The 72,089-nt window shown below is 40.7% G+C and overlaps 2 protein-coding genes, 1 long non-coding RNA gene and 1 pseudogene across 3 annotated transcripts; 1 reads left to right on the forward strand and 3 right to left on the reverse strand.

Annotated features, from left to right (window-relative positions):
* Window positions 1-898: 898 nt before the first annotated feature.
* LOC120555538 lies at window positions 899-56,292 on the forward strand (annotated as a pseudogene).
* On the reverse strand, window positions 9,458-19,362 carry LOC120555536 (low choriolytic enzyme-like). Its single transcript, XM_039794283.1, has 9 exons — window positions 19,294-19,362; window positions 18,579-18,594; window positions 18,415-18,480; window positions 17,970-18,122; window positions 14,331-14,451; window positions 14,073-14,251; window positions 12,448-12,529; window positions 9,829-9,953; window positions 9,458-9,513 (listed from the first exon to the last, which is right to left on the reverse strand). The coding sequence occupies exons 1-9, from the start codon at window positions 19,354-19,356 to the stop codon at window positions 9,458-9,460; spliced, it is 861 nt and encodes a 286-aa protein (XP_039650217.1). The 5' UTR covers window positions 19,357-19,362.
* On the reverse strand, window positions 35,720-36,904 carry LOC120555540. Its single transcript, XR_005638729.1, has 3 exons — window positions 36,724-36,904; window positions 36,309-36,591; window positions 35,720-36,193 (listed from the first exon to the last, which is right to left on the reverse strand). It is a non-coding gene; the product is annotated as an uncharacterized LOC120555540 (long non-coding RNA).
* Window positions 56,293-60,005: 3,713 nt separating the features above from the next.
* Window positions 60,006-67,476, reverse strand: LOC120555535 (high choriolytic enzyme 1-like). Its single transcript, XM_039794282.1, has 10 exons — window positions 67,386-67,476; window positions 67,008-67,023; window positions 66,844-66,909; window positions 66,398-66,550; window positions 64,365-64,485; window positions 64,113-64,291; window positions 62,958-63,039; window positions 61,934-62,058; window positions 61,555-61,618; window positions 60,006-60,243 (listed from the first exon to the last, which is right to left on the reverse strand). Exons 1-9 carry the CDS (start codon window positions 67,446-67,448, stop codon window positions 61,563-61,565), a joined length of 861 nt encoding a protein of 286 aa, XP_039650216.1. The 5' UTR covers window positions 67,449-67,476; the 3' UTR covers window positions 60,006-60,243; window positions 61,555-61,562.
* Between the last annotated feature and the right edge of the window lie 4,613 nt (window positions 67,477-72,089).

Consider the following 72,089-nt stretch of genomic DNA (forward strand, 5'->3'; position numbering starts at 1 on the left):
AATACAGACACATTTTTACACCGTTTAGCTGTCAGCATTTTAACTGGTTTACTCCAGCTGCTAGCTAACCGTAGGCTAACGTTACCTGCTGTCGAGTTTAGTGTTAACTAGCGTCCCGTGCGGCGATGTTTCAGTTCCCTCTAACGTCCGTTTTCGGAGCATCAGAGAGAAGCACAGGCATTTAAGTGGCACCTATATAAGGCACCGAAATTCGCGTTGCTATTCGGTCCAGTAGATAACGGTCATTAAGGCACCGGTGCCGTATTAACCGTCTGTACAGGTGCGATGGATCATGTACAAACCAATAGGGTGTCGGAATGGTATATGTTTATACTTCTCATCCAACCAAAATCAAATTCACTCTCTCCAGATGGCGCGATTTATCTGGATAGGTTTTGTGTTTTTTTTTTTTTAACGATGATAAGTCGAAATGAAAACAAGCCAAACTGAAATAGGAGTAACGAGGCTATTTTTTAAATGTAAGGAGTAGAAAGTACAGATAATTGCGTGAAAATGTAAGGAGTAGAAGTAAAAAGTCTGCTGTAAAATAATTACTCCAGTAAAGTATATATACCCAACATTTCTACTTAAGTAAGGTAACGGTATGATTCTCGCTTAGGGTGAGAGAGGTCCCGGGTTCAAATCCTGGACGAGCCCCAAGTGTTTGTACTTCGTTACTTAACACCTCTGCTCAGTACCCAGATAATCCATATTTGGGCTCAGTAACGCAGTTGAACGTGTATGAAAACCTGGAGTGAAACCTCAGCTGCACAAGTCCACACAGAGGATCCAAGATGAGTTCAAATATCTGCAGCAGAATGCAGTGGAGAAGTCTGCACTTTGTTTCAGTGTGTGAACCCACATCTGAGTGGAAGCTGTGTCTGTGTCCTGCAGGTCTGCTAGGATGGCTCGCATGTCTGTTTTCAGATTCTCAGCTCTGGCTCTGCTGCTGCTGTCTGCCTGCTGTTGGCCCGACAATGAGGTAGGAGCATCACAGGGCCCATCATGTCACAGTGTAAATGTTAAACATGTTGCAACTGCATGATTTAAATCATTCAGATGGACTGAATTATTAACTTGGACTGTCAGTAACAACAGTATTTACAGTACACAGTATTTGGTTATTTGGCTTAAAAATGGTTCTTCTGTTGACTTTTAGCTGTCAATTCAAGTCATTTCTTTTCATCTTTTTTTAACATGTTTGTTTTTTTCCCCCTCTAACCCCACGCTGAACCTGCAGGCAGGTATGTAATCTCTTCTTATGATCAGCCCTATTGTGCTGTGACTGCTGTATTTTTACACAAAGTGAAATGGTGTTGTCGTTAATGTGCAGAGGATGACTCAGCGGAGCTTTCTGTCTCTGAACTTCTGGAGAGAGCCAACAGTAATCTGAGTGAGTGTGAGCTGCTGCAGCCATGATATTTCCTTGTTCTATCAGCAGCAGTTCAACATGTTTCTGAGTGTGTGTGTGATGTGTTTCAGTCCGTTCTGACAATGATCCCATCCTGACTGGAGGAGACATCGCCATCGGCAGCGAGGATGAGAGAAACGCCAACCCCTGCACCAGCCAAGGCTGCAATTGGTTAAAAAACGCTGACGGGAAGGTCTACGTTCCTTATTACATCGCCAACCACTACTGTAAGTGTCACACACATGTCACACATATGCTCTGGCCATATACAGCAGGCTTCCTCATTTAATGCAGCCTGTTGTAGCAGCAACTTTGAAAAAAGGTTTGAGAGTGAGAACAAACTGTTCATATACCAGAATCAAACAGACAGCGGCCTGTTTGCTGCTCACTGTTAAAGTAAAGTCATTCATGGCAGCAGGCAGGTTCCCTGGAGTCATCAATCCATCAACATTTATTTATATAGCCCTTTACAGCAACCAGCAGGAATCAGAAAAGGTTACCTAAAAGCAGGAGGAAGAAAGGAAAATGTCACAGCGCTACTATGTATTAAAAGCCATTCTAAATAAATATGTTTTCAGGTTAGGTTTAAAAAGAGCTAGGTCTGTAATAGTGCAAATGTCAAGAGGTAACCTGTTCCAAAGTCTCGGGGCAGATCAGCCCACAGCAGGGCCGGACTGGCCATCTGGCATACCGGGCATTTTCCCAGTGGGCCGACGCACTTTTGGGCCGAATCGGTAATTTTTTATTTTGTGGCCGGGCCGGCCCATAAAGAATTCACAGTGGCCCATTGGTTAATTTTCTTTATTGGCACTGGCCTGACCCAATCAAATCCAGGAAACCCCTGCAAATTTACGAATCCCACTATGGCCACGCCTCCCGGCCCTGACACACAAGCTGTAATAGTTATGCTGGAAGTTAGCATTGGTTAAAATGGACAAACGACCACTAAAGTGCAAGGGAGGTGCAGAGAAATTACAGGAGAAAAAGATTAAGAATCTACAGGCGGATTCCTCAAAAATTTCGGACATGTTTGGGGCTGTAGTAGCTGCTTCAACATCAGCATTACCTGAAGCCGAGGAGGAAGAGGTGGCTGGCTATACAGAGAAGCAGAAACGGCTTAATGACAGGGACGAAGCCGTGAGGAGGAGGCGAGTGACCATGACAGGGCCATGGGAGCGAGTGAGGAAAAGATGGAAGTAGCGAGTAGATGAAAATGTGGTAAGGAGTAGGCAAATTAACAGGGACTCTCAGGAAGGGAGGGAGGCTGTGTGTGTGTGTGTGTGTGTGTGTGTGTGCGCGCGCGTGTGTGCGTGTGTCACGTCATAACGACAACAAGCAGTTCAATGTTCAATTTATTTATAATGCACATATTAATACAACAGAAGTTGACCACAGTGCTGTACAAGAGATAAAATAACACAATCATCAAGACATTTAAATTCTGGACCTTGCCACTACTAAACACTATTAAAATCCTATCACATCATTAACACAGCACTCATAAATGATCAAAAGCCAGAGTGAAAAAGTAAGCTTTCAAATGTCGTTTAAACTCTATAAGAGAGGAACATTCCCTGATATAATGAGGGAAACTATTCCACAGCCTGGGAACAACGGCCGCAAAAGAGCCGTTGCAGTTTGTCTGTAACATTAAAGTTAGTGGCTGTCAGGTAACCTATCTGTTTAAGCTTACATTGAAAATGCTAGCGGTTAGCCTGTTGGGTAGCTGAAAAGTCTGTGTGATCTATAAAATCTGTGTTGATACAAGCATCAGTGTTCCTTGAATGGCTTAATTAGCTTCTCTTGTATTGGTGCTCTTTTCCAGGGCATATACTACTCTCAGCTTTATTGTAGCTTTTGGGAAGGGTTATGGTTATGGTTATTGTATTTAGAAGACACTTTTGTCCAAAGCGACAAAATATGAATCTTACAATAGTTAAAATTAAATTTAAAGTTGCTAAGCCAATATTAAGCAAAATAGTAATAATAACAATAATGGCAATACAATATCAAACATCAATAATAAAAAAATATAAAAATACCATAAATATACAAATCATAACTCTAAGAATGAATTAATGATTTAAGTGTAAGATCAACAGATAAATCTTGACACCCCTGTTGAAGGATCCAAAACTATCACATGAACGCTGAACACTAGGCAACTCATATCATAGAATGCACGCATATTTTAAGAGGACTGTCTGCAGGGAATGTGTCTGACCAATCACTGTGGGTGTGGGCCGCCTGGGCCAAAAATGCCAGGGCCGATTTTTTGTCCCAGTCCAGCCCTGGCCCACTGTTTATACCTTGACCGTGGGACTTCTAAAATGAGGTGCTTCGATGACCGCAAGGACCTGTTGTGATCGCCAAGGGTTAAAATCTTGGCCAAATACACAGCGGCCAGGCCATTGATAGCCTTAAAAAAAAATTGATTGATTCTAAAATGCACAGGGAGCTAATGGAGAGTGTAAAGAAAGGTCCAAACTGAGGACAAACAACACACACTCATGCACACTGACATAACACACACCAATAAAGAGGAGAGAAAACAACAAAAACACAAAACAAAAAAAGGGGGGGTGGTGGGCAGGAGCTCAATTCTCCAAATAAAGGGTTCCACATCTCTCGAAAAGTTGAGATAGAGCCTTTCAAAGAAGATCTAAGCTTCTCCAGCTTCAAATTGTCGAGCACTTCCTTAATCCAACGGTCATGTATGGGGGGGCGGGAAAGCTTCCAGTTGAGCAGGATCAGTCTCCGAGCTAACAGAGACGCAAATGCCAGGGCCCGTCTCAGCGCAACAGGGAGGTCAGCGTCATGGGAAATGCCAAAAATGACTGTTAACAGGTTAGGGGGGATAATGTGCCCATATGCTCTGCCTGTAGTATCAAAAATGCTCAACTTGCCCTGGCATTTCCACCCACCAGCAGCCCACCGGTTAGGGGTGGGGGGTGGGGGGGTCGCAGATAGAATTTTTGATGCACGGAAAGAACACGCACTTTTGATAGCCCCAGCGATGGTGAAGGTAAACTCCCATGCTATAAACAACTGCACCAAAACATAGACTTATAAAAAAAAAAGAATAAATCATCAGAGCCAGCCGCTCCATAATAATATAATATTCTGAAGTAGTACTTACTGTACTATACTCCCTCCTGCAGCATTGGTCTCCATCTCTGTTGCTTCTGGTAATCCACATTCAGACCCACAGCACGCTTGTTGTTCTGTGTTGGTTAGTTCCATAGATTCGTTATCCATGTCTATCTCTTCATCCTCCTCTTGCTCGTTTTGTTCTTCCTCATATTCCTCACTGCCCTGTCTCTCTCCCTGGTGTGCTGGCTCAGATATAGCGCTAACATGCTAGCTGTATTAGCGCTAATGCTAGCTGAATTTGAGTTTAAAAACAAATCAGTCAGTTTGCAGCATTTTTCAACGTCAGCCAACAGTGGGTTGCAGGGTTGCAAGGGTTTGCAGAGTTATCAAAAAAAGCAAAGGGTGGCTACTTTGAGGAATCTAAAATATAAGACATGTTTTCAGTTATTTCACACTTTTTTTGTACATAATTCCATATGTGTTCATTCATAGTTTTGATGCCTTCAGTGAGAATCTACAATGTAAATAGTCATGAAAATAAAAAGGAAACTCATTGAATGAGAAGGTGTGTCCAAACTTTTGGCCTGTACTGTATATATATATATATATATATATATATATATATAGCTTCATCACCTTCTGCAGCAAAAAGTCGTACAGTGACATCAGGAACGTGTACAGACATTTTAGGTGACAGACTGAAGTAAAAATCATAATCGTTAACACTAAACTAAAAATCTGCTATTCTGTTCATTGTACATGAAATCAGCACTGTACCGATAAAAAAACTTTTTCTCGAGGAAGAAAAAAAAACAAACAGATGCAGCCTTGAGAGATGTAGAAAAAACACAAGCTGAGCACTTAAAAAAAAGTGATATTGGTTGTCAGTCAAGCATGCAGCTACAACACAGTCCGTATCAGTCCAAATCAGATGTGAGGTTGTCAAACTGTCATTATGTCTCTAAAGAACCGTTTTGAGCATTCTTCATCAGGCCCTGTAGTAACATGAGCTGTGTAATGCAAGTTGTCAGGTTTCATGCAGTCAGAGGCAGGGCTGATTACAGACGCCGCCTCACTGAGGTCATTTTAGCCACACTGTAATTAACAAATGTGGTTATGTCAGATGCATCATTACGAGAAATTCTCAATCCATCAGGTGTTGAGGTTAAACCAATGTTAGAAATGCACATTAAATCACTACTAAGAAAAATAAGTGGACATAAATCAGACACCAAAATAAAGTTTCCCATGTACATGAGAAAGGAACAGAGAATTGTTCTTTTACTGTTTGACCTGTAGCCCCAATTGACCAAATAGAATGACCACTGAGCTTCAGTGTCAAATCTTTAGCTCTAATAATCATGTTATGTGAGTGGAACCCCTTTAACTTTACACTCAGTAGTAGGCATTTTCTTGTAGGTTTCAGAAGATAACATACTATAATGGTTTAACTGATTAGATTCTTTTTCAGAACTTTCTAACCTATCAACTGTCCCTAATAGCAAAAACAAAAACAGTGTATCAGTGCAAAGCATTTCTTCATTGCATGAAGCGAGTGTGTGTGTGTGTGTGTGTGTGTGTGTGTGTGTGTGGTAGCAATACCTTCCTCATCAGCTTTTGGACTCAGTCAAACAGAGGGACAAGTGTTGTTCTCTGTCTGAGTTTTTTTTTTGCTTTTTCTTCGGGCAGTTAACTTCGGGCTCATCATTTTGTCTCTCTGGCTCCCCCACGTCCTTCGTGGGAGCGGCCTTTTTCAGGTCTGCGCTCCATATGTTGCCCACCAGCCTGTTGTAACATGCAGACAAACGCTTCAAACATAATCCATATGTTAAAACATTCTTTGTTTTTCCCCAGTTGTTTTAAATCTTCTATCTTAATTTTGTCTTTTTATATTAGTTTTTCCTCTTGTTCTTCTAAGTCCCATTTCAACATTCTCAATTTGCCCGAACTAAAAGGAAACCCCAAATTTTTCGACCAATACGGCAGACACTCTAGATATTCTGAACCATATTTCTTTACCATCTCATCTACCACGGCCCCCGTAGGAATGTGTGATTGGGATCAGCTCGATCCGTTGCCCATGTTATTGGGAGAAGTACTTCTTTATCTTACGAGTATCCGTCGCTACAAGGCCAGGTTCCATCTTATTTCGGGGAAACCCACGCACAAAAACATAACCGTTTCAGGAAATTTACTTCAAAATCTAATTAGATTTACTTCGAAATCAAAAATCACACCCGTGTGGAGAGCTCTCTGGTGTAGAATTACTGCTAGAATGATCACAATATGTAATTACCCAAACTTATATACAAAAAACAAAACAAAATGGTTTTTATATACAAAAACCCCAAAATGGTTATTAATCTATTTTCCAATGTCAGTATTTGTTTCTGGAATTTACAACAGCCTAATTCAAATCACTGTTAAATTCAATTAGTTTGATCTTACCCTGCTGCTTGAAATTGCTTCTGTCTTAAAGATCAGTGTGGAGTCAGTAGAGCCCTCTGTGGTTTCTGATCCTCTCTCTCTGAATGCTTTTTGGGTGAGGTAGAAGCGAAGATCGTTTGACCTCGGATCGCGAATCCTCGGATCGCGAATCCTCAGTCACCCACGGAGTTGCTCTTATCTGACTCTCGCACATGATTCCCGCTTCTAACACCAGGTTTGTAGTGGAAGTTTCCTTTGCAGGAGGAGTAAAGTTTTGAAAGTTTAGTAAGTGAAACAAATAAGACAGTTGAAACTAGTTAGGTTTTTGTATTTTATTAAATATATATTTGCAAATATAGGAAGAAAATAACACGCACTTGGCTATATTATGACGCAACAATTCTTACAGGCAATCTGATACACATGAAGACAATCGAAAAACACAAGAGACATCTCGTAGCCATCTCGCCTCCTCCTCCCTGTACGACTTTTAGCCCCCTCCAGTTACATCTCAACTGGCATGGGAAAAACTGAATAGGCAGAGAAAGATAGTTTACTGTGGCCTTGTACCTTTATCGGTTAAAACAAAACAGTGTTCACATTATGTTCCAGACTTTGTGAATCAGATTTCTACATGTGGAAATGAGATAAACTCCCTTTCAGTATTGTAAGAAAATCAAAGTAGAAATAAGTTTTCAAAAATATAAGGAATTATGCTTAAATGTAATATTTTTGCCATTACAGTGACACGACAAAAGCATTTCGTTTTTACATGAGAAGAGCTAACTTTAGCTAACACATGTATTAAAAAATAGACATTTGAATAGTAATTTCAACATTTGAATATTTACTTTTTTTTACTATTCGAATTATATTTGATTTTCGGGATACATTCCAACAGCCCTGGTTGTTAACATATTCACATGTATGTGTCTGAACCATATGTGACTGATAAGCCTGTGAGTTTAGCTGATTCTTGGGCTTTCTCAGTACCCAGATAATCCATACTTGGCTCAGTGACACAGCTGAACATGTATAAAAACCTGGAGTGAAACCTCAGCTGCACAAATCCACACAGCAGATCCAAGGTGAGTTCAAATGTCTGCAGCAGAATGCAGTGGAGAAGTGTGCACTTTTGTTTCACTGTATCTTTCCTCTGAGTGGAAGCTGTAGCTGAAATTTCTTGTTGGAATTTCTTGTTCTGTATTTGTGTAAGTATTATGTGAATAATGAAAAAATACTTGTTAGCTGTTATGGTGTGTGCTGGTACACTTCTAGCTTCTCAGGTCACAATAAAACAAACAGACACAGGCTGAGGTTATGATGTGAATAAGCATGGATTATTTATTAGTAAATAATCAAGCTCACAAGCAGTTATTTGTGTAAGTGTAAATGTGTGATGATATCAGTGGACACCTCATTTCTCATTAGGACAGCATGCAAGCTAATTTGATCAAATTCTGAATAAAAGCACATTCGTTAAGCACAAGATGCATTTCTGGTGTTGCTTGTACAAGGTTGCATCAGTTTGCCTCATTTGATCTGGATTTCCTGTTGGAAAAAAAGGGAATTTGTTCAAAAATATTGAATGAATATGAGTGTGTGTTTGTGTGTACATGTGCACGCACACAAACACACCAACAAACACACTATTGGGCATGCACATACCATAAAAACTGAATTCTGTCTTGATGGTCTTGTGGTTAAGATGACCATCTTAAGCCCTTTTCTTTTTTCTTTTCTTTTCCTACAATTGATTTTAGTAATTTCTATACCTTCCACAACAGGGTTTTGCGAACAAACTCTTACTTATAAATATACACTGTATATCATTGGTTAATGTCTGGTAGTCTCGCATTGCTAGACCTATCTCCAAAGCACTGCAAAGTAAGGTCTGGCCCCCCTCCTAAATTCCTGGATAGGAGAAAAAGACACTGGGTTGTTTCTTTAAACCAATCAACATCGTCTTGTGCGCAGCTAAGCTCCGGTTGCAAAGATGGTGGCTCTGCAAATTAGTCTCAGGAAGGAACTTGTTTTGGTGAAACATTTGCACCCTCGCAAAAGAAAATGCCACATACAATATGAGTGTTGAATGAATTAATTAATGAACTGTTTACACAACACAGTTAAGTGAGCTATATAAATTAGCTGGATACATGGTTAAACGTAATTTGCTCTTACCACTGTATCACCATGTGTATTTTATCCATAGCAATCCCACCAATCGGTGTGCTACGGTGAATTCCCTTTCTTACATTCATGTTTCCTGTCTTTTCAATCTCCCTTCCACTGTGTTTTATTAAATGAACCTGGTGTGATTAAGGACACTCCTCCCCGTGTTTCCTGTCTTTATCTGACCTGTAATGGCAAAATGCCAGAAAAACAACAAAATGATGAATCAATCAATAAAAGCTACTAAACACATAAGAAGAGGGAAACTTCCATCGGTATTATTATACTTAAGTTAGATCACATTGAGGATAGCGTGTAGCATGTTCCGAACATATTCACAACTTACATTCATTTCTAGAGGAAGCGCTTTCTTTGCACAGGTTTCAGGTGACGTCTGGAAGCAGTCGATTCTGACATGAATTCAGAAAGAAAGCAAAATCTGTAAAAGCTGCCTGATTCCTATATAGTACTGCTACAATGCACATGAACATAAGTATGTTTTGATCTTCCTAGGTATCTGTTCAGTCTGACCTAGTCTGTCAATTTTATCAGTAGAAAGACAGCATGAGAGAGTACTGTTGGTAGGTGAAAAACCAGGAAGGAAGACAGGTGAGAATTCAGTGAGAATGTAAGTAACTCAGAGAAAATACACTGCAGATACAGAAACAAGTAGGAAGTTATTTAGTTAGGGAGATGGTAGGCTATATGGGTAAAAAGGTACGTACTGCAGCCATACAGGCGGTTCACCCGAAGGATGTCAGTAGGACTCATCTGGGTGGCTCTGCCAATGGCTACGTTGTTGTCAGGGATAGGAATGATGGTTGGCTGACAGTTCTTAGAGAAGTCATACCTATGGTGCAAATACACAGTAGTGATGAGAGGTTTAAACTGTACACCTGTACTGTTGAATAACCACGAAAACCTGATATATGGATCCATACTGGGCGTGAAGAGATTGCAAGTGATTTAGGGAATTGTTAAAAAGGCATTCTAAAAATAAGAATAAAGCTATAGTGTGTAGTTTCTGCCGGCCCCATGAGGAATTTTAAGTAATGACAACAACACTGTTGGCGCGTCCACATCATACAAGCCTACCTTATCGCGTACCCCACCCCCCCTGAACATAGCCATACTGAGAAATACAGAGAGAGTTGTGTGGAGCTGATAGTCTTAATTAGCTTTGTAGCAACTCATTTGGCAATGGCTTGAATGTAACGGACGTTCATTAATATGAAGAAGTTACGCATTAAAGCTTTAATCTAAAGCTAATATTATTCTATAACAGTCTGAGTTCTAGAAAAATCAAGTTATAGTCCTTTTAGTACGCAATTTTCATGGACAGTGTTTTTCAAGCAGCAATTACTACTCATATTTCATAGACTGTTAAGTCTATGTCATATTTACAGGTTTATAGTGGCATCACCCTCTAGTGGTTGTAGTAGTTATGAAGGGAGTAAAACTGGAATTAAGGGGACGCAGTATAACATCTCCAAACTTCACCATAAGGAGGTAAGTTGGGATGGTGGGTCAAACAAACAGGACTTTCACCCAGGAGACCAATTTGAAAATAAAAGTAAACTGTGAGTTTTTTTTAACTTTACGGAATAAACTGAGCTTTGTAGCATAATATACAGTGCCTTGCGAAAGTATTCGGCCCCCTTGAACGTTTCGACCTTTTGCCACATTTCAGGCCTCAAACATAAAGATATAAAACTGTAATTTTTTGTGAAGAATCAACAACAAGTGGGTCCCAATTATGAAGTGGAACGAAATTCATTGGCTATTTCAAACTTTTTTAACAAATAAAAAACTGAAAAAGTGGGCGTGCAAAATTATTCAGCCCCTTTACTTTCAGTGCAGCAAACTCTCTCCAGAAGTTCAGTGAGGATCTCTGAATGATCCAATGTTGACCTAAATGACTAATGATGATAAATAGAATCCAGCTGTGTGTAATCAAGTCTCCGTATAAATGCACCTGCTCTGTGATAGTCTCAGAGGTCCGTGTAAAGCGCAGAGAGCATCATGAAGAACAAGGAACACACCAGGCAGGTCCGAGATACTGTTGTGGAGAAGTTTAAAGCCGGATTTGGATACAAAAAGATTTCCCAAGCTTTAAACATCCCAAGGAGCACTGTGCAAGCGATAATATTGAAATGGAAGGAGTATCAGACCACTACAAATCTACGAAGACCCGGCCGTCCCTCTAAACTTTCAGCTCATACAAGGAGAAGACTGATCAGAGATGCAGCCAAGAGGCCCATGATCACTCTGGATGAACTGCAGAGATCTACAGCTGAGGTGGGAGACTCTGTCCATAGGACAACAATCAGTCGTATACTGCACAAATCTGGCCTTTATGGAAGAGTGGCAAGAAGAAAGCCATTTCTTAAAGATATCCATAAAAAGTGTCGTTTAAAGTTTGCCAAAAGCCACCTGGGAGACACACCAAACATGTGGAAGAAGGTGCTGTGGTCAGATGAAACCAAAATCGAACTTTTTGGCAACAATGCAAAACGTTATGTTTGGCGTAAAAGCAACACAGCTCATCACCCTGAACACACCATCCCCACTGTCAAACATGGTGGTGGCAGCATCATGGTTTGGGCCTGCTTTTCTTCAGCAGGGACAGGGAAGATGGTTAAAATTGATGGGAAGATGGATGGAGCCAAATACAGGACCATTCTGGAAGAAAACCTGATGGAGTCTCCAAAAGACCTGAGACTGGGATGGAGATTTGTCTTCCAACAAGACAATGATCCAAAACATAAAGCAAAATCTACAATGGAATGGTTCACAAATAAACATATCCAGGTGTTAGAATGGCCAAGTCAAAGTCCAGACCTGAATCCAATCGAGAATCTGTGGAAAGAACTGAAAACTGCTGTTCACAAACGCTCTCCATCCAACCTCACTGAGCTCGAGCTGTTTTGCAAGGAGGAATGGGCAAAAATGTCAGTCTCTCGATGTGCAAAACTGATAGAGACATACCCCAAGCGCTTACAGCTGTAATCGCGCGCAAAAGGTGGCGCTACAAAGTATTAACTGAAGGGGGCTGAATAATTTTGCACGCCCAATATTTCAGTTTTTTATTTGTTTAAAAGGTTTGAAATATCCAATAAATTTCGTTCCACTTCATGATTGTGTCCCACTTGTTGTTGATTCTTCACAAAAAATTACAGTTTTATATCTTTATGTTTGAGGCCTGAAATGTGGCAAAAGGTCGAAAAGTTCAAGGGGGCCGAATACTTTCGCAAGGCACTGTATGTATATACAGTATAACATGATTTCATAGTTGCATAATTACATTGTTGTTGTATATTATAATTAAGTTGAGTGAATGCTACCTTCCATAGTGCATGATAGAGCCATAGTCATAGGGAGTGCCAAGGTTCCTTGTTTCGATCTTCCTGAAATTGTGCTCCATGCCTGCAGGCAATCACAGCTTGATTAAATGTTTTTATTACAGCTTGCCAGTCAAAATGGCTGAAAAGTGCAGTAAGTGAAATGTGTGAATGTGTTACAGTATATCTGCAGGAAACTACATGTCATTATTTCTGTACACATGGTTGCTCATTCTAGAGGTCTTCATAAGCATATATTTCAAGCTGTTCTCACAAACCAATTTGTAGACATAGCTACAAAAAGTAAAGCACTGTAATTTGTATGTATTCCACGTATTTATTACTGTATGCACCACATTGACGGCTGCTGTGTAAGACAGATATGGTCTGCATAGGGAGGAGGTCGTTGGAGGACGGGTGGGTTACAAAGTGCAGGGCTTTAATCAGGGGAGCAGAGTTAAGGTCCTCGAAGAAGTGAAGGGGAAAACACAAGACTTTCACTCTTGAAATGGGTGTTCATGTACTTAAGGGGGCCGTGTACTTAAGGCGACCAGTATTTTAATCCAAACCACAATTTTTTCTAGTGGTTTTGGTGCCTTAATCTAAATCGCCGCATGATGAATTTTGTCGGCAAAACTCAACTGCCAAAGCCCCTGAAAAGACCGGTACCTCACGGTGCACTGTACCCGGCTCACAGTCACGTTTTGTCAGCTAAACTCAACCGAAACGGCCTCTGAAACAACCTCAGTGCTCTGTTCCAGGCTCACAGTAAGGTTTCCTCAGCTAAATTTAACTGTAAACACTGCTAAACTTGACTGTCATGCGACTGGTCAACCCGTGACCGGTCAGCATTAGCTAATTTCGTAGGATATCATACGAATTGTGCATGTTTTCATACAATATCATATGAACCCGTTGGTGAGAATGCGTCGCATAATTCACATTCCTAGCTACTGTATTTCAGCTACGATGATATGATAGTCATATTTTAATTTGTTTATTTGTACGTAACATTTTTCACTTAAAAGTTCAGAGCTTAAACATCATAAAGGCCAGTTGTAAGACCCCATTGTTGGTTGCTGTATCTTTTGCAAAAGCATTACTAAAGCTCCATCTATAGTTGACATAAAGAAAGTCTGGAACTCAAAAAAAATTCCATTTTGTAAAACCTGTTTTGCCCAAAAAAAAAATTCTGTGAAAGGAACCAAACTGTGGAACTGGCTTCCTACAAATATAAAGGCTATACACAAATTGTCCACCTTTAAAAAACTAGTAAAAGCATGGTTAATACAGCAGCAGCAGTGTGATCATGCCAGATGAAATGTATAGCTGTGTGTATGTGAGGTGTGCATCTGTGTGAGTCCGAGTTAATGTGTTTATTTACAACACTTATTTTTATTGCTGTTAACTGTTTTTTTGGACATTTTATTGTATTCACTGTAAAAATGTGACTCCTTTTATTATTTGAACTGTTAAAAGCCCTCCTAGGGACAGGTGTTGCGAATTAGCCATGGCTATAAACACTGTGATACAGGCATCGCATTATTATTTATTTAATAATCTATGTTTTTTGTATCTGTCCCTATTTACATAAACTACAAATAAAAATAAATAAAAACTCGACACACCAGGCTCGACGTTCTCCAGCAGGATGCGAACATGCTGGTCCCTGTCGGACCGAGTCTGTTCATGGTTGAAGCCCAGGGCGTGGAGCAGCTCATGTTGGATGACCTGGTGGTAAACACAGCCCGGACGTTTCAAAGACAGTACCTGGCCATCACCACGACGTCCAACAAATGAGTAACACCTGAAAGAAGTAAACCAAACTTTTGACTGACTGTGTACTCGTGCAGGCATATGTGGTACGTGCATTGTGTGGTCCATACCCTTCGCGAGACTGGATGTCAATAAAGTCCTCCTGTCCGTTAGTCAAGGGGGTGAAGCGGATGCAAGTGCACTGAGCAAATGACTGCAGGGCTTGGACTATGATTTTTCTCTCTCGCGTGGCTTGACATAAAAAAACAACATTAATTAACAGTTTGGTGAGTTTTTATAATGTCATCTTCTAATTCACTCTACCATAACATTAAAAGGGGACTTTTACAACTTTTACAAGTAGACTACTATACTACTACTTTTATTACAACTCCTATTACTATTCTGGTACTACAACTACTACTGCTGAGACTGTCCTGCCCCTAAACATGCTCCCAAAGGTTGTTTGTTCAAGAAGCAATTAAGGCTCATATTTATGTTTATAGCAACCAGCCCTCTAGTGGCCGTGGTAGTTATGATGTGCGCAAAGCAGGAAGTAAGGTGTCAAAGTAGGAGTGTCAATTTACACAAAGAGGTAGGTTGAGTTAAAGCTACCCCTAATTAATCCATCTCATGAAAAGCAACCTGTCTTTTGGTTTGGACAATGTAACACTACATTAGTTAATTTTGAATGGGATTGATGTGGCAGACAAAAAATGTGATAATAAACATATTTGTCAGATCTTTCAATTTAGAAAAAGAATAACATCTAGAGGGAAATTCTACTGGGGATCTTTAATTCCTGATATTAACTGGAAAAGAGCTATGTTGTTACCTAGTAAATACTGCATTACAAATAAAGTGGAGGAGGTTCAATTCAAAGTTCTTCATAAAATATACCCCGTGAATGTTACTGTAGCCAAATATGCAGACATAAGTAGAGCTTGTTTCTTCTGTGGTGATATGGATGAAAACACTATCACACCTATTTTTTTAATGTGAGAAAACTAAAACATTTCTCAGTGACTTCAATAGTCACCTTTTTGATCCAACGTACTCTCTTAGCGTAAAAGATTTTCTTTTTTATTATGATAATCATGATAATAACACTTTGTAATATGTAGTGAACTTTTTTGTTTTGCAAGCTAAGTTTTATTCATAAACAAAAATGGCCAAAGGGAGAGCATTCCTTCCAGGTATTTACAGTTTTTTTCAATTGCTTAAGCACAATTTTGAAAACAGGGACAGTCTTTTTCAAAACACTACACACAATTAGCACAACCACACACCCAATTAGCAGAACACCTCAGACCCTTTGCAAAATGAAACTATACTTTGCAAAAGCTATACACTAATTTATAGAAAACATATTTTGTTACCATATGAAACACACACGTTGCATATGACTTAATCCTGTTTGAACCAGTTACACACTGCTGTTGCTAACCTAAAACACTTTTAGCAATTCTACTTCTCAGTGATTAGAGTACTGTAAATGAAGTACACAGAGAAAGTGCAAATTTACAATAAGTTCACCAAACACTACACAAGACCAATGCTGCAGAGGAAAATATCATTTATTTCTCTCCATGTACCCAAATCAGTCAACATGTCAACATGGAGAATCACAACAAAACATGTCCCAGTTTTCATGCTACTACAGTAGTGTGCATAACACTGTTAGCTCAGCAAACAACAGACAAACATAAAATACGGAATCCAGTACAGGTTACAATCACCAAATACACAGAAATACAAGGAAAAATACTAGACTTTATCTCTTCGCCTAGCTGGATCTGACCAGAGAATTTCATCAACATCACAGGCAAACATCCTCATTGGCAAGACAACCGTCTTGAATGTCGAATCCATCCTTGCGAAGCTGCGGCGTCGACTTAGTCACAGGCGTCCTCCATGGCCTCAATGAGGGGTACCTGAGTCTGGGGCTGGAGATTGTAAACCCTCGCGTGAATATGGGCCCCCTTCCTCCTTGTCGTTCTCGACCCTCAATCCTCAAATGTCACAGGGAGGGGTATCAAAAGTGCTGATATGGTGCATACAATGAGCAGCTGATTACTGTAACTGTAGACAGATTTTCTTTTACCTGTTTCCTTGTCGAAATGTCCTTATGACAGATGCCACTGTATATCTACTAAGATTTGGCTGACTCCTAGTCCAGCCTCCCTCAGCATCAGTCCGTGGTTCACAACATGGTCCACTAGTGTTGCGCAACTTTGATTTGATAAATTTGGTCCTCTTCTTCTTTGAGCATATTCTCTGGCTTCAGGTCTTCCTCTCCCTCTCCCTCTCCCTCTACCTCCACCTCGGCCTCTACCTCTGGCTGGGCCTCTTCCTCTACCTCCTTCTCCTCCTCTGTGGATTCTCCCTCTCACTCTCAGTGTTCTTCTTCTGACTCCTTCCATTTTGGTTGAGGGCAGGTGAACTTACCTGCTGCATTTTATATAGCGCTTAAACCTGATTGGTGTGTCTACAATTAAGCAATCATGTGTTTTCATACCTGGTGGCTGTGTTTAACCAATTGGTTCATGGGTGTGTTCATTTGAAAGCCTTTGCTTTGAAATTGCAAGGAAATGACATCATGATAAATTTCTGTGTCAAATGCATACAAGTGTGTTTAGTGTTTTGCAAATCACTGTGTGTGATGTTTTGCAAAAAGTGTGAAGCTGACAGTGTGCTTACAGTTGTGCTAATCTAGGCCAGTGTTTTGTTTTTTGAGTGTAAGGTTTTGCTAATTGTGGGAAAGTTTTAATTTTAGTGTGTAAGCAATTGTAAAAACTTGTAAGTTAGAAATAGATTTGCTCCTTAAATCACTTCATATAATTAAAAATAACCCAAAAAATGATCGGCTTCTGCGTCTCCTATACACAGTCTGGAAATCCTGAACAGTTTTCCTCTTTGCTTTGTGTCTTGTTTTTGTATGGAGAACTGTATTGTCATACCATGACAGTGTATGATGTTTTGTGTATTGTGTATTTTGTGTCTTTAAGCATCAATAAAAATTAAATAAAGAAAGGAGGTAGGTTGAGGCATGTTGGGGTGGTGGAAGGGTCAAACAAACCATGAGGACTTTCACCCATGAAAGTAGGGTTTGAGTCACCGTTGAAAAGTAGAAGGTGAGGTTGTTTTTTTTAACTTTACTTTAACTTTTATGGAAGTGACTTTGAACGTATGATTTTTACCCAAGCCAACATGTTTTAATAATTACTTTTTGGGTCTAAACCTAACCAAACTGTGACCGTTTCAGAACTTTAAAGACGTGTTCAAAACCGTGACCAACATTTTCTGTTTAAAGTATGTTCACGGAAAACGCTCCTGTGGACCCACAGTATTAGAGGGTTGGAACAAAGGACCCATATCGTTTAGTTGTTTGGTCTAAAAAATGTCAATCAGTGTTTCCCAAAGCCCAAGATGACGTCCTCCAATGTCTCATTTTGTCCACAACTCAAAGATATTCAGTTTACTGTCACAGAGGAGTGAAGAAACTAGAAAATATTCACATTTAGGAAGCTGGAATCAGAGAATTTTGACTGGCTGAATGACTCAAACCAATTAATTGATTATCAAAATAGTTAGGGATTCATTTGATAGTTGACAACTAATTGATTAATTACCACTAGTTTTAAAACTGCTATTGCTACTACTATTACCTTTACTGCTGCTACTTCTACTATACTGCAACTGCTGTGACTATTATTTACTGCTGAATACTGATATAGATGCAAAGTAAAAGCCAAGCCTTCAGTACTCACAGTACTCGTTGGAGATGCGGTAGGGTACATAGACGTTGCCATCGGAGGCTTTAGGCCACAGGCAGCCTCGTGCTGTGCAGGGATCAGCGTTCTGTAGACCTGTTGGTACTGCTATGTCTCCAAATAACACCAGAGGGTCATCAAAGTTCTTTCCTGCAAAATGACATGACAAGATCAAGTAAATGTTTTCATCTCTTTTTTTTGTACTGTATTTCATTTTCTTTATTTAACTGCTGTGTTAAAAGCTGGTCAAATCTGAGTTTGATATATGCTCTTCTTCCACAATGCAGTATCTCTGCTGTATACTTTCAGGTATGTACTGTAACACCAGCATTATTTATTATTTATATATTTAGGGTAAGATTATTATTATTGTACATTTTCCGCTGGAGGGATAATGTCACCAAAGGGAATGAATAAACAGTTGCAGTGGAGATGAACATACCAAGATTAACATTGGCCTTCTGCAACAGCGTGGACACACTGAAATCGTCATCTTCAGTGGTGTTGCCTGTGGAGTAGAAACAATTTGGTCATGTATCAGTTACACGAAGCACGACTATATTTTTACAGAATTTGAATGTCTGAAAAGTAGCCAAGTCTTCTTACACTTTGCAAAAGAAGCCTGTAATAAGACACAACGTAAACATTGGTTAAATACAATTAAATGGATCTAGATGTGAAAATTGAATGAAAAATAGATCTTAGTTCCATTAGTGAATTGACTTTGATTTGAGACTACTGTGGTTGGTTCTGTAGAGATAGCATGTAGTGAGAAATAGAAAGCATGGTGAAAACTTTAAAAACTTGTAATCATATGGACTTCTTTTAAGGCAGATAAAGCCTATTTATTGCAATCCTGCACTCTATTAGAATGTAATGCAATTAACAAAAAAGTATAAAAAGAAAGAATTCCAATACAATTGTATTTATAGTATCAAATCATAACAAGAGTTACTGTATCTCAAGACACTTTACAGATAGAGTAGGTTAGTCCACATGCTATAATTTAGAGCGACCCAACAAAAGAAAAATCTGAGACCGAAACGTATTTTTCTAAATAAACGCACCTGCCCGAGGTGTGCAAAAAAGCTTTCCTATGCTCCACAATTGAATGAAAAAAAATTTCTCCCATAAACTGTACGTATACTGCTGATCATTGTATACATTATTATTGAAGAAAAATGTAATTATGCACTGTAAAAGTTCCGAATGTATTGCATTTCATTTCAAATTGTGTCATAAAATTGTTATATTTATCTCATTATTGAGAAACTAAGTGTCTGTCTGTCCATATGCATGTAAAGTGTCTGATGAGGTTTACCTGTATAGTAAAACTGTGGACAGAGAAGAAGAGGACACTGAGCACAGCCGCCTGGAGCATCATGGTTATAGGACATCAACAGCAGACTAAGAAAAACCTGGGGATGTATTCCTACTTATATGGGTGTTAAAGCCAACTACCTTTCATCCTAATATGGTATACTGCTTACCAAAGAAGTTGACAAATTCTGATAAACTGGAAGTGGTAGTTATTACTTAGAAGAGACTGTAGTTTCTAGAAGATGTGGGCTTTGTTTTCAGCTGTCTGTCCCCAGGCAGGAGCAGATTACACATTTTAGCAGTCAATGATATATAATGAAAATGTTAAATGAATTAAACAACTGACACAACATGTATTGAGGAAAAGAAACTGCTGTAAAGAACTACCTAATTTAGTAATCTCAAGGTATAAATAATCAGAAAGGCATATTTTTATTTCTTCTTTCATTTTTTTTAATTCTTTTTTTATCTCAGATCTCAGTTAAAGCTGAAAAATGGCCATTTACAAAATAACCAAATAAAAAATATTCCACATGTCCTGTGCATCATTTTATACACATTTATCCCAAAATTCTGCCATAAATGATAAAGAGACCTTTTTAGGTTGAAGCCTTCTTGAATGTATAATAGTGATAGGTGGGTCGGGCAGGACTGAAAAGACCTACAAGTTCAGTAAAAAACAAACTTGATAAATTTCTCACAATACCTTCCAAATCTACACACATTTTGATAATAAAAGTACTTGGACAGAAAGGAGGCCACAATTATGTCATGTTATATTAAATGCATCACTTCACTGTATTATTGTTTCACATTTGTTTATTTTAGGTTTTTTAGGTTTAAGGTGATGCTATTGATCGGTTCTGGCCTGTAGCTAAGCAACATAAGTAAGTAAGTGATTAAAACAAAGGCAGATTGCTCCAGCGCTGCTGGAAATTTCACCAGATTTCACTCTTTTCGTCCGGATGTCACCTTCCTCTTGTTTTGTGTTGGCATTCTAAACTCCAGTGGATTTATGAGGACTATGGTTAACTTCTCCTCAGATCTCTGCAGGGTGAATCCAGACAGCTAGCTAGACTATCTGTCCAATCTGAGTTTTCTGTTGCACGACTAAACAACTTTTGAACGTACACATGTTCCACCAAAACAAGTTCCTTCCCGAGGCTATTTTGCAGCGGAACCGTTGCTCCGTCCGGTGCTTAGCGCCTCTCAAGAGATTGTGATTTGTTTAAAGAAATGCCAATAAACCAGAGCACGTTTTTCCCCCATCCCGGTATGCTGTGTGGACTAGCCAGACCCTCCTCCGCAGCGCTGTGGAGGAAGGTCTTGACTGGCAAAGCGAGACTACGAGAACCTCAACTTGTAAACACCTGTTGCAGCACGGCTCGATCAGTCGTGGCTCGGCTGGGGCTCATCTAGAGATTCAGCATGTCCCCTATTTCATCATTTGTAGGGTAGACAGCAATGACTTTTTGGCAGATGATCAGTTTTTGGCAAGACACCTGTAGCCGGTGAACTGCAATCAGTGAACCTTGTAGTGATTCAGCAACTGAAGCCTACTGCTGTAGGCTACTGCACCTGAGATATCCCGATTTATAGATAGATATATGTAGTAGGGGGGCCCTGATCTGTCTCTCTCAGTTAAGGTGTCCTTAAAACATTGAAGAATTCTTCTCTAAGGGACCATTCGGTATTCATAGAATGGACCACCGGAGGAAAATAGGGGGGGGTCATGTCTTTTTATTCTTTGCTGGGGGGAGGGTCGCCCAACATTTTTTACTCTGGGAGGGGGGGGTCACCCAACTTTTGTATTCATGAAAAGAGCAACATTTCAAAGTGGCTTGTTTGGTGCATATTTTTCCATGTAGCTCTCAGTCTCAGCCCCCCATCAGCACCCTGGCAGATGGGTCTGACCTCATACGTGGAGTTTACTGGGGGCAAGAGGAGCACTGCCTCCCTGGTGGCTGAAACGGGTAATTGCATTGTTTAAAAATGTAGTGGAATAATTACGTTTGGCATGACCAGATATATATGAATATTTTAAATAACACAAAACCAATGGTGGTAGGTAATACATCTGATTTCATATACTGCTTTAGTAAAAAAAAATATTACATGGCTGACGATGGGAGCAGCAGGACGCAAAAAACGAAAATTACTGTTGCACTGGACATCTTGCCATGCCAATGTTGCCATAAAGGTTTCCTAAATGCCATGTATATAAAATTGATGTCAACTTGATTGCGCATTTTGTGTAGATTTGGACTTTTATACCTTTATTCCACTTTGTTTAAACGGCGAAGTGGAGAGACCTCGTTCACCTGTTTGGAGCTGGCTGGTGAATGTGACGCTCGTATAGGCCTTGCTGGATACATCGTGACATATTTTGTGGATCTACTGATCGCTGTGGATTACTTTTTTTTGTGTCACTTGATTAAGGCAAAATAAGGATCTTTTTTCTTAACTTGTCTTAACATTTTATGGTGTGATTGCGCTGCGTTTGGTCTCAACAGACTGTAGGTCGAACACTGACTGTTCACTGTTACATTTTAGTTGAATTATTCCACCACCATCTGTCTATTGCATTCCAAGACAGCCGTGCCGCAATTGGCAATTGATTATTACCCATGTGTGCTTTGTTGAATGGTCTCAATGTTTTATTGTTTTATTTCATGTGAATACTAGTTTACTAGAGGAGTAACTTAGTATTTGAAGTAATGCAGTAATGCAGGAAGTGTGCATTTAGTTTCCATGCTTATTTTGTTTTCACAACAATGTTAGTGAGTAAATCTACTGAAATGGCCACCACACCATAACAGAGGAGTGTGATGTTTAAGATGAGAAAGCAGAGCTTAAGCTGCGAGTCTCTTAGCTGTAAAAAAACAATGGGCATCTGTATGTCTTTACCAAGCGCAAACCGGTATAGAAGGCAACAATGAAATGTTGGGGAGGGTCATGTCTCTTTTCCCAATCGATTAGGAGGGTCATAGAAAATTGTATTGCTGGTGAGGGGAGGGTCAAGTCTATTTTGACTAAAGATCCTAAAACTCCTCCGGTAGCCCCTCAAATAAATAATGAATAGTCCCTTAGTGCAAAAGTGACAATTCTTGTCAAGTAAAAAGAGCAGTGAATCATCTTTGTGTGACAAGATAATGCTATATCAGATGTGTCAAACACATTCATTAGAACATACTATTGACACATTAATAGTTTATGACAAATTGTATATATATAATTAAAAACAAGTCCAATAAGTACTAGCACAATAAAAAAAAATTCTGAGTTAAACAACAGGAAATTGAGAATGCTTGAAGTTAAACTAACTGTCTGGTTTCATCTGGATTGATTGAAGAAGAACCTGGGGAAATACAAGTGTTCCAACTTATATGGGTGGGAAAGCCAACCAACTGACATCTTAATATGGCATACCAAAGACACCAAAGACACCAAATTCTGATAAACTGGAAGTAGTAGTTTAGAAGAGACGGTAGTTTGTGTAAGATGTGGGATTTGTTTTCGGTTGTCTGTCCTCTGGCATTCTAAACTCGCTAGCCTGACTATCTGTCCAATCTGAGTTTGCTGTTGCACGACTAAAACAACTTTTGAACGTACACATGTTCCACCAAAACAAGTTTCTTCCAATTCAATTCAGTTCAATTTTATTTATAGTATCAAATCATAACACAAGTTATCTCGAGAAACTTTACAGATAGAGTAGGTCTAGACCACACTCTATAATTTACAAAGCCCCAACAATTCCAACAATTCCAGTAATTCCCTCAAGAGCAAGCAGTGCGACAGTGGCGAGGAAAAACTCCCTCTTGGGAAGAAACCTCGGACAGACCCAGGCTCTTGGTAGGCGGTGTCTGACGGTGCCGGTTGGGGATGTGATGAACAGTGGCAATAATAGTCACATTAATAATGGAACAGTGACTTCAAATGGTAGTCGTAGTAGTTCATGTCATATCAGTGCGCTGCAGGGCGTTACAGGATGTAGCGTGGCCCAGCAGAGCATGGATGGACGTAGTAGGAAGCTGCAGGGTTCAGGAGGAACGCAGCATGACATTGCAGGGCACCGCGGAGCTCAGCAGGGAGTGCAGCAGGACCACGGCGACAGCTGCAACCAGGATCTTGGTGCCAACGTTCTCCAAGGAAATACGCTGGAGGAAGAAACATAAGGACTCCGGGGAGTAAACTCCCCAGAAGCTAGGATTAATAACAAGCATTTCTGGGACGAGATGCACACAAATGGTAATAGAAAGGGAGAGGAGAGAGCAGCTCAGTGTTTCAAAGGAAGGAAGTCCCCCGGCAGTCTAAAACTGTAACAGCGTAACTAAGAGAGACAGGTCATAAGGAGAGGTAGCTTGTTCGGGCTTGGAACTCTCCCCCTGCCGGATCAGGCTGTGCTGGCCTGCCTCCCTCTACTTTTGTTATTATTAATCTAACAATTATGAAGAGAAGCAGGTGGGCCAGTTAGGTGGACACTGCAATTCCTCACTCTCTAACTATAAGCTTTATCAAATAGGAGAGTTTTAAGTTCATTCTTGAATGTGGTGACAGTTTCTGCCCCCGAACCCAGATTGGGAGCTGGTTCCATAGGAGAGGAGCCTGATAGCTAAAGGCTCTGGCTCTCATTCTACTTTTAGAGACTCTAGGTACCACAAGTAACTCTGCATTCTGGGAGCGCAGTGCTCTAGTGGGACAATAAGGTATTAGGAGCTCTTCCAGATATGATGGTGCTTGACCATTTAGAGCTTTGTAGGTCAGGAGAAGAATTTTAAATTCAGTCCTGGATTTTATAGGAAGCCAATGCAGAGAAGCTAACACAGGAGAAATATGATCTCTTTTCTTAGTTCTTGTGAAAACACGTGCTGCAGCGTTTTCTGGATCAGCTGGAGAGTCTTAAGGGACTTATTTGAGCAACCTGACAGTAGGGAATTACAGTAGTCCAGCCTGGAAGTAACGAATGCATGGACTAGTTTTTCAGCATCGTTTTGAGACAGGATATTCCTAATTTTGGCAATGTTACGAAGATGAAAGAAGGCTGTTCTTGAGGTTTGTTTTAGATGGGCGTTAAAGGATATATCCTGATCAAAAATAACTAGTGCTGGAGGCCAGGGCAATACCATCCAGAGTAGCTATGTCTTTAGATAATGAGGTTCGGAGGTGTTTAGGGCCCAACACAATAACTTCAGTTTTGTTAGAGTTTAACATCAGGAAATTATAGGTCATCCATGATTTTATATCTTTAATGCACGCTTGAAGTTTAGCTAGCTGACTGGTTTCGTCTGGTTTGATTGACAAGTATAATTGGGTGTCATCCGCACAACAGTGAAAGTTAATTGAGTGTTTCTTAATAATATTACCAAGAGGAAGCATATATAAGGAGAATAGAATAGGTCCAAGCACTGAGCCTTGTGGAACGCCATGGCTAACTTTAGTGTACTTGGAGGATTTATCATTAACATTAACAAATTGAGATCGATCAGAGAAATAGGACTTAAACCATCTTAGAGCGATTCCTTTAATGCCAACTAAGTGTTCCAATCTCTGTAACAGGATTGTATGGTCAATAGTGTCAAATGCAGCAGTAAGATCTAGTAGAACAAGAATGGAGACAAGTCCTTTGTAGCAGTTAGAAGGTCAGAAGAAATCACATAACTGATTAGCAACTACCTTCTCAAGGATCTTGGATAAAAAGGGAAGGTTAGATATAGGTCTACAGTTTGCTAAGACCTCAGGATCGAGGGTGGGTTTTTTCAGAAGAGGTTTTATCACTGCTACTTTAAATGACTGCGGTACATAACCTGTTAATAAGGACATATTGATCATATCTAGTAATGAAGTGTTAACCATGGGTAACGCTTCTTTGAGTAGCCTCGTTGGGATAGGGTATAAGAGACAGGTAGATGGCTTAGCTGAAGATACCTTTAAAGGGGTGATAGAATTATTATATAGGGTATTTCACACTGTTCCTTATGGTCTCCTAATGGGGTATGTAACATTGGTTGTGCTGAAAATGGCCTGGTTGATATTTTACTGGCCCTTATGCATCCCTGTGTTTTGACATTAGAGACGCGCGCTGATTGGTTGAGCGAATCCCCAATACACATACATTAGAGAAGCGACAGAATCTCATATTCCAGACACTGCAATGTTTCATTACCAAATTCACTTCTGAGACTTTTTTAAGCGAGAAATCAACTATATAAAGCTGAAATATGGGCCGCTTTACAAAAATTGATGGCTAATTGCAAATTTGGTAAGACGCGGTCGGACTTTAGGAGCTCCACACAGTTCGCAGAAAGCGGCAGCCTGCTGGGCTCCATACCCAGCGCAAAGTCACCCTTTGTGGATACTGCACTACGGGGCTCGCGCCCGGCCGGCCGGCATAACTAATATATTTACGGTTTGAATTTCGTCACGCCACTTATATAACATCATTCCCCAATGTCTTATAAAGCTAACCGTTGTGTCCGATTTGATTTTAAGGCATTTTTATGAACGCGAGGCGTCTTTGTAGGACGAGCAGCTGCTTGCTATATGTCCCATTCATTACATTGGGAAATAAGGGGGCTTGCTTGCTCACTTCGCGCATAACTAAAGTATATTTACAGTTTGAATTTCCCCCGCCCCGGCATGAATATTACAGGTTCCTCAAGGTCTTACAAAGCTTAGCTAACACTTGTCCGATTTCGGATTTCAATTGAATGTATTTTTGTGAATGTCAGAGTTAGGAGGAGGCTAGCTAGCTCTCATTGATGGACTCCATCTCACGCGGCTCTATCAATGAGACTCGCGGACAAGAGGCGTTTATTTCCCCGATTGTTTGTTTAAATAACTCAACACACATTCCCATTATAAGATTAACTGGAACCTGCGGGCTGCGGTAAAAGATTGCGGGCGTAACAAGCTCGCTGACACTGCGGTCAGGGCGATGTAGCAACCCAGGCAGCACCAACACCGGCACTAAACTCCGACACACAGTCGGAGAAAATTTGCAATTAGCCATCCATTTTCGTAAAGCGGCCCATATTTGAGCTTTATATGGTTGATTTCTCGCATAAAAAAGTTTCAGAAGTGAATTTTGTAATGGAATAGCAGAGATCTGCGTAACCTAGCTAGATTCAGAAAACTACCTGATCTCAGGTCAGTTGTGTAGTGTGTAGCTTTATGTAAATGTTGGGGCGTGACCATTCTCTTAATACACCCATGGGCTGACAAAGGTTCCGGTTTTTGGGAGGTTGACGTCAACTTCCAGCTTTGTTGGGATTCGCCCGTTTTCAGCTGCAGTTTCAAAATATGAGATTTTCATAGTAAAGGGGTGTCAATGGGATTTTGAGCTTTTATGTATGTCCTATTTACCCACCGAACTGTCCACATTCAACTATGACAGGGTAAAATCGGTTTTGCATTCTATCACCACTTTAACATTAATTGTTAAAGGTCTATAGCAGGGGTGTCAAACTCAATTTCCCAGAGGGCCACGCTGGAAAATAAGAATTGCATCAAGGGCCAGACATTTAGTTTATTGACGTGTTTATTTAATTGAAAAAGTCAAATATCTTTGACTGTATTATTGCACTTGTCATATAGTCTTCTCACTCACAGTTTGGTCCACATAAAGCCCTAAAGAAGTTAGGTAAAAGTTCCTCGGCCATTATAGAAAAAAAAGTGCCCAAAAACATCGGAAAAAGTGACAAAAACTAGTTGGGCCGAAATGTATTGTGAACCTAAATTGATATCCGGGCCGGATCATAATCTGTGAGGGGCCGGATTTGGCCCGCGGGCCTTGAGTTTGACACATGTGGTCTATAGGATAAAAGCAATCTAAAAATATGTCGGGACTAGTCGTTCTTTCTAGCGGTCCTGCGTTTAAAGGTGAACCGTTAGAAGTTGAGGGCAAAAGGTGATGGATTTTATCTCTAATTGTTATAATTTTATCATTAAAGAAGCTCATGAAGTCATCACTACTCAGAGCTAGAGGAATAGATGGCTCAGTAGAGCTGTGACTCTCTGTCAGCCTGGCTACAGTGCTGAAAAGAAACCTTGGGTTGTTCTTATTTTCTTCTATTAGTGATGAGTAATAGTCTGATCTGGCCTTTCTTAGGGCCTTCCTATAGGTTTTGAGACTTTCTTGCCAATCCAAACGAGATTCTTCCACTTTGGTGGAACGCCATTTCCTTTCGAGGTTTCGCAAGATTTGCTTTAATTTGCGAGTTTGGGAGTTATACCAAGGTGCTAATTTCCTTTGCTTCATCATCTTTTTGAGGGGAGCAACAGAGTCTAAAGTCGTCCGTAGGCAGGTCGTAGCACCGTCTACAAATGTATCAATTTGGGAGGGACTGAGGTTAACATAAAGGTTCTCTGTTATGTTAAGGCATGACATAGAGTCAAATGCTGTAGGAATATCTCTCTTAAATTTAGCTATAGCACTGTCAGAAAGGCATCTAGTGTAGAAGTTTTTATCTAATTTAGTATAGTCAGGTATTAAGAATTCGAAAGTAATTAAAGAATGATCTGATAATACCGAATTCTGTGGAAATATTATTAAATCCTCAATTTCAATACCATATGCCAGCACAAGGTCGAGGGTGTGGTTAAACCGTCGCCTTGTGCACATTCTGACTAAAACCGATTGAATCTAACAATGAGTTGAAAGCAGTACTAAGGCTATCATTGTCAACGTCCACATGGATATTAAAATCACCTACAATAAGTACTTTGTCTGATTTAAGGACTAAACATGATAAAAACTGAGAATTCAGATAAAAATTCAGAATACGGACCTGGAGCCCTGTAAATAACAATGAATATAATTGGCTGTAATGTTTTCCATTTTGGATGTTGAAGATTAAGAACAAGACTTTCAAACGAGTTATAATTTAGTTTTGGTTTAGGATTAATTAACAGGCTTGAATCAAAGATGGCTGCAACTCCCCCTCCTCGGCCTGAGCCTCTAGGAATTTGAGTATTAATATGACTGGGAGGAGTGGCTTCATTTAGACTAACATATTCTTCATGGCCCAGCCAGGTTTCAGTAAGACAAAATAAATAAATTTTATTATCTGATATCAAGTCGTTTACCAATACTGCTTTAGAAGACAGAGATCTAATATTTAATAGTCCACATCTAATTTTCCTATTTTGTTCTATCGTTGCAGTTGTTTTATTTCCAATTAGGTTGTTGAGTATAGCGCATCTTTTGTTTACCTTTGATTTAACCGATCTGAGTTGGGGGACAGACACCGTGCTTATTAGACTATGAGTGGGCAACAGCTCAAACGGAAGCACAGAGGGGTGCATTGCACTGCACCTCTGATTACTAATATCAAACTTGGGTTGTCATGGTTTATGACCGATAATAGATTCGGTCAGATTTTTTGATATGAGAGCGGCTCCGTCCCAGGTGGGATGAATGCCGTCTCTCTCAATCAGACCAGGCTTTCCCCAGAAAGCCCCCCCAGTTATTCACATAGTCCACATCATTAGCTGGGCACCACCCCGACAACCAGCGGTTGAAGGATGACATGCGGCTGTACATTTCATCGCTGGTCAGGTTTGGCAGGGGTCCAGAGAAAACTACAGAGTCTGACATTGTCTTTGCGTATGCACAAAGTGACTCAACATTAATTTCAGTGATCTCCGATTTACGACCATTACCACCTACGTGAAGTATGATCTTACTGTATTTACAGTTCTTTTTAGCCAGCAACTTTAGATGGGATTTTATATCGCCCGCTCTAGCCCCGGGGACACATATGACCGTGGCTATTTTGCAGCGGAACCGTTGCTCCGTCTGGCGCTTAGTACCGCCCAAGATGATTGTGATTGGTTTAAAGAAATGCCAATTTTTCTCCCATCCTTTAATGCTGTATGCACTAGCCAGACCCTCCGCTGCAGCGCTGTAGAGGAAGGTCTGGCAAATCGAGAACTACGAGAACCCCAACCTGTAAACACCTGTTGCAGCACGGCTCAATCAGTCGTGGCTCGGCTGTGGCTCATGTAAAGATTCAGCATATCACCTATTTCATCATTCGTAGGGTAGACAGCAATTACTTTTTGGCAGATGATCAGTTTTTGGCAAGTAGCCTGTAACCGGTGAACCACAATCATTGAACCTTGTAGTGATTCCGCAACACCTATCCCCCCCTCCCCGCACGCGTGGGAACACACAGAGATATCGCGATTTGGTTAGAATCAGTGGTGCAGAGTTGGGAAAGCCTTTTGTGTTTATATGACTTCTCCAAATTGTGGGCACAGTTGCAATATGTGTTTGCCTCACACACAGTCTTGCAGAGTTCTTCCAAAAAACAGGAACATTGACTATTTGAACAGCGCTACTATGTATTAAAAGCCATTATAAATATGTTTTCAGGTTAGGTTTAAAAAGAGCTAGGTCTGTAATAGTGCAAATGTCAAAGGGTAACCTGTTCCAAAGTCTCGGGGCAGATCAGCCCACAGTTTATACCTCGACCGTGGGACTTCTAAAATGAAGTGCTTCGATGACCACAAGGACCTGTTGTGCTCACTAGTTGTGCTCACTAAGGGTTAAAATCTTGACCAAATACGCAGCGGCCAGGCCATTAATAGCCTTCAAAAAACAAATTGATTGATTGATTGATTCTAAAATGCACCGGGAGCCAATGGAGAGTGTAAAGAATGGGGCTAATGTGTGCACGCCTGGAAGTATTCATTAAATGTGAGCAACAGCCTTTCACACAAGTTGAAGGGGCCAGATGGAGGTTTGAATGAGGCCAACATAAAGAGCATCTCAACAATCCAGCCTAAAAAAAAAAACTGATTTGCCTCCTCTAGATCACACCGGTTTAGGAAGAGCTTAATTTTAGCCAGAAGACGAAGCTGGAAAAAGCTCAGTCATGACATAAATTACTACAAAAGAAGACAGATGTACAAACAAACCAACAGTCAGCAAACAGTTATTCTATATCCTTGACGTTCCATTTCCAGGATTGCTCCATTGCCGCCGAAAAATCCGCCGTATTTCACTCATTTAGGCCGGATATCCGTTGCCTTGTGCTTCCTTTGTGTTGGCATTTTAAACTCCAGTGGGTTTATGTTTTTCCAAACTTTTTTTGTTTAGTTTTTTACATATAACAGGGTAGTGACGTAACACAAACAAGATAAGCACAACACAGAGGAACCGGAACAACCCTTTCCTTCAAACCCCCACCCACGCCCGCCGATAGGGGGGGACAAACGGGTCTGTTGTCCCGGGCCCAGGATAAGGGGGGGGGCCCAGAACTGGGCCCTCATTAAATTATGGAATAATAATAATAATAATAAAAATTTAAATAGGCATATTTGTGGAAAAATATGTAATATTTGACTTATATAAAGCTTTATATTTGTTTTCTTCCTAATTGTCCTTAAAATAGTGGCCAAGAACCCCCACACCCCCAACACAAAAATGGTTTGGCCACTGATCAAAATTTTATGTTGTCAGTAGATTTGAAGTTCGGTACGCTCAAAATGTCCGATCAGCACAAGTCCGGTGCTCAGAAAAGGAAAGAAAAGAGAAGAAGAGAAGAAGAAAATAGAGGCCTTAGAGATTTTCTAAACAAATATTTAAAAAAAAAGGTGGTGACGGTGAAGCTGGAACTAGTGAAGTCAATGTAGAGCAAGGTAAGAAACAGCGCAGCCAATGTTTACGAGCCTTGTAACGTAAGCTAACAGGCCAGCTCTAATGGTAACGTCCATTAGCTTGTATAAAGCCTGACACAACACGTTATCTTTGACAGAAACATTTGAGTTTGGTAGCCCCGTCAGAGAGGAGGAGACAGAGAGGAGAGAGAGCCAGCTGCAGTCAGGTGACAGAGAGAGTGATGCGGGAGGGGCCCACAGCTCCGCAACGGAGGGACAGAGTCAGGCTACCGGTGAGATAGAAGAGAGAGAGAGAGGGAGTCACAGTGATGTGGGAGGGGCCCGCTGCCCCACAACGGAGGGACAGAGTCAGGCTACCGGTGAGAGAGAAGAGAGAGAGAGAGTCACAGTGATGCGGGAGGGGCCCGCTACCCCGTCGGAGAGTCTGAGCAGGATGGATCAGAGACTGATCACACACTTAATTTCAGCGATCCTGCATTATGGCCAACTAGAATGACCGACTCTGATAGAGTGAACCTCGTACATGTGATGGCAAAACAAACGCCTTTCTCAGAGAGGGCAAAGGAATTGCCAGCAGATGCAGAGGGCAGGGAATTCCCAAACTATTTGACATATTCCACATCCCACAATGGAAGGGAAAAAATCGATAGGGACTGGATAGTATATAGCAGCTCAAAAAAGGCCTTATTTTGCCTACCATGCTTGCTGTTCTCCTTTGAAGTAGAGAAAAAGTCAACTAGTGCATTAAATTCCACAGATGGGATGAAAATATTGAATATAAAATACAGAAAGCTTTATGAGAGATTTCAAGAACATGAAAGAAACTGTGCACACAAACATTGTTATTGGAAATGGAAGAACCTACAACATTCTGTCCTACAGACTTCTGGAATTGACAGCCAACAAATAAAATTGATGGACACAGAAATAGAAAAAACAAAGCACTACTGAAGCGGCTGCTGGATCTAACACTATACTTAGCCTTCAGGAATCTGCCATTCAGGGGCAGCACAAATACACTAGATGAGCCAGACAATGGAAATTTCCTTGGCATAATTGAGCTGTTGGCAAAGTATGACAGTATCCTAAATGACCATTTACAAAACATTAGAGAGTACCGGCAACAGGGAAAGAGACTCCAAGCTCATTACCTTTCACCTGACAGCCAAAACGAATTTATTGAACTTTGTGCTCAGCGTGTCATAAACACCATTTTGAGCAAAGGCAAGAAACAACATTCTATTCCATAATGTGTGATAAAACCCCAGATGTGTCAAATTTGGAGCAAAATGTACTGTTGCTGAGGTATGTCAGTCAAACTTCCCCTGAGGATGGGTGGGAAATAAATGAACGTTTCCTTGAATTTAAGGACTTTTCAAGAAAGACAGGAGAGGAAATCGCCACAATGGTGGAACAATCACTAGGTGAACATGGGATAGATATAGCTGATTGCAGGGGTCAGTGCTATGATAATGGAGCTAACATGGCAGGAAAAGTGAGAAGAGTACAAGCTCGCATACTGAATAAAAATCCCTTGGCCACATACTCACCATGTGCATCTCACATGTTAAACCTAGTTGGTGTCCATGCAGCCCGGGCCTGCCCAGAAATAGACATATTCTTTGGCTTTATCAATCAGCTGTACACACTATTCAGTGGCAGCCCTCACAGATGGGAAATCTTACAAAGAGTTTTGGGTTGTTCTCTGCACAGCTTGTCTGACACACGATGGAGTGCGCGGATAGAGGCAGTGCGCCCAGTGGCAAAACATTTGCCCGGTGTGATCCAGGCTTTAGACACCTTTATCACTACAGGTAACCTCACCAGTGAAGCCAAAGCTGAAGCACAGGGTCTAAAGACCTACTTTCAGTCCTTTAATGCAGTTTTGCTACTCACGTTTTGGGTCAAGGTGTTACAATTCATAGAGGATAGAAACCTTACCAGCCAGTCATCAACCATCTCACTTGATGTGCAAGCTGTCAATATAAAGGAACTGGAGGAGGAGATTGCCTGCATGCGTGCATCATGGGATAGTTTTCTGACAGAGGCAACTGCTGTTGCCATGTCCATGGGCATCAAATCCCAGTTAGAAATGAGACAGAGAAAGAGGAAGCGTTTCTTTGATGAGTCAGAAAAGCAAGGGACAGAGGAGCAAAGCCCAGAGACCCTATTCAGAGATAGAGTGTTTCATGTTGCAATGGACAGCATAATCTCTCAACTACATGTACGGTTCTCATCAATGCAGCAGATATGTGACGAGTTCTGCGTCCTGTGGAAATTCAGAGCTATGCCACAGGACAGCATCAATGCATCATGCTGAAAGCTCTCTGAGAAATATAAGAATGACCTCACAGAGTCCCTTGAAGACCAAATTCAGCACTTAAAGAAAATATATAGTGCAACTTTTGAAGACGGTCTTGGACCTCTGGACCTACTAAATGGCATATACAAAATGGGACTACAGAGCATTTATGGAGACCTGTGTGTCCTGCTGCGTATTTTCCTGTCTCTGTCTGCCTGTGACTGTGGCTGGAGGTGAGCGGGCCTTCAGTAAAATGAAGATAATAAAAAACTACTTGCGCTCTAACATGTCACAGGAGAGGCTCAATGGTTTGGCAATGCTCTCCATAGAGCGTCAACTTTCCAAGAAACTGGACTTTAAAGACATCATAGATGATTTTGCCACAAGGAAAGTTCGGCGCATGGTATTTGGAGTTCAAATCTAAACATGTCACACCAGCAGTAGCCTAAAATACAATGGTAAATATTCATTTATTTCCTGCTAGAGTCAGAATTCCAATACATATGAAGAGTATATTTGGCAACAGCTTGTGTAGTTTGTTTATGTTACCCATTATTGTCAATGCCTGTCACTTGTCTTTTGCAGAGAAAGATGTGAGGAGAAGAAGAGCAGAGGAACAGGAGAGAAAAAGGAGAGGAACAGGAGAGGAAGAGCAGAGGAGAGGAGAGGAACATGAGAGGAAGAGCAGAGGAGAGGAACATGAGAGGAAGAGCAGAGGAGAGGAACATGAGAGGAAGAGCAGAGGAGAGGAACATGAGAAGAAGAGCAGAGGAGAGGAAGAGCAGAGGAGAGGAGAGGAACATCAGAGAAGAAGAGCAGAGGAGAGGACGAGCAAGGGAAAAGGAGAGATCTGGGCGCGGGGGGGGGCCATCTAAGATTAACTCGTCCCAGGCCCAGGCAAGACTGTCAGCTGGCCTGCCCCCACCCACCCGCAACAACCCCAACACATGTCCAAACTGAGGACAAACAACACACACCCATGCACACTGACATAACACACACCAATAAAGAGGAGAGAAAACAACAACAACAACAACAACAACAACAACAAAAGGGGGGAGAGCTCAATTCTCCAAATCAGGGGACAGGCTGAGGGAATCAACAAGTTCTAGGAAAGGGTTCCACATCTCTCGAAATGTCGCAATTGACGTGGCGACAGTCTCCGGGGAATGTTTCCAAAATCCTTGTTCTCATTATGACCATCAGGCTTCACTGCTCCTCGAAAGAAGGATACTTGCATCCATCATGTCTGTGTATTGATTTCAAACATGTAAGAAAAACATTATTTTCTGAAAAAATATAAATATAAAAGAAACTTTTGCTTCATATGGGAAGAATTCAAATGTCTCTTCCCATTTTCTTTGCAATAAATGTAAGTATGGTGGTGGGTCTCTGGTGCCTCCTAGTGGACAAAAAGACCCTGAACATTACACTGCCAGGGGACATGCCTTTCAAAGAAGATCTAAGCTTCTCCAGCTTCAAATTGTCGAGCACTTCCTTAATCCAACGGTCATGTAAAGGGGGGGCGGGAAAGCTTCCAGTTGAGCAGGATCAGTCTCCAAGCTAACAGAGAAGCAAATGCCAGGGCCCATCTCAGCGCAACAGGAAGGTCAGCGTCATGGGAAATGCCAAAAATGGCTGATAACAGGTTAGGGGGATAATGTGCCCATAGGCTCTGCTTATAGTATCAAAAATGCTCATCCAAAAAGATGTTAGTTTGGGTAACTATGGTTAACTTTTCCTCAGATCTCTGCAGGGTAAATGCAGACAGCTAGCTAGACTATCTGTCCAATCTGAGTTTTCTGTTGCATGACTAAAACAACTTTTGAATGTACACGGTCCACCAAAACAAGTTCCTTCCGAGCCTATTTTGCAGCAGCAGCGCTGCTTTTCTTAGTCACGACTGTGATCGGTTTAAAGAAATGCCAATGAACCAGAGCACGTTTTCCTCCCATCCCCGAATGCTATGTGGAGTAGCCAGACCCTTCTCCAGGGCGCTTTGGAGGAGGGTCTGGCAAAGCGACACAGTAAGGATTCAAAAAAGCAACGAATTAGGAACCACTGAGTCACTCAAGGTGCTTTAACTCATCATTCATTTGTTTCTTCCTCTGCAGCAACAAAACATGTTACCTGAGTCAAACTGGACTCAATAGGGCTGACACTGCACTCCATTTTAAGAGCCCCTCTTATGCTTTTTGGGATTTTTCCTTTCTTTTAGTGAGTTATATAGTTTTTTTGTGTATGTTAATAATTGATGTATAAAGTTTAAATTTTTTTATCTCTCTCTCTCACAGACAGCACTTTTTCTCAACTGCCTGAAACGCCTCGCCCACATTCCTGTTTCCATTCCTAAATTAGTGATGACACTGATTGAGAAAGCCAGCCGTGTTTTTCATCTGTGCTGCTCCTTAAGCGAGCACAGCCCGTCCAGTGAGTCATTTGAATTTGGTTGACCAATCACAACAGAGTAGGCCAGCTCACCAATCAGAGCAGACTGGGCTTTTCATGAAGGAGGCCAAGAGCTCAGAGTGTTTCAGGCAGAGGAGCTGCAGTAATGGGCAGTGTGAGAAACACTAGAAAATTCCGGAAGAAATTTTGACAGTGTGCCTACTACTTGGTGCACATCCGAATAACACTAGCTAAGTATTAATAGCAGTAGCTGTATTGACATACATAGGTCACACTGACTACATTTACAAGCTGTCAATTTGACAATCTCAAGCAATCGGTCAAGAAATGCAAGTATCAGATTTGCATTATAGGGTCCCAGATTTGCATGGTGGTGGAGGACCCCATTTTGTGTGATAGCAGCGCAAAGGGTGATGTTACCCCCTCGTTGCCCTGGCACATTAGTGATTGCCCTGTGCCCTATTACATTTCTCCCTCTTCTTCTTGTTTTTGCAAGGTTAAATCCAGCCTCATCCACATATATAAATTCATGTTGAATTTCAGCAGCATCCATTTGCAAGACTCTCTGAAACACAAGAAAATAGGATGCTATTCAATATCTATAGCACAGTATATTTTTTGTGACAGAACATTATGAGCAGTGCATGATACCACACCATAGTCAGATGAACAATGCATACCTCCACATACTCATTGCGCAGATGTTTCACTCTCTCTGAATTTCTGTCAAATGGTACCCGATACAGTTGCTTCATGTATATTTGATTTTTCTTTAGGATTCGACCTAATGTTGACAGAGAGACTCGTTGGATGTTATTGAAAATATTGTCATCATTGATGATATTGGCTTGGATTTCTCGTAGCCTGATACAATTATTGGCCAAAACCATGTTCACAATTGCGGCCTCTTGTGCACGAGTAAACATAGGGCCCCTTCCACCTTGGTGTCCTCGACCCTCAATCCTATGTAAAAAAAAAATAAGAAAAATAAATAAATAAATTTATAAATATATGACAGCCTACAGTCAATTGTCACAGTAAACAATATTGATTATACAAGCTTCAGTTTCAATTTATACTGTGTGGTTAGCTTACCTGTTTTCTCGATGAAATGTCCGAATTACTGACGCAACAGTATTTCTGCTGAGATTTGGTTGAACTCTTTGTCCAGCTTCCATCAGTGTCAGTCCATGGTTGATAACATGGTCAATAAGTGTTGCACGGATTTCTCGAGTCAAATTTGGTCCTCGTCTTCTTTGTTCAGGTTCTTCTCTTCCTCTACCTAGGCCTCTTCCTCTACCTCCTTCTCCTCTTCCTCTACCGCCTTCATCTCCTCTTTGAGCTCCCCCTCTCATTCTCACTCTTCTTCTTCTTCTTCTAACTCCTTCCATTTTTGTTGAAGACAGGTGAACTCACCTGCTGCCTTTTATAGCACACCTGAGTGCTGCGTTTTCAAATTAGCACATGTGTGCTTCCACACCTGGTAGATGTGTTTATCCAATTCGTTCATTAGTGTGGTAATTGGCAATCCGGTGCTTTGTAATGACAAGGAAGTAACCTCACAATCCTTATCTGTGTCTAAGGTGTGAAAATGTGTGTAGAGTTTTACAAATCACTGTGTGTAATGTTTTGCAAAAAGGGTGAAGCAGACATTGTGTGTAATGTTGTGCAAATCTGTGGAGGTGTTTTGCTCATTGGAGTAGAATTTTGCAAATTGTGTGAAAATTTTTATTTTAGTGTGTAAACAATCGTAAAAAACTGTAATAAGTTATGATATAATGGATTAAGCTACCCAGCAGTGTATGGACTTTTGTATTCATGAAAACAGCAAAATTTCAAAGTGGCTTCTCTGGTGCATATTTTCCCATGTAGCTCTCAGTCTTGGCCCCCCATCGCTAGCAGATGGGTCCCTCCCTGTTTAGTCAGCCAGACAATTTGAGCTATAGCTTTGTAGAGACCGTGGGATTTCCCAAACTGAATAAATCCTGCCCGCACATAAACACAAAACTGCTTTGCTAGCTCCATCGTGTACATCTTTGTCAAGCGCTAACCAGTACAGAAGGTATCAATAAATTATTGGGGAGGGTCATGTCTCTTTTCCCAATCGATTAGGAGGGTCATAGAAAAATGTATTGCTGGTGACGGGAGGGTCAAGTCTATTTTGACTAAAGATCCTAAAACTCCTCCGGTAGCCCCTCAAATAAATAATGAATAGTCCCTTAGTGCAAAAGTGACAATTCTTGTCAAGTAAAAAGAGCAGTGAATCATCTTTGTGTGACAAGATAATGCTATATCAGATGTGTCAAACACATTCATTAGAACATACTATTGACACATTAATAGTTTATGACAAATTGTATATATATAATTAAAAACAAGTCCAATAAGTACTAGCACAATAAAAAACTAATCTCAGTTAAACAACAGGAAATTGAGCATGCTTGAAGTTTAACTAACTGTCTGGTTTCATCTGGATTGATTGAAGAAGAACCTGGGGAAATACAAGTGTTCCAACTTATATGGGTGGAAAAGCCAACTAACTGACATCTTAATATGGCATACCAAAGACACCAAAGACACCAAATTCTGATAAACTGGAAGTAGTAGTTTAGAAGAGACAGTAGTTTGTGTAAGATGTGGGATTTGTTTTCGGTTTTCTGTCCTCTGGCATTCTAAACTCGCTAGCTAGACTATCTGTCCAATCTGAGTTTGCTGTTGCACGACTAAAACAACTTTTGAACATACACATGTTCCACCAAAACAAGTTTCTTCCAATTCAGTTCAATTTTATTCATAGTATCAAATCATAACACAAGTTATCTCGAGACACTTTACAGATAGAGTAGGTCTAGACCACACTCTATAATTTACAAAGCCCCAACAATTCCAACAATTTCAGTAATTCCCTCAAGAGCAAGCAGTGCGACAGTGGCGAGGAAAAACTCCCTCTTGGGAAGAAACCTCGGACAGACCCAGGCTCTTGGTAGGCGGTGTCTGACGGTGCTGGTTGGGGATATGATGAACAGTGGCGATAATAGTCACATTAATAATGGAACAGTGACTTCAAATGGTAGTCGTAGTAGTTCATGTCATATCAGTGCGCTGCAGGGCGTTACAGGATGTAGCGTGGCCCAGCAGAGCATGGATGGACGTAGTAGGAAGCTGCAGGGTTCAGCAGGACGCAGCATGACATTGCAGGGCACCGCGGAGCTCAGCAGGGAGTGCAGCAGGACCACGGCGACAGCTGCAACCAGGATCTTGGTGCCAACGTTCTCCAAGGAAATACGCTGGGGGAAGAAACATAAGGACTCCGGGGAGTAAACTCCCCAGAAGCTAGGATTAATAACAAGCATTTCTGGGACAGGATGCACACAAATGGTAATAGAAAGGGAGAGGAGAGAGCAGCTCAGTGTCTCAAAGGAAGGAAGTCCCCCGGCAGTCTAAAACTATAACAGCGTAACTAAGAGAGACAGGTCATAAGGAGAGGTAGCTTGTTCGGGCTTGGAACTCTCCCCTGCCGGATCGGGCTGTGCTGGCCTGCCTCCCTCTACTTTTGTTATATATTATTAATCTAACAATTATGAAGAGAAGCAGGTGGGCCAGTTAGGTGGACACTGCAATTCCTCACTCTCTAACTATAAGCTTTATCAAATAGGAGAGTTTTAAGTTCATTCTTGAATGTGGTGACAGTTTCTGCCTCCCGAACCCAGATTGGGAGCTGGTTCCATAGGAGAGGAGCCTGATAACTAAAGGCTCTGGCTCCCATTCTACTTTTAGAGACTCTAGGTACCACAAGTAACTCTGCATTCTGGGAGCGCAGTGCTCTAGTGGGACAATAAGGTATTAGGAGCTCTTCCAGATATGATGGTGCTTGACCATTTAGAGCTTTGTAGGTCAGGAGAAGAATTTTAAATTCAATCCTGGATTTTATAGGAAGCCAATGCAGAGAAGCTAACACAGGAGAAATATGATCTCTTTTCTTAGTTCTTGTGAGAACACGTGCTGCAGCATTCTGGATCAGCTGGAGAGTCTTAAGGGACTTATTTGAGCAACCTGACAGTAGGGAATTACAGTAGTCCAGCCTGGAAGTAACGAATGCATGGACTAGTTTTTCAGCATCGTTTTGAGACAGGATATTCCTAATTTTGGCATGTTACGAAGATGAAAGAAGGCTGTTCTTGAGGTTTGTTTTAGATGTGCGTTAAAGGATATATCCTGATCAAAAATAACTCCTAAGTTTTTTGATAGTAGTGCTGGAGGCCAGGGCAATACCATCCAGAGTAGCTATGTCTTTAGATAATGAGGTTCGGAGGTGTTTAGGGCCCAACACAATAACTTCAGTTTTGTTAGAGTTCAACATCAGGAAATTATAGGTCATCCATGATTTTATATCTTTAATGCACGCTTGAAGTTTTGCTAGCTGACTGGTTTCGTCTGGTTTGATTGACAAGTATAATTGGGTGTCATCCGCACAACAGTGAAAGTTAATTGAGTGTTTCCTAATAATATTACCAAGAGGAAGCATATATAAGGAGAATAGAATAGGTCCAAGCACTGAGCCTTGTGGAACGCCATGGCTAACTTTAATGTACTTGGAGGATTTATCATTAACATTAACAAATTGAGATCGATCAGAGAAATAGGACTTAAACCAGCTTATAGTGATTCCTTTAATGCCAACTAAGTGTTCCAATCTCTGTAACAGGATTGTATGGTCAATAGTGTCAAATGCAGCAGTAAGATCTAGTAGAACAAGAATGGAGACAAGTCCTTTGTCTGCAGCAGTTAGAAGGTGCCGTCTCTGTGCTATGATGCTTTCTAAATCCTGATTGAAAGTCATCAAATAAACTATTGCTATGTAGAAAATCACATAACTGATTAGCAACTACCTTCTCAAGGATCTTGGATAAAAAGGGAAGGTTAGATATAGGTCTATAGTTTGCTAAGACCTCAGGATCGCGTGGGTTTTTTCAGAAGAGGTTTTATCACTACTACTTTAAATGACTGCGGTACATAACCTGTTAATAAGGACATATTGATCATATCTAGTAATGAAGTGTTAACCATGGGTAACGCTTCTTTGAGTAGCCTCGTTGGGATAGGGTCTAAGAGACAGGTAGATGGCTTAGCTGAAGATACCTTTAACATTAATTGTTGAAGGTCTATAGCAGGGGTGTCAAACTCAATTTCCCAGAGGGCCACGCTGGAAAATAAGAATCGCATCAAGGGCCAGACATTTAGTTTATTGACGTGTTTATTTAATTGAAAAAGTCAAATATCTTTGACTGTATTATTGCACTTGTCATATAGTCTTCTCACTCACAGTTTGGTCAACATAAAGCCCTAAAGAAGTTAGGTAAAAGTTCCTCGGCCATTATAGAAAAAAAAGTGCCCAAAAACATTGGAAAAAGTGACAAAAACTAGTTGGGCCGAAATGTATTGTGAACCTAAATTGATATCCAGGCCGGATCATAATCTGCGAGGGGCCGGATTTGGCCCGCGGGCCTTGAGTTTGACACATGTGGTCTATAGGATAAAAGCAATCTAAAAATATGTCGGGACTAGTCGTTCTTTCTAGCGGTCCTGCGTTTAAAGGTGAACCGTTAGAAGTTGAGGGCAAAAGGTGATGGATTTTATCTATAATTGTTATAATTTTATCATTAAAGAAGCTCATGAAGTCATCACTACTCAGAGCTAGAGGAATAGATGGCTCAGTAGAGCTGTGACTCTCTGTCAGCCTGGCTACAGTGCTGAAAAGAAACCTTGGGTTGTTCTTATTTTCTTCTATTAGTGATGAGTAATAGTCTGATCTGGCCTTTCTTAGGTCCTTCCTATAGGTTTTGAGACTTTCTTGCCAATCCAAACGAGATTCTTCCACTTTGGTGGAATGCCATTTCCTTTCGAGGTTTCGCAAGATTTGCTTTAATTTGCGAGTTTGGGAGTTAAACCAAGGTGCTAATTTCCTTTGCTTCATCATCTTTTTGAGGGGAGCAACAGAGTCTAAAGTCGTCCGTAGGCAGGTCGTAGCACCGTCTACAAATGTATCAATTTGGGAGGGACTGAGGTTAACATAAAGGTTCTCTGTTATGTTAAGGCATGACATAGAGTCAAATGCTGTTGGAATATCTCTCTTAAATTTAGCTATAGCACTGTCAGATAGGCATCTAGTGTAGAAGTTTTTATCTAATTTAGTATAGTCAGGTATTAAGAATTCGAAAGTAATTAAAGAATGATCTGATAATACCGAATTCTGTGGAAATATCATTAAATCCTCAATTTCAATACCATATGCCAGCACAAGGTTGAGGGTGTGGTTAAAACAGTGCGTCGCCTTGTGCACATTCTGACTGAAACCGATTGAATATAACAATGAGTTGAAAGCAGTACTAAGGCTATCATTGTCAACGTCCACATGGATATTAAAATCACCTACAATAAGTACTTTGTCTGATTTAAGGACTAAACATGATAAAAACTCTGAGAATTCAGATAAAAATTCAGAATACGGACCTGGAGCCCTGTAAATAACAATGAATATAATTGGCTGTAATGTTTTCCATTTTGGATGTTGAAGATTAAGAACAAAACTTTCAAACGAGTTATAATTTAGTTTTGGTTTAGGATTAATTAACAGGCTTGAATCAAAGATGGCTGCAACTCCCCCTCCTCGGCCTGAGCCTCTAGGAATTTGAGTATTAATATGACTGGGAGGAGTGGCTTCATTTAGACTAACATATTCTTCATGGCCCAGCCAGGTTTCAGTAAGACAAAATAAATAAATTTTATTATCTGATATCAAGTCGTTTACCAATACTGCTTTAGAAGACAGAGATCTAATATTTAATAGTCCACATCTAATTTTCCTATTTTGTTCTATTGTTGCAGTCGTTTTATTTCCAATTAGGTTGTTTAGTATAGCGCATCTTTTGTTTACCTTTGATTTAACCGATCTGAGTCAGGGGACAGACACCGTGCTTATTAGACTATGAGTGGGCAACAGCTCAAACGGAAGCACAGAGGGGCGCATTGCACTGCACCTCTGATTACTAATATCAAACTTGGGTTGTCATGGTTTATGACCGATAATAGATTCGGTCAGATTTTTTGATATGAGAGTGGCTCCGTCCCAGGTGGGATGAATGCCGTCTCTCTCAATCAGACCAGGCTTTCCCCAGAACGCCCACCCAGTTATTCACATAGCCCACATCATTAGCTGGGCACCACCCCGACAACCAGCGGTTGAAGGATGACATGCGGCTGTACATTTCATCGCTGGTCAGGTTTGGCAGGGGTCCAGAGAAAACTACAGAGTCTGACATTGTCTTTGCGTATGCACAAAGTTACTCAACATTAATTTTAGTGATCTCCGATTTACGTAGTATGATCTTACTGTATTTACAGTTCTTTTTAGCCAGCAGCTTTAGATGGGATTTTATATCGCCCGCTCTAGCCCCGGGGACACATATGACCGTGGCTATTTTGCAGCGGAACCGTTGCTCCGTCTGGCGCTTAGTACCGCCCAAGATGATTGTGATTGGTTTAAAGAAATGCCAATTTTTCTCCCATCCTTTAATGCTGTGTGCACTAGCCAGACCCTCCGCTGCAGCGCTGTAGAGGAAGGTCTGGCAAATCGAGAACTACGAGAACCCCAACCTGTAAACACCTGTTGCAGCACGGCTCAATCAGTCGTGGCCCGTCTGTGGCTCATGTAAAGATTCAGCATGTCACCTATTTCATCATTCGTAGGGTAGACAGCAATTACTTTTTGGCAGATGATCAGTTTTTGGCAAGTAGCCTGTAACCGGTGAACCACAATCATTGAACCTTGTAGTGATTCCGCAACACCTATCCCCCCCTCCCCGCACGCGTGGGAACACACAGAGATATCCCGATTTGGTTAGAATCAGTGGTGCAGAGTTGAGAAAGCCTTTTGTGTTTATATGACTTCTCCAAATTGTGGGCACAGTTGCAATATGTGTTTGCCTCACACACAGTCTTGCAGAGTTCTTCCAAAAAACAGGAACATTGACTATTTGAACAGCGCTACTATGTATTAAAAGCCATTATAAATATGTTTTCAGGTTAGGTTTAAAAAGAGCTAGGTCTGTAATAGTGCAAATGTCAAGGGGTAACCTGTTCCAAAGTCTCGGGGCAGATCAGCCCACAGTTTATACCTCGACCGTGGGACTTCTAAGTGCTTCGATGACCACAAGGACCTGTTGTGCTCACTAGTTGTGCTCACTAAGGGTTAAAATTAGGCCAAATACGCAGCGGCCAGGCCATTAATAGCCTTCAAAAAACAAATTGATTGATTGATTGATTCTAAAATGCACCGGGAGCCAATGGAGAGTGTAAAGAATGGGGCTAATGTGTGCACGCCTGGAAGTATTCATTAAATGCGAGCAACAGCCTTTTGCACAAGTTGAAGGGGCCAGATGGAAGTTTGAATGAGTCCAACATAAAGAGCATCTCAACAATCCAGCCTCAAAAAAAAAACTGATTTGCCTCCTCTAGATCACACCGGTTTAGGAAGAGCTTCATTTTAGCCAGAAGACGAAGCTGGAAAAATCTCAGTCATGACATAAATTACTACAAAAAAGACAGATGTACAAACAAACCAACAGTCAGCAAACAGTTAGTCTATATCCTTGACGTTCCATTTCCAGGATTGCTCCATTGCCGCCGAAAAATCCGCCGTATTTCACTCATTTAGGCCGGATATCCGTTGCCTTGTGCTTCCTTTGTGTTGGCATTTTAAACTCCGGTGGGTTTATTTTTTTCCAAACATTTTTTGTTTAGTTTTTTACATATAACAGGGAAGTGACATAACATAACAAACAAGATAAGCACAACACAGAGGAACCGGAACAACCCTTCCCTTCAAACCCCCCCACCCACCTGCAACAACCCCAAAACATTTCCAAACTGAGGACAAACAACACACACCCATGCACACTGACATAACACACACCAATAAAGAGGAGAGAAAACAACAACAACAACAACAACAACAAAAGGGGGGAGAGCTCAATTCTCCAAATCAGGGGACAGGCTGAGGGAATCAACAAGTTCTAGGAAAGGGTTCCACATCTCTCGAAATGTCGCAATTGACGTGGCGACAGTCTCCGGGGAATGTTTCCAAAATCCTTGTTCTCATTATGACCATCAGGCTTCACTGCTCCTCGAAAGAAGGATACTTGCATCCATCATGTCTGTGTATTGATTTCAAACATGTAAGAAAAACATTATTTTCTGAAAAAATTTAAATATAAAAGAAACTTTTGCTTCATATGGGAAGAATTCAAATGTCTCTTCCCATTTTCTTTCATATATGTAAGTATGGTGGTGGGTCTCCGGTGCCTCCTAGTGGACAAAAAGACCCTGAACATTACATTGCCAGGGGGACACGCCTTAAAAAAAAAATAAACTTTTCTACTTTTAAAATTTGGGGAGAATTCTTTAAAAAAACCCGCAGGGGAAAGGGAAGGAAAAGGGCCACGGGAGACAAAAAAAAAAAACCCCGCAGGAAAAAAATCAGCTCTCCCACCCAAAAAAACCCCCCCCCCCCCACAGGAAGGTCAGCGTCATGGGAAATGCCAAAAATGGCTGATAACAGGTTAGGGGGATAATGTGCCCATAGGCTCTGCTTATAGTATCAAAAATGCTCATCCAAAAAATGTTAGTTTGGGTAACTATGGTTAACTTTTCCTCAGATCTCTGCAGGGTAAATGCAGACAGCTAGCTAGACTATTGTCCGTCAATCTGAGTTTTCTGTTGCATGACTAAAACAACTTTTGAATGTACACGGTCCACCAAAACAAGTTCCTTCCGGAAGCCTATTTTGCAGCAGCAGCTGCTTTTCTTAGTCACGACTGTGATCGGTTTAAAGAAATGCCAATGAACCAGAGCACGTTTTCCTCCCATCCCCGAATGCTATGTGGAGTAGCCAGACCCTTCTCCAGGGCTTTGGAGGAGGGTCTGGCAAAAGCGCACAGTAAGGATTCAAAAAAGCAATTAGGAACCACTGAGTCACTCAAGGTGCTTTAACTCATCATTCATTTGTTTCTTCCTCTGCAGCAACAAAACATGTTACCTGAGTCAAACTGGACTCAATAGGGCTGACACTGCACTCCATTTTAAGAGCCCCTCTTATGCTTTTTGGGATTTTTCCTTTCTTTTAGTGAGTTATATAGTTTTTTTTGTGTATGTTAATAATTGATGTATAAAGTTTAAAAAATTTTTATCTCTCTCCCTCACAGACAGCACTTTTTCTCAACTGCCTGAAACGCCTCGCCCACATTCCTGTTTCCATTCCTAAATTAGTGATGACACTGATTGAGAAAGCCAGCCGTGTTTTTCATCTGTGCTGCTCCTTAAGCGAGCACAGCCCGTCCAGTGAGTCATTTGAATTTGTTTGACCAATCACAACAGAGTAGGCCAGCTCACCAATCAGAGCAGACTGGGCTTTTCACGAAGGAGGCCAAGAGCTCAGAGTGTTTTAGGCAGAGGAGCTGCAGTAATGGGCAGTGTGAGAAACACTAGAAAATTCCGGAAGAAATTTTGACAGTGTGCCTACTACTTGGTGCACATCCGAATAACACTAGCTAAGTATTAATAGCAGTAGCTGTATTGACATACATAGGTCACACTGACTACGTTTACAAGCTGTCAATTTTCGGGTTATGGTCGGGTTAAGGTCACTATTCGGGTATCTGAAACATTCGGAATAACCCGTTTACATGCATGAGCAGAGAGAGTTACTCCTGTATACATGGCATTTGTAATCAAATGGCAATATCACGACGTAAACGTCGACGCACGGTTAGCGTCTGGACACCTTCTTATAAATCTCACTATCTTGGTACTTTCTGCCGTCAACAAAAGTCATTATATTCATGGTTTTCACCACACTAATAAAGAAATGGGTTTCCTCCTCGCTCCAAAAGTGTGGTGCTGTGCTGCGTCTCGCCATGTTTACCTCTACTTCTTGTTTACTTCCGGTATACTGCGCACAGGTTTTCTGCATTGACATATATATATATATATAACTATATTATTATAGTATATAATTATTATTATAACTATGTTTTCTAGCGCATACAAGAAGTTCCTCTACTCAAAAGACCAAGATTCCTTGCGAATAGAACATGCGCAGAACACAAATCAATGTTCCTTTTGATGGAGATATGCCGATACGCGTTTACATGACCAAAATGTCGGGTTAGAAAAGGGGTAACCCAGGTAGCATATTCGGGTTTTTAAAAACCGGAATATGAGCATATTCGGGTTTTTGCCGGTGTTTACATGGCCGTGCGCGACCGGGTTATTGCTAATATTCCGGTTTTGAACGGGTTATTGGCTGCATGTAAACGTAGTCAGTGTCACTGAGAGAATACAATTGATTAACAATAGGGAATGGATGGATGGGCTTACAAGACACCACAAATGCACTTACCGTTTCTTTTGACTTTTTATTTCTCACAATGTATACTCCATAATTTGAGTCTGGTGGGTTTAGGATGCTTAAAGTACTGTTTATTTACATGGAGTCTGGTGGGTTTAGGATGCCTAAAGTACTGATTATTTACATGGGGTCTGGTGGATTTACGATGCTAAAATGATTGTTTATTTACATGGAGCCTGGTGGGTTATAGCGACGCGAGCCTTAGCAATACAATATATATAAATTATAATACCCCAGTTTTGCTTACATTTTAAATACATACAGTGTTGTTTTAACAGTGAAGTGTTAAATGTCTTAACCTTTTAGAGATATACCTTTTTAAAACCTATTTAAGACCTTTCTGTTTACCAGAAACAGCTATCAAGTAGCTAGCGCTAAACCCACCAGACTCCATTTAAAAAACAGTAGGCCTACTTTTAGCGAGTATAGAGACAACATATATTTTCACATGTAAATTGGTAAACTATGTGTTCATTTCAACCAACACTAGAGTTGTGATGGTTGGAAAAGTGTAGAGAAGACCAAAAACTTGTTTTAAGATGCTAAAATAACTGATTATTTACATGGAGTCTGGTGGAAAACAGCTTTTGGTGTTTAGGTCTGAAGTCAGTTAGGAGTCAGTCAGTTGGTCAGTTAGTCCATCATGTTAGCTGACAAATAACGCTTTTCCTTCCTTCCTCTCCTCCTCCTCTCTTATTTTTTCCTCTCCTCTCTTCCTTTCTTCCTCTCCTCTTCTCCACCTCTCTATTCTGTGTGTGTGTGTTAGAGGAGGGAGGGGGAGACAGTTTGACTGACAGGTGAAAAATGTCCATTTAATGATGATTATACCTCTGAAGTTCCTTTCTTAATTGAAAAACCGAGAATTTGTGATAGTCTCTCCCTCGCTCTCCCTCCCTCTCTCTCTCTCCCTCCCAGAAGTCTCCATGATAGGAAGTGTGTGTGTGCAGTGTTGTAATGTAACGGAGTACAAATACTTCGTTACTGTACTTAAGTAGAAATTTCACGTATCTGTACTTTACTTCGCTATTTAAATTTATGTCAACTTTCACTTTTACTCCACTACATTTCCTAGATAAAATGTATACTTTTACTCCGTTATATTTCCACTAAGCATCTTCGTTACTCGTTACTAAAAAATAAAATTAGAAGAAATGTGTGCGATTGCAATAAAGGGAGGTTTGGCGAATCACTGCTCCTAGATTGCATTACGCGCCCGCCCGCTGCGCGCTCTATTTCAGCGCTTGTTTGTTGCTAAAGGAGGAGGAGCGCGACAACACACCCGCCATGGAAGCACGAGCACCTACTGGAGGACCTCCCGTTATCGTAGACGACCAGGCTCGACATAAGCAATGGCCCGATGGCCCGGGGCCAGTAAAAACGTATGTCGGGCTGATTGCAGCCACAGTCACTGGTGTGGGCGTTATTTCACGCAGCACATGTACTGACTGGAAACGTTACCGAGGATTATTTACTGCCGATGGCGCAGATGAACTAACGCTACACTCGTTACTGTAAGTAGGTAGCCTACAATAAAACCTCCATAATTAAAGAGTCAATACTTATCAATAACCCACGTACCTGTTCTACAGGCAGAAACACGTAGAAACCATATCTCAGTCTGCGCTGTCCACTCTCATCCACCGCGCTGTGCAAACACAGCTCTCCTCTGCAAATAGCGACTTTACAAACGAGCTAAAATGAAAGATCTCAGTTTGTAGTCTAACTGTTTATCTTAATTTGCAACCAATCTTGAACTTTGGACAAACTCTTGTGAACGTAGCTGCTGTCTAAACGAGCCATCCTCTCCGCTGGAGCGGTATGGATGTATTATAAGACCAAAACAAATACATGTGGCTACTTAATATGCACGTGAATGACGCGTTCTTCATTCTTGACGATGTTGCCGGTTGTATTATTTAGCAACAGAATTGTCTTATTTCAAATTAGGCATACAGGACTAAACGGAGATCATTTTCTAGTTAAGTAGCCTATCTAGTTATCATTATGGATTTTCCATGTTTTTAGGGGTTTGCTTGCTAATGTAAAAAATATAGCATTAATTTAGTAAGAAAGTGAAAATATCAAACAAGATGATGATTGATGTCAGCTCTAAAAATATGCTGTTTGTTCTTTGAACTTAAGATAATTGTGCCTGAAAAGTCCTAGAAAAGAATGTGATTTTGATTTGATGAGTGAGATTAAGAAGATATGGGAACCCTGAATATGCTTTATGCTTTACTATAAGAAAGCCACAATAAAAGTTCTAACCGCTTGCTTTTAAAAAAAAAAAAACTTTTACTTTTACTTCAAATACTTAAGTACATTAAATATCAGAAAATTACTTTTGATACTTAAGTACAGTATATATCAGATACTTTAAGACTTTTACTTAAGTAATATTCTAAAAGGTAACTTTCACTTCTACCAAAGTCTTTTTCTAGTACGATACTTGTACTTTTACTCAAGTATTGCTTTCTAGTACTTTATACAACACTGTGTGTGTGTCAGAACTTGTTGCTATGGTGATTTCCACAGTGAGGGAGTAGGGAGGGGGAGACAGTGTCTTCCATGGGTCAAACATATCCATGTAATGATAATTAATCCTCTTAAGTTTGTTCTGTAATTCAAAAACCGTGGGTCCAAACGGCAAAATATTATCATCACCAGAGAGATAAAAGTCTGGCGAATGCATTGATGTGTGTTTTATGTTTGTGGTATGAAATATACTGTATGTGACACAGAGCAGGTAACAAACAGGGAACCGTCTGCGTCCTTACAGATATTTTTTTTCACAGTTTCTATCGGCAGGTGGTATGTAGAGAGCCAAAAGTTTACGTCCACATTTACATGTCTGCGACCGGCACAACATTTCCTACATTTTGACCAACCATGATGTATGAAGAGTGAAAACTGTAGGGGAGAGAGGAATTTGTTTGGAAAAATTTCAGAGAATCATAATGCAGCTTCACCCTCTGTCCTCCCCTCTAGCTCTCAACATTCTGTCCCCATACACACACATTGGGAAATCTGAACCGGTCTGAAAACGTACTGCAGCTCCATTTTTTTTCCGTTGTTTCTATCGGCAGTTGGTATGTAGAGAGCCAAAAGTTTACGTCCGGTGGATTCCACAGTTACATGTCTGCGACCAACCATGATGTATGAAGAGTGAAAACTGTAGGGGAGAGAGCAATTTGTTTGGAAAACTTTCAGAGAATCGTACTGCAGCTCCCCACTCTGACTTCCACTCTAACTCTCAACATTCCATCCCCATACATACACATTGGAAAATCTGAAATGGTCTGAAAAGAGGATGATACGTAAACTGTGATTTCGTAGCCCAATAAAAACCAAAGTCTTGTCTTCAGTTTAAACTTAAAAAAAAATTTCTACATTAAAGTATGGCGATACAGCATGGCCCTAAAGAAGGGTAGTTTTGAGCAATGTTAAAGTGATGGTTCGGAGTAAGTTCACCCTAGGGTCCTTTGCACCATGACCTCGAGCCAAACACTCCCCCAGAAGCTTTTTTCAGCTGGGTCGAACATTGGGAGAGTTAGCGTAGAGTAGCGTTATCAACAACAACAGCAGAGAGCAGAAGCCAGCAGGCAAGTGTTATTTACATAAACTTTTGGTGTACTTACAAACTTTACAATCCATCGTTTTATGAGTGCATAACCTATTTGTACTACTGTATACGTTTGGTATCATTTCGGGCATTATTAGTGGGGTAATGCTAAGAGACACTTCGGATCCATTAGCCTCTGCGCTAAGCTATTCAGCTGATAACGCTATGCTAACTCTCCCAATGTTCGACCCAGGTGAAAAAAGCTTCTGGGGGGTGTTTGGCTCGAGGTCATGGTGCAAAGGACCCTAGAGTGAAATTACTCCGAACCATCACTTTAAGCGATTTCTATGGGACAATTTTGCGCCGTTTTTTGCCGATTTCGTGAAAACCGTGCGGCAAATCTTTTTGAAAAGACATAGCACACCATTCCCGAGCATTACACACGTTTTGACGTATTTTGTGTGTGCGTGTTGGCAACGCTTCGTGACTAGTAGCGGGACAAAAAACTGACGGAATAATAATAAGTATGAGAAACAATAGTCATTGTGCCGATTACACATCAGCACACTGAATTATGTTTTTAATACATCAATGCATATAAACCTATTCCAGTAGACCCCGAGAATACAAATATGATGCTGAAAAGGAGTATAATAGCGGCTCTTGAAATGGAATCTGCTGTTCTGAATAATAATGAGATTCTCTTTTTCCAATGTAATTTCCAGAAAATAAAAGTATTCAAATATTAGGGTCAGTATGGGGCTTGCTCGAGTTCTGTGGGATGCTCAAAAGCTTAATAATGTGTGCTATGGGATGCTAACAAGCTAAATGTTGTGTGTGGTGTGATGGTAAGAAGCTAAATGTTGTGTACTATGGGATGGTAAGAAGCTAAATGGTGTGTGCTGAGCGATGCTAAGAAGCTAAATATCGTGTGCTATGGGATGGTAAGAAGCTAAATGTTGTGTGTTGTCGGATGCTAAGAAGCTAAGTGTTGTGTGCTAGGTGATGGTAAGAAGCTAAATGTTGTGTGCTGTGGGATGGTAAGAAGCTAAATGTTGTGTGCTATGGGATACTAAGATTCTAAATGCTGTGTGCTGTGGGATGGTAAGCATAGATATATATTATATTTCCTCTTTTTCCAATGTAATTTCCAGAAAATAAAAGTTGTCAAATATTAGGGTCAGTATGGGGCTTGCTCGAGTTCCGTGGGATGCTAAAAAGCTTAATAATTTGTGCTATGGGATGCTAAGAAGCTAAATGTTGTGTGTGGTGTGATGGTAAGAAGCTAATGTTGTGTACTATGGGATGGTAAGAAGCTGGTGTGTGCTGAGCGATGCTAAGAAGCTAAATATCGTGTGCTATGGGATGGTAAGAAGCTAAATGTTGTGTGTTGTCGGATGCTAAGAAGCTAAGTGTTGTGTGCTAGGTGATGGTAAGAAGCTAAATGTTGTGTGCTGTGTGATGATAAGAAGCTAAATGTTGTGTGCTATGGGATGCTAAGATTCTAAATGCTGTGTACTTTGGGACGGTAAGCATAGATATATATATAGATGCTAAGAAGCTAAAAGCTGTGTGCTGTGGTCCTGGCAGCCGACCGGGAGAAGGCTATCATCATCCGTGGACTGTAGTCCTTCTCTTCCTTCTCCTGCATCTTCTTCAGGCCCACCCAAAGCGGCGACCACGAATGGCTGAGCATTGAGTCCAATAATCGGTAAGAAAGTGATGTTAAAGAAGACTTTGAGTTGAAAGCTTTGCTCACACTTCAGTGTTCTTCAACTCCTCTGTGCTCCTGTCCAGCTGCTCCTCCTTCGTTGGCCGTCGTGGTGGGAAGCAGGTGGTGTCTCTGGCCCGGAGTGGATGCCTTTACCATGGCACGGTGCAGCACGAGCTGCTCCACGCTCTGGGCTTTAACCATGAACAGACCCGCTCTGACAGGGACAACCACATCAGAGTCCTGCTACAAAACGTTAAGCCACAACATGTTTCGTGGCATTGCTAATTTTGTCTAGCACTAGCAACCAGTAGGACAACGTATGTAGGACAATGGCCAAATTAATTCACATACATCTAATTAGCTAATACAAGCTACTTAGATGTGTAGAAGCTAGCTGCTATTGTTGAAGTTAAAAAAGTTAAAACCATGCTTACGTTTTTGAAAACAATGTTTAATGTAGCCTGCAGCTAAATCTAATCAAGTAACTACACTAATTAGTATTTGTCTGGCTCACACCCCCTCTAGCTTCTAAAGAATCATCAGGTCATATCAGTCATTTAGCATACAGGAGAAACTTCCTTGTCTCCACACATGGAGATCTATTGTTTCTGCTTTTGGGGAGCCACTCCCTGCTAGGCCAGACGTGATTAGAACAAAGAATGTGTATTCCTATAGTTTGGATTGATTGGGAACGTACACCTTTTCTTTTGAGAGACATCTGACCAATAGGGGAAGATTTCATTTGAGGAACCACCCAGGTGTAGGGAATATATGTGTGATCCTGAGAATGTCTCAGGACTGTTTTTATGTGACTCCACAAGAAGAAGCATGGATTCAGTCCGCTGTCAGCTGCAGTGTAACATTTGTTTTTGTCATGTCGTTTTCATCGTGTTGTTCATTAAACCTTTTGCTTAACTTTAAATTCGACCCCAGCCTCTCCTTCCTCCTCAGAAATCAAACGAACACGTCTTTTAGGATTTCTTAACACTAGTCTGGGCTGTGAACATTAGTCTCGGTTGAACAAATAGGCTGTGCCCCACCGAAATTGTCACCGGTTTACAGCCAGCAGCTAACGCAGCCTGGCAGCTACAGCGCTACTCTGGGGGTATGAACATGATGGAGGCTCATGAACATGCCCCCAGAGTGTAGCTCTGTAGCTGCCTGGCTGTGTTAGCTGTTGGCTGTAGCAACTCGAGCTAAGTAAAACCGATTGTTTTTTTCGTACTGACAGTACTCGGTGACCTCGAGAAACGGAGATCTGTGTGAAAACTCGCCAGATTTCTCCTTTAAGGTGGACATACAAACAACTTTCATGTAGACGTACAATGGGACAGGGCCATTTACATTTTTTAGCAGCTGCCATGGAGTTAATTTTACAAGTTAGAAGTTTATTTTACGTGTTTTATCATGAGACACTAAGCGCCCAGCCTGCCATCAGAGTATTGAAGCTTTTTTTTTCTGAAATGTCCCTGAGATTTTAGTTATATTTTGGTCATTTATGGAGTCAAAACACGTGTTTGGCCTTGATTTAACTGTTGTTTATGTTTGTGAAGCAAAGAAGGATGGCCCTCAGAACTAACAATATATGGTACTTTCACTTTCAGTTGATTGTTTGAAAACATTTTATGGGATGTTCTGTACTAAAATTGCACATTATACATTTATAAGGGTCTTACATGTCATATGTGACATGTTTTATGTTGTTATTGCATATAAAATACATTTGTATAGATGTTTATAAATTTGTATAGATTTTTCTTTATTAAAAAGTAGTGCTGTCAAACGATTAAAATATTTAATTAATCGCATTAATGTCATAATTAACTCACGATTAATCGCAATTAATCTCACATTTTTATCTATTCTAAATGTCCCTTGATTTCTTTTTGTCCCATTATATTTTTTCATTTTAGTGCTCTTATCAACATGAAAAGGTGGATTGGCTTGCTTTGTGCAAATGTTTTTTTTTATTGAAAACAACATTGGCATATACGTAGTGTTCAGTTTCACACTAACATTCTCACTTGGAACTAATAATCTGTCACATAATGTAACACTGTTACAGGGCTCCAGACTAACTTTTTTCACTAGGAGCACAGTGGCCCCAAACTGAAAATTATATATATAATTATTATAATTATAATAATAATAATAATAATTATATTATATTAAATATATATATATAGTTTATTATTGTATTTGTATAATTTTTTTAGCCTGTTTTATTTTCATTAATGTTTGTAAAGCACTTTGAATTGCCTTGTTTCTGAAAGGTACTGTAGAAGTAAAGTTGCCTTTCCTTACAACCTCAGCCTGTCAGTCAGTGCCCAGGGTCAGAAACCACTGTGCCTGCTGCTCATCTCCGAGGAAGTGTAATGTAACGTCAACAGCACCGTGACCGCTTTCGGCTCGCCATTAATATCATATCGCAGCAAACGCTGTCTGTGTGAAGTTATGAAAAACTGTAACCACACTTGAAACCACTTTATCTGCATCGCCATGACTTACCAAAACTGTCCCTCCATTTTTCCTTTCCATTGCTGAGGCGAGCGTGGCTGGTCGTCATAGCGACTATGGTTTCCCCGACTCATTTCCTGGTTCTCCTTCTCCATAACCAACGTAAAATCAAGGAGAGGGTTAACTTTCCCTGCTGCAGGTTTCCCACCGTGGTCAGAAAGAACAGGGGAGACACTTTGTTTCTCTCCCTGACTGTAGAGTCACTACTCGATCCGAAACTAATCGCCGTGACGAGCCTACTAGCTAGCTACACGGCTCGCAAACTATAGCCCAAACAAGTGTGTGCGGCTGCGGCTGCAGCGTGTGTCTGTTTTGTTTCCGGTCTGCTATGGCCACGCCGAGACCCGCCCTTCAATCACTACTATTGGCCAGGCGTCCAAGGTAACGTAACCCCATTTGTTCAGGTCCTATCCCCTGACCAATCGGCTATCCTAACGACTCCCGTAGGGCGGGTCTTGGCGTCCTTTGCTTCCTAGCTAGATCCGAAAGAACATTAATCCTTCTTTAACTGTCTATGCGTTAATCGCGCGATAAAAAAATTGTCGGCGTTAAAATGGGTTTGCGTTAACGCCGTTAATAACGCGTTTAACTGACAGCACTATTAAAACCAAAATAGTTTTGGATTTATGACCCCTTGTCCTATTTTCACTACATGGGAGAGATCCTTCCGCCCCACTTATTATAATTATTACTTTTACTTGAGTAATTTTTCAGATAGGTAATTTCACTTGTACTTGAGTAATATTTCATCAAAGTATTGGTACTTTTACTTGAGTACAATATTTTAGTACTTTTTCCACCTCTGCTCGTGCCTCCTAGTGGACAAAAAGAGCCTGAACATCACACTACCAGGGAAAACACCACGTTTTAGCAAAACTTTATTCTATTTCATTTTTTTAGAAAAGGAGCACAACTTTAGAAAGATCGCCACCCTGAACCAGGGCACTCCCTACGATTACAACTCTGTCAGTACCGCAAGTAAGAACAGCTGGCTTCACTTCTGCCCTGCTGTGTGTGTGTGTGTGTGTGTGTGTGTGTGTGTGTGTGTGTGTGTGTGTGTGTGTGTGTGTGTGTGTGTGTGTGTGTGTGTGTGTGTGTGTGTGTGTGTGTGCGTGTCCTTTGGCAACGCCAAGGAGATGAGTCACAACGACATTGCCAGGCTCAACACTCTCTACAAGTGCTGTAAGTGTCCACATGAGCACATTATAAAAATAAATATACATATACACAATGTATTCAACATTGAGTTTGGACCTAATCCCCCTATGTGCTGTTTCACTGTTACAGAAGAAGCGTTTTCAGATGTGCTGACAGACGATCAGGGGCTCCCTGACCAACAGAAGCTGCAGCCCTGAACTCATCAGCACAACAGCCAATGATCATTCTATAAAGTTTTTCTAACTGCAACACAGTACTCTCTTTGCGTTCTTTCATCACATACTTGTTTGGTTTCTCAAAGGTTAAAGGCAGGGTGGGTGGCGACAAAAAGCTAGTGAGATTTGACAGAAGCATCTCCTGGGGGCTCCATCTAAAGGGTGGACGAGACATTTCCTACAAACAAAAAATGCACCCCAAAAAAACAACAACTGTCCAACAGAAAGTCAACCACAGCAGCAGTGGCAACTTTTGCTGAGTTTCAAGTACACTTGCAGTAACTCCAGCGGCAACGCCACATACTGAGCTCAGGCTCGGACATGGGAGGGGTAGAGTACACGCAGTGGGGTAAGGAGGCATTTCATTGGTCATTGGTTCTTTCCAAGTGGACCGCTCACTGTTGGGGTTTAAAGATCTGTATTGTTCCTCTGTACTTTATTCTCAAGGAGACACCAGTCAGGATACAACTTTTATTCATTCTTCTTCTACCTACATACCAGCATATCCTTGTCACTACAGCGCCGCCAGATGGCCATAACCTATGGAGGAAATATTTATGAATGAATATGATGAATGAATATTATGAATGAATGAATAAACATTCATTCATAATTCAAATTGAAAGTCCAAAGAGAAATTGAAAGTCCAAAGAGAAAACAAAGCGAGATCAAATTGAAAATATGTATTTTATTTTTTTTTTTTCATTTGGCTTTGGCTTTTGAATTTAATATTTGGCTTTTGAATTTTAATTTAACATTGGCTTTTAATTTTCATTTAATATTTGGCTTTTGAATTTCAATTTAACATTGGCTTTTAATTTTCATTTAATATTTGGCTTTTGAATTTCAATTCAACATTGGCTTTTAATTTTCATTTAATATTTGGCTTTTGAATTTCAATTTAACATTGGATTTTCATTTGGATTTAATATTTGGCTTTTGAATTTCCATTTAACATTGCCTTTTCGTTTGGACTTGACACATGTCAATGTAAATGAGGAGGCGTGGCCCAAAGGCTGGTGGGAGGGTCTGAAACGAAAGGGGTGCAGAGGCACCTTATGAGCAGCAGGGGGAGCTGACTGCTGAGGAGCAAACTGTTGAGCGTCTGTCTGCAGCTTCACCACCTTGGCCAGGCTTGGCCTCTTATTTCACATGACAGAAAATGATGATGTAGGCTAAACACAAACGACATTTCATGCAACAACAGTGAAGTTTTCATGTAGTTACTATAATTGGGCCCGTGTTAGTGAGGACTAGATTAGGACTGTATTTAAAGCTGATTCTGGTTCCCAACTTCACCCCAGGTGTGTCTGTTTAAAACACGACAACTTCTCTCTTTTGATGTTATATTTAATTAAGCAACAGTAGAAACATGGGTGTGGGTAGCTCTGCTACGTGTGTTTGTGTGTGGTCAGATCTCGAGGACGCACACACACACACACAATCAACAGGGTTGGCTCATAAGGTGCCTCTGCACCCCTTTCGTTTCAGACCCTCCCACCAGCCTTTGGGCCACGCCTCCTCATTTACATTGACATGTGTCAAGTCCAAACGAAAAGGCAATGTTAAATGGAAGTTCAAAAGCCAAATATTAAATCCAAATGAATATCCAATGTTAAATTGAAATTCAAAAGCCAAATATTAAATGAAAATTAAAAGCCAATGTTAAATTGAAATTCAAAAGCCAAATATTAAATGAAAATTAAAAACCAATGTTAAATTGAAATTCAAAAGCCAAATATTAAATTCAAAAGCCAAAGCCAAATGGAAAATTAAAAAAAATATATATTTTTAATTTGATCTTGCTTTGTTTTCTCTTTGGACTTTCAATTTCTCTTTGGACTTTCAATTTGAATTATGAATAAATATTTCCTCCATAATAACCAGCCATTACATCTTAAATGAAATGTTAAACTGTGAAAACATTGTACTTTACTTTTTTTACATTTTTCTTCTATTTACTCATTAAGTCAACTAAATCTGAACATGGCTTTTTAAGACCGTTTTACTTTTCAACCAGGAAATTATGAATTTTCTTTTACCATAAGTTTACACGTTTCTCGTCCGGTTTAATGCATGTGCGTGTTCAGTGTATTAAAGATCCAGTCTTTCAGGAGCCTTAGACGGCCTTCCTGACCTAGACAGTCTCATGTCACTCAGTGACAGATGCACTGGCACTGGTAATGGTACCTCCCTCAGGTGTGAGCAGCCGTCCGCCATCTGGGGTCTCCACCTCAAAGGGAACGTGGAGTGGAAGCTGGACCCACAACTGTCCCTTTCGTGCGTGCGGGTGCGATCCACACCTGTTGTCCAGTCTGAAGAGAGGGCAGGTTTTGAGTATGATGCCTCCGATTTTATGTCTGTTGCTGTTGCAGTTTAAGTGCTGTGTCTTTTTCTCTGAAGGTCTCCAGGTCAGGCCATTGCGGTTGTAACTGGCGTGGCGACACTGGAACTGGTGTCCTGATTCTCCTCCCCATCAATAGTTGTGCTGGAGAGCTCCCATGAGCCAATGGGGTGGCCCCTGTAGGCCAACAGAGCTTTGTGGAAATCTGCCTCTTTTTCTAAGAGAGACTTTACAGTCCTGACGGTCCATTCAGCCTCACCATTGCTGCAGGGATATCGAGGGCTGCTTGTCGTGTGCTTGAAGTCATAATCTCGCGCAAACTGAGCAAATTCGTGGCCGTTGTCCGTGACAAGCACTTCTGGACATCCGTACCTAGCGAATGCAGCTTTAAACCTTGCAATTTTCTGTTTTGATGATGTACTTCCTGTTAATGTAGCCTACACACTTCAATGTAGCGGGAGAAGTAGTCTACTATCACGAAGTAGTTCCATTTTGCCACTGGAAAAGATCTGCTCCGACCCTCTGCCATGGTCTGCTTGGAAGGTCAGATGTAAGCAAAGGCTCGACTGGTGTTTGAGCTTCACGTGCACAAATCCGCGTTGCTATATGCGTAAATCCCAGGGGGGTCGGGGGGCTCAGGACTCCCCCCCCCCCACCATCTAATGATTGTCCCCCCCTAGAAATGTCATTAAAACAATGCTGTGTATTGTAAATAATCATGTTAAAACAGTATTTCCCATCCTTCTTTCCATTCCCAGCCCCAGCCTGTCACCCATTCCCCCTCTCCTAATGTTACTCGGTGTCTACCGTAACGTTAGCTCTGTGCCCTAAGATCACACAGTGCCTTGTGTTGCCCACTCCTGCTAACTTTATTGTTCATCAGACGTGACACGACAAATAGACATTTGAATAGTAATTTCAGCATTTGAATATTGATTTTTTTACTATTCGAATTATATTCGACTTCCGGGATACATTCCAACAGCCCTGGTTGTTAACATATTCACATGTATGTGTCTGAACCATATGTGACTGATAAGCCTGTGAGTTTAGCTGATTCTTGGGCTTTCTCAGTACCCAGATAATCCATATTTGGCTCAGTGACACAGCTGAACATGTATAAAAACCTGGAGTGAAACCTCAGCTGCACAAGTCCACACAGCAGATCCAAGGTGAGTTCAAATGTCTGCAGCAGAATGCAGTGGAGAAGTGTGCATTTTTGTTTCACTGTATCTTTCCTCTGAGTGGAAGTTGCAGCTGAACTTTCTTGTTGGAATGTATTGTTCTGTATTTGTGTAAGTATTATTTGAATAATGTGAAGAAAAAAAAACTTCTTAGCTGTTATGGTGTGTGCTGGTACACTTCTATCTTCTCAGGTCACAATAAAACAAACAGACACAGGCTGAGGTTATGATGTGAATAAGCATGGTTTATTTATTAGTAAATAATCAAGCTCACAAGCAGTTATTTGTGTAAGTGTAAATTTGTGATGATGTCACTGGACACCTCATTTCTCATTAGGACAGCATGCAAGCTAATTTGATCAAATTCTGAATCAAAGCACATTCGTTAAGCACTAGATGCATTTCTGGTGTTGCTTGTACAACGTTGCATCAGTTTGCCTCATTTGCTCTGGATTTCCTGTTGGAAAAAAAGGGAATTTGTTCAAAAATATTGAATGAATATGAGTGTGGGTTTGTGTGTACATGTGCACGCACACAAACACACACACTAATGGGCATGCACATTCCGTAAGACACTTGAAGTTATGGGAGTAAAAAAAAACTGAATTCTCTCTTGGTCTTGTGGTTAAGACGACCATCTTAAGCCCTTTTCTTTTTTCTTTCCTTTACCTAAAATTGATTTTAGAAATTTCTATACCTTCCACCGCAGGGTTTTGCGAACAAACTCTTACTTATAAATATACACTGTATATCATTGGTTAATGTCTGGTAGTCTCACAATGCTAGACCTATCTCCAAAGCACTGCAAAGTAAGGTCTGGCCCCTCCACACATAAATTCCTGGACAGGAGAAAAAGACACTGGGTTGTTTCTTTAAACCAATCACCATCGTCTTGGGGGAGCTAAGCTCCGGTTGCAAAGATGGTGGCTCTGCAAATTAGTCTCAGGAAGGAACTTTCAAAAGAAAACCACATACAATATGAGTGTTGAATTAATTAATTAATGAACTGTTTACACAACACAGTGACGTGAGCTATATAAATTAGCTGGATACATGGTTAAACGTAATTTGCTCTTATCACTGTATCGCCATGTGTATTTTACCCATAGCAATCCCACCAATCGGTCCCAAAACGTCCCAGTTAGAGAGTAAATGCAGTAAACATATGCTTTGTCAATCTCTACAATAATTTCCCAAAAGAATCAAGCAGGGCTGCCTTATTGCACAATCCAAATGTTCTTCAAAAAAATTTTCATCAAGGTTTTTTGTTGTTTCTTGGAGATGACGGAGTTTGACAGCGGCAACACACATCACTAGAACATCTGGCACCACCAGACCGCACCTCAAATACGGCTCTTCCAGTATTCCTATGAATACACACCTAACCCTCTCTTGTCATTCGCTGTCGTATTCTGTGCCCCTCCCCTCCTTTTTCCCTCTCCTCTCCTTTAGCTCCTAGGGTCTGTCGTGCCCGTGTGCTACGGTGAATTCCCTTTCTTACATTCATGTTTCCTGTCTTTTCAATCTCCCTTCCACTGTGTTTTATTAAATGAACCTGGTGTGATTGAGGACACTCCTCCCCATGTTTCCTGTCTTTATCTGACCTATAATGGCAAAATGCCAGAAAAACAACAAAATGTATGATGAATCAATCAATAAAAGCTACTAAACACATAAGAAGAGGGAAACTTCCATCTGTATTATTATACTTAAGTTAGATCACATTGAGGATAGCGTGTAGCATGTTCCGAACATATTCAATACTTACTTTCATTTCTAGAGGAAGCGCTTTCTTTGCACAGGTTTCAGGTGACGTCTGGAAGCAGTCCATTCTGATATGAATTCAGAAAGAAAGCAAAATCTGTAAAAGCTGCTTGATTCCTATATAGTAATGCTACAATGCACATGAACATAAGTATGTTTTGATCTTCCTAGGTATCTGTTCAGTCTGACCTAGTCTGTCAATTTTCTCAGTAGAAAGACAGCATGAGAGAGTACTGTTGGTAGGTGAAAAACCAGGAAGGAAGACAGGTGAGAATTCAGTGAGAATGTAAGTAACTCAGAGAAAATACACTGCAAATACAGAAACAATTAGGAAGTTAATTAGTTAGGAAGATGGTAAGCCATATGGGTAAAAAGGTACGTACTGCAGCCATACAGGAGGTTCACCCGACGGATGTCAGTCGGACTCATCTGGGTGGCTCTGCCAATGGCTACATTTTTGTTGGGGATGGGAATGATGGTTGGCTGACAGTTCTTAGAGAAGTCATACCTATGGTGCAAATACACAGTAGTGATGAGAGGTTTAAACTGTACACCTGTACTGTTGAATAACCACGAAAACCTGATATATGGATCCATACTGGGCGTGAAGAGATTGCAAGTGATTTAGGGAATTGTTAAAAAGGCATTCTAAAAATAAGAATAAAGCTTTAGTGAGTAGTTTCTGCCAGCCCCATGAGGAATTTTAAGTAATGACAACAACACTGTTGGCGCATCCACATCATACAAGCCTACCTTATCGCGTACCCCACCCCCCCTGAACATAGCCATACTGAGAAATACAGAGAGAGTTGTGTGGAGCTGATAGTCTTAATTAGCTTTGTAGCAACTCATTTGGCAATGGCTTAAATGTAACGGACATTCATTAATATCAAAAAGTTACACATTAAAGCTTTAATCTAAAGCTAATATTGGACTATAACAGTCTGAGTTCTAGTAAAATCAAGTTATAGTCCTTTTAGTACTTTGTACTAAAGTACTTAGCACTTTTAGTGTTTGATGCTGTCCTCTCCCGGAAAACGCCCAGTTTGTTTTTTCAAGCAGCAATTACTACTCATATTTCATAGACTGTTAAGTCTGTCATATTTACAGGTTTATAGTGGCATCGCCCTCTAGTGGTTGTAGTAGTTATGAAGGGAGTAAAACTGGAATTAAGGGGACGCTGTATAACATCTCCAAACTTCACCATAAGGAGGTAAGTTAAACAAACAGGTGGGTCAAAACAAACAGGACTTTCACCCAGGAGACCAATTTGAAAAGTTTTGATTTTAACTTTACGGAATAAACTGAGCTTTTCAGCATAATATATGTATATACAGTATAACATGATTTCATAGTTGCATAATTACATTGTTGTTGTATATTATAATTAAGTTGAGTGAATGCTACCTTCCATAGTGCATGATAGAGCCATAGTCATAGGGAGTGCCAAGGTTCCTTGTTTCGATCTTCCTGAAATTGTGCTCCTTTCCTGCAGGCAATCACACAGCTTGATTAAATGTTTTTATTACAGCTTGCCAGTCAAAATGGCTGAAAAGTGCAGTAAGGGAAATGTGTGAATGTGTTACAGTATATCTGCAGGAAACTACATGTCATTATTTCTGTACACATGGTTGCTTATTCTAGAGGTCTTCATAAGCATATATTCCAAGCTGTTCTCACAAACCAATTTGTAGACATAGCTACAAAAAGTAAAGCACTGTAATTTGTATGTATTCCACGTATTTATTACTGTATGCACCACATTGACGGCTGCTGTGTAAGACAGATATGGTCCGCATAGGGAAGAGGTCGTTGGAGGACGTGTGGGTTACAAAGTGCAGGGCTTTAATCAGGGGAGCAGAGTTAAGGTCCTCGAAGAAGTGAAGGGGAAAACACAAGACTTTCACCCTTGAAATGGGTGTTCATGTACTTAAGGGGGCCGTGTACTTAAGGTGACCAGTATTTTAATCCAAACCACAATTTTTTCTAGTGGTTTTGGTGCCTAAATCTAAATCGCTGCATGATGAATTTTGTCGGCTAAACTTAACTGCAAAAGCCCCTGAAAAGACCGGCACCTCACGGTGCACTGTACCCGGCTCATAGTCACGTTTTGTCAGCTAAACTCAACCGAAACGGCCTCTGAAACAACCTCACAGTGCTCTGTTCCAGGCTCACAGTAAGGTTTCCTCAGCTAAATTTAACTGTAAACACTGCTAAACTTGACTGTCATGCGACTGGTCAACCCGTGACCGGTCAGCATTAGCTAATTTCGTAGGATATCATACGAATTGTGCATATGTTTTCATACGATATCATATGAACCCGTTGGTGAGAATGCGTCGCATAATTCACATTCCTAGCTACTGTATTCCAGCTACGATGATATGATAGTCATATTTTAATTTGTTTATTTGTACGTAACATTTTTCACTTAAAAGTTCAGAGCTTAAACATCATAAAGGCCAGTTGTAAGACCCCATTGTTGGTTGTTGTATCTTTTGCAAAAGCATTACTAAAGCTCCATCTATAGTTGACATAAAGAAAGTCTGGAACTCGACCCACCAGGCTCGACGTTCTCCAGCAGGATGCGAACATGCTGGTCCCTGTCGGACCGAGTCTGTTCATGGTTGAAGCCCAGGGCGTGGAGCAGCTCGTGTTGGATGACATTGTGGTAAACACAGCCCGGACGTTTCAAAGACAGTACCTGGCCATTACCACGACGCCCAACAAATGAGTAACACCTGAAAGAAGTAAACCAAACTTTTGACTGTACTCGTGCAGACATATGTGGTATCTGCATTGTGTGGTCCATACCCTTCGCGACACTTGATGTCAATAAAGTCCTCCTGTCCATTAGTCAAGGGGGTGAAGCGGATGCAAGTGCACTGAGCAAATGACTGCAGGGCTTGGACGATGATTTTTCTCTCTCGTGTGGCTTGACATAAAAAAACATTAATTTTGGTGAGTTTTTATAATGTCATCTTCTTATTCACTCTGCCATAACATTAAAAGGGGACTTTTACCACTTTTACAAGTACACTACTATACTACTACTTTTATTACAACTCCTATTACTATTCTGGTACTACAACTACTACTGCTGAGACTGTCCTGCCCCTAAAAATGCCCCCAAAGGTTGTTTGTTCAAGCAGCAATTAAGGCTCATATTTATGTTTATAGCAACCAGCCCTCTAGTGGCCGTGGTAGTTATGATGTGCGCAAAGCAGGAAGTAAGGTGTCAAAGTAGGAGTGTCAAATTTACACAAGAAGGTAGGTTGAGTTAAAGCTACCCCTAATTAATCCATCTCATGAAAAGCGACCTGTCTTTTGGTTTGGACAATGTAACACTACATTAGTTAATTTTGAATGGGATTGATGTGGCAGACAAAAAATGTGATAATAAACATATTTGTCAGATCTTTCAATTTAGAAAAAGAATAACATCTAGAGGGAAATTCTACTGGGGAGCTTTAATTCCTGATATTAACTGGAAAAGAGCTATGTTGTTACCTAGTAAATACTGCATTACAAATAAAGTGAAGGAGGTTCAATTCAAAGTTCATAAAATATACCCTGTGAATGTTACTGTAGCCAAATATGCAGACATAAGTAGTGCTTGTTTCTTCTGTGGTGATATGGATGAAAACACTGCCACACCTATTTTTTAAATTTGAGAAAACTAAAACATTTCTCAGTGACTTCAATAGTCACCTTTTTGATCCAACGTACTCTCTTAGCGTAAAAGATTTTCTTTTTTATTATGATAATAACACTTTGGAATACGTAGTGAACTTTTTTGTTTTGCAAGCTAAGTTTTATTCATAAACAAAAATGGCAAAAGGGACAGCATTCCTTCCAGGTATTTAAGTTAGAAATAGATTTGCTCCTTAAATCACTTCATATAATTAAAAATAACCCCAAAAATGATCAGCTTCTGCGTCTCCTATACACAGTCTGGAAATCCTGAACAGTTTTCCTCTTTGTTTTGTGTCTTGTTTTTATATGGAAAACTGTATTGTCATACCATGACAGTGTATGGTGTTTTGTGTATTGTGTATTTTATGTCTTTAAGCATCAATAAAAATTAAATAAAGAAAGGAGGTAGGTTGAGGCATGTTGGGGTGGTGGAAGGGTCAAACAAACCATGAGGACTTTCACCCATGAAAGTAGGGTTTGAGTCACTGTTGAAAAGTAGAAGGTGAGGTTGTTTTTTTTTACTTTACTTTAACTTTTATGGAAGTGACTTTGAACGTACGATTTTGACCCAAGCCACCATGTTTTAATAATTACTTTTTGGGTCTAAACCTAACCAAACTGTGACCATTTCAGAACTTTAAAGACGTGTTCAAAACCGTGACCAACATTTTCTGTTTAAGGTATGTTCACGGAAAACGCTCTTGTGGACCAACAGTATTAGAAGGTCGGAACAAAGTACCCATATCGTCGTATGGTTAGTTGTTTGGTCTAAAAAATGTCAATCAGTGTTTCCCAAAGCCCAAGATGACGTCCTCCAATGTCTTGTTTTGTCCACAACTCAAAGATATTCAGTTTACTGTCACAGAGGAGTGAAGAAACTAGAAAATATTCACATTTAGGAAGCTGGAATCAGAGAATTTTGACTGGCTGAATCACTCAAACCAATTCATTGATTATCAAAATAGTTAGGGATTCATTTGATAGTTGACAACTAATTTATTAATTACCACTAGTTTTAAAACTGCAATTGCTACTACTATTACCTTTACTGCTGCTACTTCAACTTCTACTATACTGCAACTGCTGTGACTATTATTTACTGCTGAATAATAATATAGATGCAAAGTAAAAGCCAAGCCTTCAGTACTCACAGTACTCATTGGAGATGCGGTAGGGTACATAGACGTTGCCGTTGGAGGATTTAGGCCACAGGCAGCCTCGTGCTGTGCAGGGATCAGCGTTCTGAAGACCTGTTGGCACTGCTATGTCTCCAAATAACACCAGAGGGTCATCAAAGTTCTTTCCTGCAAAATGACATGACAAGATCAAGTAAATGTTTTCATCTCTTTTTTTTGTACTGTATTTTTTTTTCTTTATTTAACTGCTGTGTTAAAAGCTGGTCAAATCTGGGTTTGATATATGCTCTTCTTCCACAATGCAGTATCTCTGCTGTATACTTTCAGGTATGTACTGTAACACCAGCATTATTTATTATTTATATATTTAGGGTAAGATTATTATTATTGTACATTTTCCGCTGGAGGGATAATGTCACCAAAGGGAATGAATAAAGCAGTTGCAGTGGAGATGAACATACCAAGATTAACATTGGCCTTCTGCAACAGCATGGACACACTGAAATCGTCATCTTCAGTGGTGTTGCCTGTGGAGTAGAAACAATTTGGTCATGTATCAGTTACACAAAGCACAACTATATTTTTACAGAATTTTAATGTCTGAAAAGTAGCCAAGTCTTCTTACACTTTGCAAAAGAAGCCTGTAATAAGACACAAAGTAAACATTGGTTAAATACAATTAAATGGATCTAGATGTGAAAATTGTATGAAAAATAGATCTTTGTTCCATCACCTGCCCGACAACAGAGGTGTGCAAAAAAGCTTTCCTACGCCCCACAATTGAATAAAAAATCCTAAATCCTATATACTGTACATTGAGTGAATATACTGCTGATCATTGTATACATTATTACTGAAGAAAAATTTCATTATGCACTGTAAAATTTCCGAATGTATTACATTTCATTTCAAATTGTGTCATAAAATTGTTGTATTTATCTCATTATTGAGAAACTAAGTGTCTGTCTGTCCATGTGCATGTAAAGTGTCTGATGGGGTTTACCTGTATAGTAAAACTGTGGACAGAGAAGAAGAGGACACTGAGCACAGCCGCCTGGAGCATCATGGTTACAGCACAACAGCAGCAGACTAAGAAAAACTTGGGGAAGTGTTCCTACTTATATGGGTGTGAAAGCCAACTAACTTTCATCCTAATATGGTATTCTGCTTACCAAAGAAGTTGACAAATTCTGATAAACTGGAAGTGGCAGTTATTACTTATAAGAGACTGTAGTTTCTGGAAGATGTGGGCTTTGTTTTCAGCTGTCTGTCCTCAGGCAGGAGCAGATTACACATTTTAGCAGTCAATGATATATAATGAAAATGTTAAATGAATTAATCAACTGACAAAACACGTATCTCGTTTGAGATTGCAACATTAAAAAAATAGCATAATGTAGTAATCTCAAGGTATAAATAAGCAGAAAGGCATTTTTTTATTTCTTCTTTCATTTTTTTACTTCTTTTTATATCTCAGATCTCAGTTAAAGCTGAAAAATGGGCATTCACAAAACATAGATGAAATGTTTTTTTTATGGTTGCAGCACTAGACCAAATAAAAAATATTCCATTCCTGTACATCATTTTATACACATTTATCCCAAAATTCAGCCATAAATGATAAAGAGACCTTTTTAGGTTGAAGCCTTCTTGAAAGTATAATAGTGATAGGTGGGTCGGGCAGGACTGAAAAGACCTACAAGTTCAGTAAAAATCAAACTTGATAAATTGCTCACAATACCTTCCAAATCAACACACATTTTGATAATAAAAGTACTTGGACAGAAAGGAGGCCCCAATGATGTCATGTTATATTAAATGCATCACTTCACTGTATCATTGTTTCACATTTGGTTATTTTAGATAATTATCAATAAGGTGGTGTTTTTGATCGGTTCTGGCCTGTAAAGCTAAGCAACAGAACTGTGTAAGTAGTGATTAAAACAAAGGCAGATTGCACTCTTTTCGTCCAGATGTCCGTCACCTTCCTCTTGTTTGTGTTGGCATTCTAAACTCCAGTGGATTTATGAGGACTATGGTTAACTTCTCCTCAGATCTCTGCAGGGTAAATCCAGACAGCTAGCTAGACTTTCTGTCCAATCTGAGTTTTCTGTTGCACGACTAGAACAACTTTTGAACGTATGTTCCACCAAAACAAGTTCCTTCCCGAGGCTATTTTGCAGCAGAACCGTTGCTCCGTCCGATGCTTAGCGCCGCTCAAGAGATTGTGATTCGTTTAAAGAAATGCCAATAAACCAGAGCACGTTTTTCCCCCATCCCGGAATGCTGTGTGGATTAGCCAGACACTCCGCCGTGGAGGAAGGTCTGGACTGGCAAAGTGAGACTACGAGAACCTCAACCTGTGAACACCTGTTGCAGCACGGCTCGATCAGTCGTGGCTCGGCTTCGGCTCGTCTAGACATTCAGCATGTCCCCTATTTCATCATTTGTAGGGTAGACAGCAATGACTTTTTGGCAGATGATCAGTTTTTGGCAAGACACCTGTAGCCGGTGAACCGCAATCAATGAACCTTGTAGTGATTCAGCAACTCCCAGCCCCCGCTGCTGTAGGCTACTGCGCATGTGTGTGTCTCCACCTCCACCCCCCTACCCACCTCAGTGACGACTCTCTCCATCCACGAGAGGGACGTCAACAGACTCTTTAGGAGACAGAATCCCAGGAAAGCTGCTGGACCAGATGCTGTCTCCCCATCAAGCTTGAAGCACTGCGCTGACCAGCTGTCTCCAGTGTTCACAGACATTTTCAACACCTCACTGGAGACATGTCACGTGCCAGCCTGCTTCAAGACCTCAACCATCATCCCTGTCCCCAAGAAGCCAAGGACCACAGGACTTAATGACTTCAGACCCGTCGCCCTGACCTCTGTGGTTATGAAGTCCTTTGAGCGCCTTGTGCTTTCACACCTCAAAGCCATCACCGACACCCTCCTGGACCCCCTGCAGTTTGCCTACAGAGCCAATAGGTCTGTAGATGATGCAGTCAACCTGGCCCTCCACTACATCCTCCGGCACCTGGACTCTGCAGGAAACTACTCCAGGATCCTGTTTTTGGACTTCAGCTCTGCCTTCAACACCATCATCCCGGCTCTGCTCCAGGAGAAGCTCTCCCAGCTTGGTGTGCCTGACTCCACCTGCAGGTGGGTCACTGACTTTCTGTCTGACAGGAAGCAGCATGTCAAGCTGGGGAAACACGTCTCCAACTCACAGACCATCAGCACTGGATCCCCTCAGGGCTGTGTTCTTTCGCCTCTGCTCTTCTCCCTCTACACCAACAACTGCACCTCCAGTCATCAGTCCGTCAAGCTTCTGAAGTTCGCGGACGACACCTCCCTCATCGGACTCATCTCTGATGGAGACGAGTCCGCTTACAGGTCGGAGGCTGACCACCTGGTGAAGTGGTGCAACCAAAACAATTTAGATCTCAACGCTCTAAAGACAGTGGAGATGGTTGTGGACTTCAGGAAGAACCCAGCCCCACCAGCTCCCATCACCCTCTGTGGCTCCACAATTGACACTGTGGAGTCTTTCCGCTTCCTGGGAACTACAATCTCCCATGACCTTAAGTGGGAGCTGAACATCAGCTCCCTCGTCAAGAAAGCACAACAGAGGATGTACTTCCTGCGGCAGCTGAAGAAATTCAACCTGCCAAAGACAATGATGGTGCACTTCTACACAGCCATCATTGAGTCCATCCTCACATCCTCCATCACCATCTGGTACGCTGCTGCCACTGCTAAGGACAAGGGCAGACTGCAGCATGTCATTCGGTCAGCTGAGAAGGTGATTGGCTGCAATCTCCCACCGCTCCAGGACCTTTACGCCACCAGGACTCTGAAGCGTGCTGGAAAGATTGTGGCTGACCCCTCCCACCCCGGACACAAACTCTTTGAGCCACTCCCCTCTGGCAAGAGGCTGAGGTCCATCAGGACCAAAACCTCACGCCACATGAACAGCTTTTTCCCCTCCGCCACTAGCCTTATTAACAAGGCCCGGAAACCACCCTGACTCTCCACCTGGCTCTTCATGCCACTGTTCTCTCTGCTGTAATGCTCTTTGCTCTTTATTTATTTATTTTATTTTATTTTAATCTTTATTTTTAATTTAATACATACTGTGTACATATACTTATATTGTTTATACCTATACTTATATTGTTTAATATTACATTTAGAGAATGTGTGATGTGCACCAACAACACCAAAACAAATTCCTTGTATGTGTCAAAAAACATACTTGGCAATAAAACCCTTTCTGATTCTGATTCTGGACACACAGAGATATCCCGATTTACAGACAGATATATGTAGTAGGGGGGCCCTGATCTGTCTCTCTCAGTTAAGGGGTCCTTAAAACATTGAAGGACTCTTCTTTAAGGGATCGTTTGGTATTTATGGAATGGACCACCGGAGGAAAATAGGGGAGGGTCACCCAACATTTTTATTCATGAAAAGAGCAACATTTCAAAGTGGCTTGTTTGGTGCATATTTTTCCATGTAGCTCTCAGTCTCAGCCCCCCATCAGCACCCTGGCAGATGGGTCTGACCGCATACGTGGAGTTTACTGGGGGCAAGAGGAGCACTGCCCCCCTGGTGGCTGAAACGGGTAATTTCATTGTTTAAAAATTGAGTGGAATAATTACGTTTGGCATGACCAGATATTTTATGAATATCTTAAATAACACAAAACAACTAAATAGTGGTACGTAATACATCTGATTTCATATACTGCTTTAGTAAAAAAAAATATTACATGGCTGACAATGGGAGCAGCAGGACGCAAAAAACGAAAATTACTGTTGCACTGGACATCTTGCCATGCCAACGTTGCCATAAAGGTTTCCTAAATGCCATGTATATAAAATTGATGTCAGCTTGATTGCGCGTTTTGTGTAGATTTTGACTTTTGTACGTTTATTTCACTTTGTTTAAATGGCGAAGTGGAGAGACCTCATTCACCTGTTTGGAGCTGGCTGGTGAATGTGACGCTCGTATCGGCCTTGCTGGATACATCGTGACAATTTTTGTGGATCTACTGATCGCTGTGGATCATACAAAATGTATTGCCGGCGAAGGGAGGGTCAAGTCTTTTTTGACGAAAGGTCCCAAAAACTCCTCTGGTGGCCCCTTAAATAAATAATGAACAGTCCCTAATTGGTGTTTTCACAAATCCTCTGTGTGGTGAGAATGGTTAGAGGTGCAGAGTTGTGAAACCCTTTTTGTGTTTATATGACTTCTCCAAATTGTGGGCGCAGTTGCAATATGTGTTTGCCTCACACACAGTCTTGCAAAGTTCTTCCAAAGAACAGGAACATTGACTATTTGAAAAGAAAAAAATGTAATTAAAAAAATACAAACATTGTCTGAGACTGCCTTAATGACAACATTACATTTACTCGATTACAATTTTTGAGGGACTTGTACTTATGTACTACTTATTTCCATTTTTGGAACTTTATACTTCTACTCCACTACAATTTGGGAGCCAACATTGTAGCCTACTTTTTACTCCACTACATTTATTTGATCACAGTAGTTATTAGTTATTTTGCAGAATAAGATTCAAACAAAATACAAATCAATTAATAAGTTATGATATAATGGATTAAGCTACCCAGCAGTATATGGACTTTTGTATTCATAAAAACAGCAAAATTTCAAAGTGGCTTGTCTGGTGCATATTTTTGCTC

The sequence above is a fragment of the Perca fluviatilis genome, chromosome 3 (assembly GCF_010015445.1).
Source record: "Perca fluviatilis chromosome 3, GENO_Pfluv_1.0, whole genome shotgun sequence".
Classification (NCBI taxonomy): Eukaryota; Metazoa; Chordata; class Actinopteri; order Perciformes; family Percidae; genus Perca; species Perca fluviatilis.

Bases quoted from the DNA above. Each gene is read 5' to 3' on its own strand.
- LOC120555535 (XM_039794282.1), bottom strand. From the start codon at position 67,448: ATGATGCTCCAGGCGGCTGTGCTCAGTGTCCTCTTCTTCTCTGTCCAC. The intron at 66,551-66,843 runs GTATGTTCATCT...GTCATTTTGCAG, and splicing joins GAAGGCCAATGTTAATCTTG to GAAAGAACTTTGATGACCCT. The intron at 64,486-66,397 runs GTGAGTACTGAA...TTTTATGTCAAG, and splicing joins CCGCATCTCCAATGAGTACT to CCACACGAGAGAGAAAAATC.
- LOC120555536 (XM_039794283.1), bottom strand. From the start codon at position 19,356: ATGATGCTCCAGGCGGCTGTGCTCAGTGTCCTCTTCTTCTCTGTCCAC. The intron at 9,954-12,447 runs GTAGCATTCACT...TTTGCACCATAG, and splicing joins TCTATCATGCACTATGGAAG to GTATGACTTCTCTAAGAACT. The intron at 9,514-9,828 runs GTACGTACCTTT...AATTCATGTCAG, and splicing joins GAACCGCCTGTATGGCTGCA to AATCGACTGCTTCCAGACGT.